This window comes from Medicago truncatula, chromosome 7 (assembly GCF_003473485.1).
Source record: "Medicago truncatula cultivar Jemalong A17 chromosome 7, MtrunA17r5.0-ANR, whole genome shotgun sequence".
NCBI classification, from domain to species: domain Eukaryota; kingdom Viridiplantae; phylum Streptophyta; class Magnoliopsida; order Fabales; family Fabaceae; genus Medicago; species Medicago truncatula.
In genome coordinates, this window is record NC_053048.1 from 13,655,204 (window position 1) to 13,727,292 (window position 72,089).

The 72,089-nt window shown below is 35.3% G+C and overlaps 2 protein-coding genes across 5 annotated transcripts; both read right to left on the reverse strand.

Moving 5' to 3' along the window:
• Positions 1 to 11,847: 11,847 nt before the first annotated feature.
• LOC25498043 (transcription factor MYB118) lies at positions 11,848 to 12,692 on the reverse strand. The gene is made up of 2 exons (XM_024770838.1): positions 12,663 to 12,692; positions 11,848 to 12,204 (listed from the first exon to the last, which is right to left on the reverse strand). The coding sequence occupies exons 1-2, from the start codon at positions 12,690 to 12,692 to the stop codon at positions 11,848 to 11,850; spliced, it is 387 nt and encodes a 128-aa protein (XP_024626606.1).
• Positions 12,693 to 18,568: 5,876 nt separating this feature from the next.
• LOC25498044 (peptide deformylase 1B, chloroplastic) lies at positions 18,569 to 25,756 on the reverse strand. 4 transcript variants are annotated; one of them, XM_039828286.1, is made up of 7 exons: positions 25,545 to 25,754; positions 25,312 to 25,450; positions 23,330 to 23,522; positions 22,664 to 22,774; positions 20,262 to 20,324; positions 19,150 to 19,259; positions 18,569 to 18,846 (listed from the first exon to the last, which is right to left on the reverse strand). In XM_039828286.1, the coding sequence occupies exons 1-6, from the start codon at positions 25,696 to 25,698 to the stop codon at positions 19,158 to 19,160; spliced, it is 762 nt and encodes a 253-aa protein (XP_039684220.1). In that variant the 5' UTR covers positions 25,699 to 25,754; the 3' UTR covers positions 18,569 to 18,846; positions 19,150 to 19,157. The 4 variants fall into 4 exon arrangements, with proteins under 4 accessions (XP_039684220.1, XP_039684221.1, XP_013448235.1 ...); XM_039828287.1 differs by lacking the exon at positions 18,569 to 18,846 and adding an exon at positions 18,853 to 19,048 and having other exon boundaries at positions 19,122 to 19,259; positions 25,312 to 25,438; positions 25,545 to 25,756; XM_013592781.3 differs by lacking the exon at positions 18,569 to 18,846 and adding an exon at positions 18,854 to 19,060.
• Positions 25,757 to 72,089: the final 46,333 nt, after the last annotated feature.

A 72,089-nucleotide genomic window follows, 5' to 3' on the forward strand; every position in this document is an offset into this window, starting at 1 on the left:
TTTTAGAAAAGTTGACTTTTAGTAATTAGCCTATGAATATTCGTAAATTTGAATGTGCAATTAATTATACCAATTTGTTTTTCCATCATCATGATATTTTCAACTTGTATTCCAACTAGAGTACTCGACTATAAAATCATATGCATCAGCAAAGTTGTACATGAAGTTTTAAGAGTGTGTTTAGTTGCAACAACAAATATTGAAGAGAAAAACATGTGAGAACAATTTTACACCTAAAAATAAATAATTTGTTAACTTAAGTTGGCATGAAGATCCTGGTCCCTTCACTAACGGTCTAATCACCGGAAGATTCGATATGGCAAGTAAGCAGCCTAAGGGGCCTATAATAAAGCACATTTTTTTACGGTGAAAACTATGACTATTGGAAAGAATGCATGAGTGTTCATATCCAATCGGTGGACATGGATGTGTAGGATTTCGTGACCATCGGGCGGTATCAACCGCAAGTTATTGCTAATGGTGTTGCACAAGACAAACCAAAAGCCGATTGGAGTGACAATGACAAAAAAGAAGGTTCAATACGATTTGAAGGCGCGAAAATTACTCATTTCTTCTCTCAGAATAAATGAGTATCATTTCGTTTCTCATTGTAAAACCACTAAGGCTATGTGGAACACGTTGGAAACTTTTCATGAGGAAACCGACGACATCAAGCAATTTAATTAGATTAATACTCTCATTCAACAATATGATCTCTTTCACAAATTTATCTTCTCAATATTTAGTTTTTATTTCTATCATCTTCAAACACGGTGTTTAGATCTCTCATGAGTAACCGAAATGCTTAGGATTTTAGTAATAGGAATGTGAAAAAAAAATTACATTAGTGTTATCCTGTGAAACTTTGCTAAATGGTATGGAGGGCGTGCCTTAGAAGCAGTCTTTGGTTTTGTGTCTTTTGCATTGTTAAGGTAACATGATCTAATGGATATAAATTTTAAAGAGTAATCAATAACCAAAAACAGTGAAGAAAGTGAGCTTTAAGATCAAAATTCATCATTAATTATTTTAGTTATAGGCACTAACTAAAAATGATGGGCATGTTTTTCTTATATAATGGATAGATATACTTGGGAGACCAAATGTTTGGAATATGCAGATAAATTTGAAACAATGGGATATATGAAAAATAGGGAATTTTGAGAAATGGAAGTCTTGGGTGTGCTGACAGCAGTTCTTTATTGATAATCAGATTATTTTAATATACTGAGAAGACTAGTATGACAGTATTTATAAAAAATTTATGTGTAGAAACTTTGTAATCCTAAATTATCTTCACCCTTTCTGCAGACATATGACCGATCTTGCATAAAGAAATGGCTTGGAACCACCTAGAAGGTTTGCAAATTTCCGGCTCTGTATGGAAAGATCAGATGGCTCATCTGTATGGAAGGATCAGCGTTGTGCAACGGGTGAGCACTATATACCAAACAAACTTATTTTTCTGTCTCCCCGTCCCTCTCTCTCATGGTCACACAAACACACGTTCATGAATGTGAAAGCAAAAGAACCAACCCAATCTTGTGCGAGAAATTTTGCTAGATACATTTGGTTCTAAACAAATTTTGATGATGTATGTGGTTGCACAATGATCGCTTCTTTTCTTTGAATAACCGGAACTAGAATCTCTCTTCCATTCATTGTTAGACGACATAATATTTTGGATTTAATAAATTAAATTTAGGATTATTGTTTAAAGTAGGCATATTGAAGTATTGTTGGGATCTCTCAAACATTATATTCATCCTTGTATTTCCTAATGATGTTTTACTAAAATTGAGCGTCTTTATCCTGAATTTATTGCAGGAGATCTCCGTCTTCTTGCAATACATGATCATACTTTTTGAAAGTTGATTGCTGAAGCTTGTTTTATACCCCCCTTCTCGTTGATCTCCTCTATATCCATGATGCTGGCACCCAAGAGAATGCGGTTACTGCTCTTCTCAATCTATGTATCTACAAAGAAAACAAAGACCACATCATGGCTTCCAAGGCCGTGCTGACAATCCTTCATGTGCTCAGGAGTGATAGTATGGAAGCCAATTTTCGTGGAGATCCAGTACACTTGCCAATTGTCGCTTCACCAGGAGTAATCAATCCTCTCTTGTGTACCTTTTCTCTTAAGTTGTTAAACATTTAGAGACCATTGTGAATATACAATTGCAACTGTCAGCTAGGTTTTTGGTGCGGTTGTTGTCTCTGTGTGTTGCAGCTGCTGGTATAGACAGTAGGATAATATGATTTATAAAGGCAAAGAAATATTTCCTTTAATTTTTTTAGTATAAATTAAAAGTAAAATTCGATTTTTGTCAACAAATTATTTTGTTTAATTGAATCACCTGTGTTAGAAAGCTAGTTTACAAGAGACTTAAACTAGCAACAGTTTACAATAGTAAAGCTACAACAGTTGCTTTATTGTTTTTATTATTATTTTTCGTGTTAAACTTCCTATTCCTAAATTAAGAAGGCCTAGTAATCCCGAGTTTGATTGGGAGGTACATCATTTGTTTTATTGTTTCGAATATTGAGTGCTTATTATGATTACTAATTTTAGTGTAAATTTAGGTTATTTTCCAATCATTTGAAGTGAAATTTCATTTACATGTATCATTTTCTTGCCAAGAACAGTTGAGGTTGCATGAGTGTGACATTAATTGGGATTCCTGAAAGGCAGTGGAACTGAAGTTTTAATTTATCTGTTTTATTGATTACTTTAATGTTAGATGTGTGATCGGGATTCGAACCCCGACTCCTCACTTGTTTGTTTCTTTTTATTGTCTTTGTTAGATACGTGAACTTATGGTGCAAAAGTTTTAAAGTCACTAACTTTGCAAGTGGAAAGTCAAGCTTGTGAAGGTATGCAATTACGAGTGCGTTTGTTTTAGAACTGGTTCAGTTAGATCATAAAGAATATTATACTCAAAAAGGAACACAACGTAGTGGAGTTTCACATAGCGCCCTGCTGCGCAACACCGTAACAGTGACGGTCATACAAAGATTTTAGTTCGTGCTAAGCTTACAAACAAGTAAACCATCATATGAAAATAATCACAATGTGTATATGAATTAAATTGGTTCAGCTATGTTGTAAAATGGATGCTATTGAACTATTGATTATGGCATCAGAGATTTATATCATAGTACCATACACAAAGCTCAAAATTAGAGAAATGCTTAGCAGCTAATAATCACAGTTCACTACTAGATAATCTTGCAACAATATAATTAACCAAATCAAACCATGATATGAAAATAATTACCCAATTCATTGTGGACTAAACACAAACGAAAAATTTCAGACAAATAAATTATCAAACAAAACATACTTTCTTGAAGTCGATACCAAGCTTTCAACATATCCCTTGGCGTCGAACCACCAAATTTGATTGGGACTTTTAATTCTCTTTACTCTATTATCTCTCCTATTGTAGTGAATTACTTGGTCTAGACGATTGATTGCAAATATCACCATATCACCGTTCCCAGAAACACACAATGGATTTACAATCAATTCAGGAACATAACCGTACTGCACCAGCACACGAGGGCTATAATCCATTTGAAAATTTAGATAACTAATTTTAACGAATTCAACCCAAGACTCTTCAACTCCAAATTCCTTCATTTGCCATATGATAAAATAGGTTTTCTTAAAATCATAAGAAAAACAAAGACAATCATTCAACATAGAAAGAGTAGGAGGAAGTATTGGAGGATCGCGTAGCTCTTCCTCACAACATCGAGGTAGCAACAACTGTGTATATGTCTCAGTCCCCAACTCAACCGAGATAATCACAAATTGTTCAATTGTAATCAAATGACAATTATATCGGTGACGGGCAAACCAATTAATACTATTATTGAAATAAACACCCTCACTTGTAGAAAAACATGAAGGATGATACACCAATTGCACAGGGAAATAATCAATATTTCTCCAAACATTTTCACCCAACTACAAACTTTTACCGAGGATGTCATAAGGCTGTCCTCAATTTTCAAACCAAATGACACCACCTTGTAAGTGTCCGTTGAATTATCATAACCAAACAGGAACCTGCAAATATATTCCCGGGGATCGCTATTGTCATATTGGCGAAAAGACATTAATGTTTCAGATATATTCCTTGTGGCTGGGTTCCAGAAAGAGAACGAGTGGTCGATATACGCAGCTGAATCTGATGAACAACCTTGCAAGCAGACCAATCCATTGCACGAACCAACCATGCACCTGGCGTTCTTGAAATTGAATTGGTAATAAGGATCGTCATCTGTAAGGGTGATAGAATTCGAGGTGGTATCCAGCAAACGAGAGATGGGTACTGCCCTACAATCTACCGAACCTTGGGACATTTTTGAGAAAAGTGCTAGGTGTGTCATTCGTGTAGATTGCCTCTTAAGGTGCATTTTGACGAAGAGTGGATCAGAGAATAGGGTTTTCCACGACTTGCATACACACTTCATCCTTATCAGAGATTTTACATCAAGGAACGTTAGGATTTCAACAATAAGTTTGGCATGGAGAATTACCAGAAGCGCCGCCACTTCGGGCTGAGAAGGGATATTCATGAGAACGGTGATGTGCGGTTGTTGAAAGTGAAACCCTTTGAATTATTGTCAACGAAGAAACCCTAACTCGGATTTTGTTTGGGTTGCTGTTGAAATAACCTCGGATTTAATATTTTATGAGCATGGTGTTAAAAAAAAAGTGGTTATTTACTAGTACATATTTTTTAACCTACTAATCTATTCTATAAATGTTGTTTATCAAATTTTGATTTTGATTAAATGTATAAATATAAATGATTGTTGATTTCAAATTATAATAAACCAAAATTTATCTATTTGAATGACACAGACCAAATTGTTTTAGGTATATGGATAATGAAAAAGTTAGTCAAAAATCTTATATATTTTCTTTATACGTAGTATAGATATATTCGATCTATTTTGTCAAAAAAAAGAAGATATATTCGATCTATTATTAAATCTCTACTAACAATTTGGATAGTTGCAGTTGGAACGAACACAAATATATAACACGAATTTGTCATCTTTCTGAATAACCCGAGGATAATAAACGATTTTCCACACGTCTTCATCTTTATCCGCCCCCAAATCTATACAAGGTACTTGTACAACTACATGAGATGCAGAATAATTTTCACCAAAGATGGATGAGGGTCGGATATGGCAAGTGTACCAATCGTTAACCAAGTAATAAAAGTGATAAGTAGAGTATCGTATCCATAGGGATTGTCCTTTCGTCCAAACATTTGTCGTTACTTATTTTTTTAAGTTGACGGTATAAAAGTTAGGTTGCAATTTTTATCTGTTTGCAACAGAGCAAGTTTACCTGTTTTGATTGCAGCAAAGTAAGCAGCGGTTAGGATTCTTTGAATCCACTCTATATATAGATTGTTGGATAATAAGTAATAGAAATGGCACGTTTATTTATCTTAGGTAGACTATACAAGTGATGAGGCCATTGAGACGTTACTAACTTACTTTGGTTTATCTCTCTGATGGCTAACTTCACCTGCTGATCGCACGGAGATCCTTATGTGCGAGGTCTTGGTAATTCAAAGGTAATTGAAATATAAACTTAAGGCTAAAATATGTTTTTGGTCCCTGCAAATATTGCGAATTTGGGTATTGGTCCCTGGTAAAAAAAATATTGAAATCCATCATTGCAAAAATTTTTGTTTTTTAAAAAAGTCTCTGACCCCACTTTCTTGATGATTTGTCACATTTTAGCATAGATTTAAATATTTATAAAATATAATAATAAATCGAAAAATGTTATTTTTATTTTTATTTTCTAATTCTAAAAAATCATTAAATCCCTTTCTCTAATCTCCTTTGTCTTCCTTTTCCTCCTTAATCCCCTTTGTCTATTCTTCTTCTTCTTAATGTTCCTTCTCCGTCGAATTCACCTTCTCCATCCCTATGTAACGGCGAATTACCCAATTTCCATATCTTAAATTTTCGCATTCAATTTCAAATTACCCAATTTCCATATCTCAAGCAAACGAGGGGCAAGGTCTGGTGCATCGATTTGAAATAACTCGCGTGGCAAAGTTTTGTTTTTTCGAATGAAATGTGTGGTTCTTATGATAAAGAAGATGATGGGTTGGGTTCAGAGGCGGTCAACAATCCAATATCTTTCAAAGCATGAAACGGAAGGTGCTAAAATCAGTGGCCACAAATCTGTCATCTTAATATAAGATCTAACTTGTTAGAAGCCACCGAAAATGATACAAATGAGAAATAAATAACAAACAATAGATGTAATAATTAGTTGGACAAAGTGACCCATCAACAAAGAAAATGATAGTATTGTTCTGCAGAAAGTGTGATACTATATGCTTTAATTTCTTCCTTTTGTGAAACCATGTATGAAATTACCATTCCATAACGGGGACTAAGGTGTGTTTTTGAAAGGACCACATGAAAGTATGGCTCTCTTGAAAGCGGCTTAATTCCACCCGTTTGCATAGAATTTTTTGATGAAGTTTGATTGATTTCATGTAGTTTGATGAATATTTTGATTGATTTTACTTTTAGTTAAGCTAAAAGGGGTTTTCAAATAAATTTTTAATGGATTTCCAGTGCAGTGATGTTGACGTTTGTTAATGAATTTATGGGTTTTCTATGAAGTTTGATAATGATGTGTTGAAGATGATGAAGAAGAGGAAGGAAGGAAGAAGATGAAGTTTTATATAAATTTTTGGGTTTGGTCCCTCTGTAAATTTTGTTTTTTGATTTTGGTCCCTCTAATTTTGTGACTCAGCATATGGAATGACACATCAGCGTCATCTGCCACATCACACGTCGCCATGTCATCATCCGTTTGCCACATAGACGTTTTTGTAACGGATTATGACGGCAGGGACTAAAACCAAAATGCTTATAACTTACAGGGGTTGTTTTAGAACAAAAAAAGATACAGGGACTAAAACCAAAAACACGCAAACTTACAGGGGCCATTTACATATTTAAGCCTAAAAAAAATGTGATAAACATTTGTTTTTGGCCCAAGAATGTTCAATTTAATTAAAATTTTAACAAAACTAGGGGTATGGAATACTGAAACCATAAGTATGGTTGAATGGTTTTGATAGTGTTCTTTGTAAAACCATACTTATGGTGTAATGGTTTTAAGTGAAATTATTATTGGTACATGATTCTAATGGTTTTGTAAATAAAAACAAATGTGATAAACAGTTATTTTTGTCCCAAGAATGTTCAAATTAATTAAAATTTGATCAAAATTAGGGGTATGGAATACTGAAACCATAAGTATGGTGTAATGGTTTTGATAGTGTTCTATGTAAAACCATACTTATGGTGTAATGGTTTTAAGTGAAATTATTATTGGTACATGGTTCTAATGGTTTTGTAAATAAAAACAAATGTATGGTTTAATAAATAATTGTCAAATGGTAAATAAAATAAATATAATTGTACAATTAAGTCAAAATATTCCCAATAAAATCTATTACAAACTTATAACATAAAAACAATCAATCAGTGACCGTTTTTTTTTTTAAAGCTTCATCATCTCTCTTTTGTTTCTTCCGATTTGTAAGGAATTTCTGCCTTTCTCTAGCTTTTTCATAATCACTTTTAAGTCGCTTCTTTGACTTAATTGGATTTGGTCTTTCTTTGAACTTTGGTGCAGTGGACTTCACCCCAGCAGATGGTTCACCGACAGCAGCTCCTTTTGAAGACTTGGATGATGATGTCACGGAAGATGGGTCTGTACGAATACCTTTAGAAAGAAGCAACTCCTCTGCCTTTTTCCCAGCTTCAAGAACACCGTCGAGAAAAATTTCAGATGCCTCCGGATCTGCACAAAAACGTGTAGAAAGCTGAACGGTAACAGCACAAATTTGTTGATATCGTTGTGCTTGAGTGGTGTCTTCAGTGCCAACATTGATGGTAGATTTCAGCTTATCAACAGACGGACGCACATCTCTAGTCCAACGCTTTAAAACATATTGTCCAGGTATTGTCTTCAAAAATTGATACTGCACATAACCACCTAAGAACTCAAAGATCTTCAAAACATGTCGACATAAAAAGCCCCTGTTCTCAAACATACGACATGAACAACTAAAACTTTTGCTTCTAATGTCAACTGTGACAACCCTTTCATCAAGTCGATCATGATCTTCAAAACTTGGGAAAAGGTTTTCTTGAAGTTCTGCATCCAAAACATCAACATTGGAAGGCCCGTCATTATCATTATCAACATCATCATAATTATCATCAACCTTTTCAATTGTGAAAACTTTGAAAAACTTGTTAAAGGCAGACCCTTTTGTTGTGTCCTCCTCATGATAGTATTTGAAGGAAAGGTCATACTGCCTGTGAATAAATGCAAAACAAGCTGGTGTGTACTTGTTTACAACGGACCGCATCAGCTGACTGTTGGGATAATTATTTTTTGTTCTAGTGTTTGCATCCTCGAAGTCCAACTCAGCATGATTATCTCTCATTCTCTGAACCATAATGTTGAAATGACTAAAGAATCGAACAAGTGAATGGTCTGGCTGCAGAAATCCACGAAGAAAAGCATTGAAAGACTCACTTAACTGAGTTGTTTTCAGACCAGCTGTAAAATGTGTCTTGACCCAAGCTGAAGACCAATGCATACGATTTCTGTAAGTTTGGACAAGCCACCTAAAGTCTGAACTAGGCCTTCCATTAAAACAATTTTTCATCATCTGATCCCAATTATAGTCGAAATCTGATTCATCGTCTACATTTGAAACCAAATTAGTTAACTCATCGAAAAATGCACTGTTTGCACGAGAGCCAAGATTTTTCTTTGCATTCTCTGCCATGTGCCATGAACAAAGCCCGTGAAAAACACCTGGAAAAATATTCGGAATTGAACACAATAACGCACTAGCCTGGTCTGTATATATAGTATGCGGTTTCTTATTGGACATACACTTCAAGAATGTTGTAAACAACCAATCAAAAGTAGCTGCTGTCTCATCGTACAATAGCGCAGCACCAAATAAAACACTCTTGCGATGATTGTCAAAACCAATAAAGGCAGCTGAAATAATGACCAATAAATGACCTAAATCATAACAAAATACAACATATATATAACTTACACTAAATAATGAAACCAACCCTAAATTATAATGCATTTATGCTAGTATGTAATCACAAATTAGAAGAAATCACGCCTCAGCAGTGAATAAACTCAATGATAAAACACATAGACACTAAGTATTCTAATCAGTATTACAACCGACCCTTTCCTCAGGTTTTTCTTTCACTTTCACAAACTCAATAACCAGTGGACTGTCTGATGTTGGCCTGTTGTTAGGATTAAGCAAACTTCCCTTCTTGAAACCTTGTTTGTTACAAACATAACGCACATAATGTACCTTATCTGATTTCTTATTTTGTGAATTATTCTTCGACTTCAACATAGTCCTAATAGAAAATCCAGTGTTATATGCATAATTACCATAAAAATCTTCAATCTCTTTAATAGATTGAAAGACTAAAGACTTCCATGATTCTTCATTGCTAGGGGAGTAACATTGAGAACTATCAGCATGAATCATTGAAGAAGTTTCAACACTCAGTTGTCCACTCTCAGCATGAATCAGTGATGAAGCTTCAACACTCAGTTGTCCACTCTCAGATGAAGTTGATATCAAATCCATTGAAAACAACAACAAACACTATTAAGAACAAACAACAATTAGATATCATAAATTGAAACTACAATTGAAGCAAAATTGAAGCTAATATGCCAAAACCAATATACTGTGTAAATGGTTTTTTCAAGTTTTACTCTGAAACCATTTTGCTCTGGAAATGGTTTCAGAATGTTGATTTAAAAATACAACTGAAGCAAAATTGATTCTTATACAAATCGAAAAATGAAGCTTATTGATACAACTGAATCACTAAATTGATACTATACTAAGAACCTTAGCAACAAAAGAACATAGATTTGTTCATACAGAACAAAGACTTAAAAGGAAATATCATCTTAGTTTTGTCTAAGTCATCACTTAGGCTTCTTAATATTCTTTACCATGCTTGATCTTAAATTTACAAATCAAATTTGAGAATACATATCTCTAAATTGATAACAAACATGTTCAACTATGTTTTTCTGCTCAATTATGTAATGTAGCAAATTAGTAAGTAGACACCACATGGTATGACACAAAAGAATATTAACAAGTTCAGTAATAGAGGATCTTTTCTTCCCACTCTCACAACGAGACAAGACCAGAGAGGAAACAAACTGAGAGAGGATACACATTTTTCATTCAATATACAAAACGATTAACACATCAATGCATGTCAATTTGCAGATTAAGCATTCAAGATCAGAAAAGTAGACAACGACTGAAAAAACTACAAACAATAACTCCTTCAATTGAAGCTAAATTGTTCCTTTCATATCATAAATTGATCCTAATATCAACAATTTGAATCAGTAAATAGATCCTAAGAACAGAAAACAATTAACAAATCCGAATTTTGAATCAAAACCTAAATAACCTAAATACAATTTACTGATTACCTCAAAATGCAAGGGTGAAATTCGTGCAAGCTAACCGGAGCGGCGAGAAAGGGTGAATGCCGGTGAAATCAAGCCGGAAAACCACGTCGGAGCAAGCGTAAACGCGAGCAAGAGAGCAACGTTGGAGCAGTTGGGTCACGGCGTTGAACCACGTCGGAGCAAGTTCCAGCGCCAGCAAGAGAGCAACGTCGGAGGAATTGAGTCGGAGCAGTTGAGTCGCCGTGAAAACCACGTCGGAGCAAGGGTCAGGGCAAGCAAGGTAACTTTGGAGCAGTTGAATGCGAAAACGCGTGCGAGCAAGAATGAAAACAAGTGAAAGCAAGTTTGGTGTGAGATGTGAGCTGTGAACCGTTAGATTAAGGATGATCTAATGGTTGACAAGTCCTTATGCATGGTGCATAAGTTATGGCTTATGCACCATAACTTTTGCCTTCAAGAGCATAGGAAATCTCTTGCAGTTGTGCTTGAGTAGTTTGAAGTCTCTTGCTAGTTTTAGCAGTGCGCAGTTGTAATCAGATATTACATTTTAGTGAACTCTCCTTGGAAGTGCAAGGGGGACAGGACTACTTCCGGTTTGTGGAAGAAACATGTATAATTGCTTTGTGTCTTTCTTCTCTCTCTCTCTCTCTCTCTCTCTCTCTCTCTCTCTCTCTCTCTCTCTCTCTCTCCCTCTCTCTGTTTTTATCAGTTGCATTTAGTATTTGAACATCACTTCAGAAGCTGAACTCTATATGCTTCTGATCAGTGACCTCAGTATGGAGAAAACGAAGAGAGATTAGTATCTTGCATTTAGTATCTTGTGTTTTTCTAACCTTCATGATCCTCTACAACGTTAACAGAAAATAATACTTTAATAATAACAATAATAATAATAATAATAATAATAATAATAATAATAATAATAATAATAATAATAATAATAATAATAATATATTTGTATGTTATACTTCATATGCCTAAGTATCCATCAAGTTCTTATTTAAGAATTGTGTCACTTACACAAGTAGCCCTAATTGAGGAAATTAAGCAAAACAAACTAAACATCAAAACACCTTAAGGGTGTGTTTGGATAGAGGGTTTAGGAGGGGAAGGAAGAGGATGGTTTATTTTTTATTTTTAAATTACAGACACTACAAAATATTTTTTCAAAAGTCAACATATTAACATGATAAACAATCATATTATACTTCATTCACACTTAATTTATTTTTTAAAAATCCATTCCCCTCCTAAACCCTAAATCTAAACACACCCTAAAGGTTTCCACATAACATCTTCATGAAATTGATTTCCTTCTTCATGGGAGCCTCGGGATAAAACTCTAATCCATATAACTCATAATCATCATTGAACGTCATTGGCACATATCCACCAAGTTCATCTTCTAAAGTAGTCAAACCTTCAAAAATGTAATTAGGTTGGTTCTCAATTTTCACCATTTTCATGGATTTTTTCTTGGCATCCTCGACTTGCTTAATGGCGTTCAAATGATTCTTAACATAACTATCGTTACGTCCTGGCAATCTTCTTGAAATTTCAGTCCAGTTGTCTCCAAATATGTTGTGGGCTTGATCTAGTATGTTTTGCTCCTCCTCACTCAATGGCTCATTCTACAATTATACAAAACATGTTTAAATTAGGTCTATATATATAATTAAATAGAGGAAGATTTCCATTTCACCAATTTGTTTCCATTCATGTGCAATATTTTTATTATGTATCTTACAAGACACCACATCCATTAGGTTTTTCAATGAAATGTAATAACTAAAACTATTATGTCAATATTGTACAATCTATAAGAACTTGCATCAATGAATATAAAATAAATGTTAGCTACGAATTCCACTTATTGTTATAAAATCATATACAAATGATGATTCAACTGCATTTATGCATTTAACTGATATGCATTTCTATTTTTTTATCTATTTGATGCGGTTTTATGTACATGTAAAAGCATTATATGTGTAGGTTTACGCAATAAAAATAAAAAAGAATTTTGCTAAAAAAAATGTTAAAAAAGGATTTAAAAAGAAACACCTTAATATCTGGTTTAAGATGGTACCATCTCTCCATGCATTGTTTTAAGGTCCATCGATTTAGAAAGAGATCCACCGATTCGACAAAAATGCTAAAAAAATATATTAAAACAAGATAAGATTAATCAAATTGCAAAACAAAAGAGTTAAACATATCTTGAACTTGAACCATAATAAAACTATATATGAAAACATGTAGAAATTATAAATGATTTTAGCCTTAAATATCAAAATAGTCCCTGCAAATATCTGACATTTTGGTTTTAGTTCCTGTAAAAATATACAAAAAATTTGGTTTTGGTATTTTGTTTTTATCCTTATAAAATTGATTCATATTGGATTGGTCCTTGTAGTGTGTAGAATATTTGATTTTAGCCCCTCAAAATGAGGACTAAAATGAATATTATAGGGACCAATTTCAATATGAAATGATTTTACAAGGATTAAAACAAAATACCAAGGACCAAAACCAAATATTCTATATTTGCAGGGACTAAAACCAAAAAAATATTTTTAGAGGGACTAAAACTAAAACGTCAGATATTTGCAGGGACCATTCCCATATTTAAGCCATGATTTTATGTACCTATTCTCTTTTGTAGTCCATCGCTCAGCATTTATATTGGAATATTTGTGATGAATTTCATTATTCTCCTGAATAGTCTTCTGCTGGTTATGGTAAATGAGAACGGGTTCTTGATCATGGTCTTGATATTTGTGTCCAATTTCATTGGTGTCTGCAGTCTTGTAATAAGAGGTTGCAAAACTAGAGTGATGGTTAACCTCATCCATATGATATTCCCTATATTTACTACAATCATTTTGAGACATGGGAAACATTGTGGTGATCTCTATGAGTTTTATGAAAAATCTCCAAAACTATAAGAAAAAATATCTGCAAAAAATTATGAAATATCTTCATTAATGAGATTGAAGATAAACTAGTTAGAGAGAGAGAGAGAGAGAGAGAGAGAGAGAGAGAGAGAGAGAGAGAGATTTTCTTTTAGAAAGGGTTTATTTTTATTAAATTAGCAATGCACAAGCAGTACAAAGGTTATCAAGAAAGATACAAAGCCAAATAGCCAAACCCTAGAGTAAGTAGAAGGGATTAGGGTTCCAAGAGTTTATATGAGCTCTACCTTTAGTTCTTAAAAATTAATAAAATATAAATAAATGAAGGAGTGAGCTCTCAAAACACTTGATAATTCTCGTAACTGCTAGTAATTTGAAAAAATCACTTAATTCAATATAATTATACGTAAAAATTATCGTGTCACGTGTCCGACACTAGGACACGTCTAATCCAAAAAATATAGGTGCATCATAACTCATGACTCTTGTACCCAACAAAAAGAATCCGGTGAAGTTATCAATTTTGAAACTTTGTGGATTTGGTGTAATCAAATTTACTAAAATTTTGTGATGATCAAATTAAAAAGATTTTATCTAAGAACATGGACACACAGACACGACACGGAAAATAATTTGAAAAAATGACATAATTTAGTATAATCATAGATGTCGTGTTCGATAACGGTATACACCTAATTCGAGAGATGTAGTTGCTTCATAGGATTTGATCAAAATCATCACAAACATTTATCTAATGATCAAACCAAAAATAGATATTTTTATCAACGAACCAAAAACTGATCTAACGAAATTGCATCTAATGTTTTTTTACATAAATTTCTTCTAACGTTTTCTAAGGAATATTGAATTGTGTTTTCATCTAACCTAGCTAAAAAAACACTCTGCTGCCAGTAACAAATAAAGAGGAAATAAACACAATATATTGCAGAAAACACAATAAAATCAGATTCTATTAATATTTTTTTTTTTTAACGAATCAAAATGAAATATATTGCTCAAAAGAAAGGTGATTCACCCCACACAAGGTGTGTTAAAGTGATGAATCACCCAACGTCTGTTACAAACAACAAGCACCTAAAACCAATGCCAAATCAAACGAATCCAAAAAGCTGTAAAACAAGAAATTACATGATACCCATACAAAAAAGTGGATATCGCCACCAATCATGAAAATCAAACGGAAAACTAGCAACATTGGACGAAAGCCAAAGAAAGGAAAAGAGCTTCACTCTTTCAACAATGCTAAGAGGAATAGATTCTTTTAATATTAATAAAGGTAAGAAACAATAAAAACAGCACCAACGGAAGAAAGAATTAATAAAAAATAAGACAATATATTGATGAAGTTTATTAAACCCTACCTCTATGGCTCTAAAGACGGTCTCTGTCTACCTTCTGTATATTCTTTTAGGGCTAAAATTCTGACCAATGTTTTATAAATTTTTGTGCTCACGTGAGATGTATATATAGAACTTTCTTGATGAAGTGGATATAGAAGGTAATAAAAAAAAACAGATAAAATTAATTATGGAATCAATCAATTCAAATAAATTTTCTCATCAAATCTATTCATTCTCTTTTGGTTGATTTATTTTATTTTTAGCTGCTTTCTTTTTAGTTTTTTTTTTTATAGCATAAGAAAACATGTGTTTCGTTTTTGTTTTTATCTTTTTTTTTACAAGAGTGGTTCCACCTTCTAACCGTGTATTTTTCATTGTACCGAAGTTGGACCAAAATGAATTGAAAACATAGGGGAGAAAAGAATACTATTATTTATTGTTAAAAAAAATACTATTATTTAGTACAATGGTCGATTTTTTCTCAAAAAAAAAAAAAATACAATGGTCGATTTCGACTTTTTCTCATTTATTCTAGAATTTTTCTAATTTGATTTTACGAAATTTACGAATTACATGTTGTTATTTTTTATGGTGTTTCCTTTTATTGAAAAATTAAATGCATTTTCTTATTTTAAATGTTTTTCCTGATTCTACGATTAATATAAAAGCTAAATAGTATTAATAATGGGGTATCGTTACCTTAGTAATTAATTAATTGAGTTTCATTCTTTAACTTTTTTTCTTATTTTACAGACTTAATTATGATTGATTTAATGATCGACGTAACTCATTCAAAAGACATTATCAATGTAAATCTCTTAATAATGTTTATTCTGGTTCGCGTGATTTTTTAATGTTCATAATGTTGAGAAATTGACTAAATCTCTTACTAATGTTTATTTTGGTGACTTTCGTATATTTGCGAATGTGGCAAAATTTGATATGTTTGAGAAGTATGATAAAAATGGTAAAGGGGTTGTTGAGGGGGTGAAGGGGATCAGTGGCGAGGAAGAAAAATTTAAGCGAGCGGGTGAGGGAGTAGCGAAGGCACAGGTGGTTATCAGGAAGGAAGAGTTGGAAAAGGTGAAGGCAAAGGCAGTGCCTAAGGAGAGGGACAGGGAGAAAAAAGAGAGGGTGGTAATGAGGGGGGTTTGGTTAAGGTGAAGGTAGGACGGGTGAGGGTTCCTATTATGTTGAAGAATAGGAAGGAAGAGATGGTGGCGGGGGAGTTGTTGGGGGAGGGGTTTAGTTTGAATGTCGGAGGTAGTGGGGAGAGAAAAAACCGAGGAGGTTGCCATGGGGAGAAGTTATAGTTCGGAGTCGGAGGATATTGCCTGGTCATGTGGTGGGTTAACGGCAAGGATTTGCAACGGGGTTACTGTTCTGACATTGCAACAAATAATTGTTGACATTGGGATGGAGGATTTTAAGGTGGTTACATTGCGTAGTGTTAAGGTATTTTTGCGTGTGTTGGGTTAGGAGGAGGTGATGTCTCGGTTCAACAAAACAACGGAGTGTTTTCATGAATGTTTGTATGAGTGTTGTGCATGGTCTGAAGATAATAACATGGTTTATGAATGAAGTGTGTGGGTGAGGTGTTATGGCATTTCGTTGAATGCATGGAACATCCATTTTTTCATTCTATTGCTTCTTTGGAAGGTAGATTATTGAAGGTTTATGTTTGCAGTGTGAATAAAGTTCGGTCGGATTATGGTCGCTTATTTATTACTACACCAGCAATTGAAGAAATAAATGAGGTGGAAGATTTCTTGATAGGTGGTACGAAATTTTCTATTCGACTTGTGGAAGACTTAGATTTTGGTTTAGCATATGTGCTTGTCTCATGGAGTATGAGGCAGAGAATGCATCTCATTGTTCAGAACTTGTATGCATGCATGATGATGCGCCTTTGTTTGATACTTTGGTGGATCACCTTCATGTTGAATGGTCCAAAGGAGATGCGCATGTTCTTGGTCAACAACAAACTGATTCCAAAGTTGTAGTTAAAGCGGTGGAGGTTGTATCTGCTTCTGTTGAAGGAGGTGTTCTGAAAGATGACTTATGTTGTGCAAAAAAGGTTGACGGTGTTTCAAATTTTAATTATTTCCCTGAGGGGAAACCCCTGAGCAAGGTTTATGCTAGATTGTATGAGTTAGTAGAGAATAAATTAGAGATTGTAACTCATATGCATGTGATAGGTTAGGGTGTGATGGTGAGGCGTGGAAGTGGCGTATGAGGTTGTTTTCTTGGGAGGAGGAGCTTCTCTAGGGAGTGTCTTGTTCAACTAACCTCAGTTGTTTTACAGGTTAATCGCGTCAATAGATGGGTTTGGACTTTGCATGCTTCTAATTGTTACACTGTCGGTTTTGCTTATTCATACTTGACAGATGCAGACAATAATAATCAGCAGCATAATAATCAGTTTCTGTGGTTGCAAGAGGTGCCTCTAAAAGTCTCAATTTTTGCTTGGCGCCTGTTTCTTAATCGGGTTCCTACTAGGGATAAGCTTCTTCAAAGGGCTTTAACAATTGATGAACAAGGTTGCGTTGCAAATTGTGGCTCTAATGAGGACAAAGATCATTTATTTATTAATTGTGTGTTCTTCGGTGGTTTGTGGCCGCTAATTGCGGGTTGGCTAGGTTTTTCAACGGCTTTTCACGACTTTTTTATTAATCACCTGCATCAATTTGGTGGTCTACAGGGATTATTTTTTTTAAAAAAAACTAAGTTATCCTTGAACATTATATGGCTGTCTGTTCTCTGGGTAATTTAGAAAGAGCGTAATAATAGAGTTTTCCAAAGGAAGGAGGGCAGATTGCAAGGGTTATGTGAAATGGTGAAGCTTCAGTTGATTTGGTTGTTGATGTCGAAATATGTGCCAGTTTGCCTTTGTAGCTTCGTATAGTTTGTATTAAACTTTGATCTTGTCTAAGCGTTTTGCACTACTTGTGCTAAATCGTCTAATCTGTATTAAACTACTTGTGCCAAAAATGTTGCATTGAATTTTGAAAGTGACAGTTAAATAGGAACAAATTTTTTCTCTAAAAGTGACAATTAAAAAAGAACGGAGGGAGTATAAACTATCGACTAACTTATCAACTCTCTACTATTTTTACCATGCAGAGCCTAAATTATCAAATACAAATAGCACTAAAAATGTTTTCATACTAGAGTATTAAAAACAAGAATGAGTGCATATCTGAATGATAAGTGATCTGATTGTATGAATACGTGCTAAGAATCTTGATATGTATAATCATCGTCAGGGCCGACCTAAAGTTTTTTTTAGTTTTGGACAAATCAATAGTTGTGTCATTTTAATTATTCGAAAGTTTTTTTCTTGTATTTTTTGTTGCTAAAGATTCATTCATAATCAAGGTTCTCCACAAATATATTTTCAATAGAATTATTCAAAAAAAATCAAAAATAAATATATCTATATAATACTACCTACTAAATAAGAATAATAATTTTAGTGCTCCTAAAAAAATGGTGCCCTAGGTTACCCAGGTTACCCATTGTCATCATGCTTCTAAATTAATTGAATAATATATGATCAAAATTGTCAGATATGTAATCTGTTTTGTAAGATGAATTTAATACAAGCCTAGAAGCATACCATATAATGAAAAGTTAGAAGCATACCATATACTGAATCAATTTTCAATTGTCTTTTCCATCCGAAAAACTCAACAGCCAAATGTTAGAAGCATACCATATAATGAAAAGTTTCCTCCACTTTATGAAAGCTTTTCAACAAATAGATAGATCTTTCGATATAAAACAATGCAAATCACAACTCAGTGCTTGTAAACAAAATAATCTCCAAATCACACTGGAGAAAAATGTCAAGAATTCAAATAATAGACATCAATTAACAAACTAAAAATGGAAATGGTCACTAAGGACGAATTCCACTCTTCAGAGCAACATGAATAAATGACGATTGCTATGATCATAGGTGATGTCCTTGATGACTATGCACTACTAGTCACACCTATAGAAGCAGTTAATTAGTACGCTAACAGAAATTTTTTCTATAGTTTTACTCAATGACTCAAACCATGTGCAGCATCGGTGATGAATGAAACCATTCACTATTCTTCTATATATGATACATATCCAACCATATGCAGCATCTGTGACAATCTATGACTTTACTCGATGAACTCAAACCAGAAATTCCGCTAAGTGATGAGCCTAATATTGACCTGTAAAATAAGCAACAAGCAGTTTTCAAAACGACACATACAGTTAGTATCAATGCAAAAGGCAAAGGTGGAATTTTTCATTGTTTTACCTTGAAGATCACGATTTCCCAAAACCAGAAGGCACCTTTCTTGTCCTGCGACTTTCTATCTTTTCAGGGCTTGGGAATCCAGTCATTTCCTCATACTCAATTTCAAGGGCCTGTAATAATTTGACCAAGATTTCGGTGTCATACATGTAAACAAGATAGATCTTTATTTTGTCAGAATAAACAGGTGTGTGTTTGTGTGTGTGTGCGTGAGAGCGCGCGCGCGCAAGAATGGTTGAAAAACAAAAGGGGGAGATTAAGACTAGAGAAAGAAGAGAAGTAGTAGAACATTAAATTAGAAGAGAAGTGGATCTTACGTTATTTTACATGTATTTTCACCCTTTTGATTTATGAGTTGTGTTCGCTTGAAATAATTGAATTAATCTTTGTTTGCATCCCTATAAGGCAGAGCTAACCTTTAACTAGATGATTTTACAATCTCACCATAATTTATTAACAGACCTGTCAGATTAATTGGTAAGAAGATTAAACAGGTTAGATTGACCATAATTGCTAAATATTTATGCTTTTTCTATTTGAATATTATCTTGCATGAGAGTGAGGGTAACAATTAATCAGAACAAAGATTGTCAGTCGTCAACAATCATATTGGTCGGCATATTCTTTGACATGTTTGTTTCCTTGCTTTGTGGCAATTATTTTCGCCTTAACATCATAGACAACATTTTTCACCTCTAAATAGGTCTCTTATATTGCATCCCAATCAAGAACTTGACACCATCGAGTGTTCAATCAAGATTTGAGGATACTTTTGACAGTAAAAAGTGCTCTGACATGTTTTTTCAAGAGTTATTTATGAATGTAGGTTTCCCTAGATAGGAGCTCGAGATACAATGAATCTAATTGAGTGAACAACTTCTACTAGCCCTCCAAGAGCTATATCGGTGGCACTCGGGATCTACTACTTATTTAATTACCATAGGACTATCCTCGAAATGGGGGAAATGTTAGATATATATATTTACAAAAGGGTACTTGGAAAGTGGAGCATAAATATGATTTAGTTTCCAGCTAAGCTTTTAATACACATAAATAATCGTCATGATGTATTTCTATGTCAAGAGAAACAATGGCTAAAGAATACTTTTTCTAACCTGTAACTGTCCACGAATACTATCAAAAACTTCGTCAGCCATTCTCTCAAAGAAAAGGATTCCCTGTAGATATAACAATTATATATATTAAATAAACACATACATATATAACCAACAAGTAGTAGCATGAACAGTCTTAATTATATGAAAGGTGTAGATGTTTGTGGGAATCAATCAGAATCATGTGATCTTGATATGGTTCTAATTTTGTATTAATTAGGGTCGAAAACCCTGTTAATACTATTCACTAGCCTCTGGTCAATGTAACCAGAAAGTTGAGCATCTTCAATGGAGCTCCCTTCATTTGAGGTTAGCGCTCAATCTTTCAAAATGTAGTCAAACTCGAGATTCTACTATGGATCTAGAGGAGGATAAAAGATCGTAATCCAAGGATCGTAACATAGTTCGTAAGATCCTACCAAAAGGCAAAATTGTATTTATACACCCGAATAAAAACTATCTTACACAAATAACCTCTAAATCAAAACATTAAACTAAGTTGATTGAAAATTCATAAGCATTAATCCATAAGTTTATAAATAACTCAACTAAGTTATTTATACACGACATAGTTCAAACAGGGTAGGGCAGGGGAAAAAAAGAACAGATTCCTCTATAAAACCAGAAACTGAGGAAGGGCCACATGAAGGAAAAAAAAAAACAGGGGCAGGCAGGGAAAGGTGGAGAACGCTAATCAGTCATTAATTAGTGTCTTTTATTTAATATTTAAAGTTTATTTTAACTAGATTCAATATGTTTTTATTTCTTTCTAGAACTCTTTTACTACGATTGCATATTATTATATTTCAGGAACAAATATTCTAAAGATTGAGTCTTGGAGCAAAAGAAAGAAGAATTTGAGCGGATTCGTGCCAAAAATATAAAAGATCTTATACAAAAATATCTGGTGCAAGGATTGAAGACAAAAATATGAATATCTCATACAAAAATATTCCGTGCAAAGAATTTGAAGATCTTGTACAAATATATACAAGAGGCGCGCCCCACTTTAGTCCTTTTGCTGCTTTTGCTTCCCGGACAAGCTACCTATTAGTTTATTTCTGACCTATAAGCCCTTGGTTTATTGTGGAACATTCTAGTGATGTATTGCTTAGGTTTAAAGTCGTTATAGACTATAAATAGAGTAGCCAGTTATCATAACAATTCATCTTTTGTTCTTTGAATAAAAGTTCATCTTTATTTTATTGTTATTTACTTTTATGTTCTTCTTCTTCTTCTTTTCTTCTATGTCTACAATGAACGTTAGTGAGTAGACTCTTCTCTTGTCTTGAGATTATTGGATAAGTCTAATGACATAATCCTAATCAAACCAATCTTTAACCCTAATCTTATGTAACCCTAGTTTCTAATCTAAATTCACCGTTTTAACATGAATTAACCACTATCAAACTATAGAAGCGAAAGTGGAGGGTTTGATAATTGTTAATCAATCATCTCAAATATCAATTCATAAAACGAGAGTGGAGTCTTGATACTCGAACAATGGAATTTAGTCAAGGATTGCAAAGGCAGCGAAATAGTCTTTGCAATCAGCGAAATAGTTCTTCTAGTAATCAAATCAGCGAAATAGGTTTGATTGCTAGAAGAAAACTCTCACTGGACTAAAAGGAAAAGTGAGGGGCTAAAGGGAAACCGGTCTTTAGAAATTAGGTCTAACAAAAAGTTCTAGGTTTAAGGTTTTGGTTTGTGAAGGATTTGTCGTTAGGATGAACCAATAATCCCAAGGCTCCTTTTATTATTATTATTTTCTTTTAATTAAAATTCCAAACTTTATAATCTCAAACTCTCATCTAATCATTATTAAAGGTAATTGAATTCATAACTCCCTGTCGAAACGATACTCTTTTATTACTACTTTGGTAAGATCGTGCACTTGCGGTTTTAACCCATCAAAAGCGTTGCAGGTGCACAAAGGAGAACGCACAGACGAGAACGGCGTTGCAGTTGGTGGCAGTGCAAGAAGGAGCGCCATCGCAGGGAGGAGATGGGACTGTGAGAGTGTGAGAGAAAACTTAGGGTTTAAACACGGGGTTATATGTCCCGTTTCAGCAAGGTACGTTGCAAAACGGTTGAGCATGCGATCCTAGGATTCTTCATTGGGGATATTCTTACAATGCAAGGTGTGTTCGACAGAACTTTTTCTCTCCCGACAAGTTACAAGTTTATTGAGTATCAAACTAATTGGCCAACTCCTAGATCCTTTCTATTTATATGTTTAATTGACATCCTCATTAATTCCCTTTCACCATTGGGTTCCTACCATAACACTTGTTATATGCAGACGACATACTGAAAGTGCATAAAAATACCATCTTCTACAAACAGAAATGCTTTATTATCAGTAAAAAACAAGCTTTATTTTTGCAAGTCGAAAAACTTACCTGTAGATGGTCAAATTCATGTTGGAATATCCGTGCTGGAAGGCCAGACAAACTAACTGAAAACCGTTTTCCCTTGACATCAAGTGCATCAATTTTCACATATTCTGGTCGCTACACCGCAATAACGAGACTTGTTAAAGTAGGGATGAAATAAACAAATTAAAAGACCATATCCAGCATAGTCATAAACTTTAGAACAACCAATGTTTCTTTAGTTGGGCACAGTTTTAAATACCAATAAAAGAAAATAAAACACTAACTATGTAAACAGAATAAAATGGAATAACAAATTTGAACACACACAACTGCTATTTACAAAATAAATTAAGAAGGAAAGTAAAACAGACATGTAGCCATTGAAGCTCGTCATGATAACCACTTAACAATTCTTTCAGAAAGGAACTCAAATAAATTCTTTCTGGTTTCATTCTTGGTAGTTTCTAATTGCTAGAAAGAAAAAACTGTGGCACTCACCAAAAGCCAATTGGTCAGAAGAGGATAGCAAAATAAGGGACCAAGATTTTTGAACTTCAAACGAAAAATGAAAATATAATAGACGGGAAACCACTCATACTAAGTTAAAAAATTGGCTATCTTCATAAAGTAGCCTAAAAAAAAGCTAGATTCAAAATAGTACAGTAAAAGAAAAGAGTGTCATTTTCATACCTTTACATCGCCACGAATGCCGGGGAAAGATAAACAACCCTCATTATAGATTGTCCGGTTCAATGAGCGTTTACCAACTCTTGGGTTTACAAGAACAATTTCTTCTCCTTCACCACGTTCGCCTACCGGATTGAAAACCATAAGTTGAACATTAATTCCTACTTGGGGTGCTGAAAGACCAATACCATCAGTTCTGTACAAAAAGGAAGTCCACTGTTAATGTAACATTAAAAAATACGCAGGGACTCGTTAGAAAGCAACCATGGTGGGTGTTATTGATGGTTTAATTCCAAATGTTGTAAAACAATACAAGGTATCAATTTCTCTGAAATATCCCTCAATGTTATTTGAATCATGCTATTGATATTTCCATCAGCCTGGCTTACATGATTAAAAATAGAGAAATGATATTTGCACAACCATTTTGTGACAACTTTTGAACAACTTTTTCTCTCATACTCACATTGTGTTCTTATTCTCTCTTCCTTTTTGTTTCTCTATTGTTCGTGATTGATAAGAAGAGAAAAAGATAAGGTTGTCCCAAAAGTTCTCACAAAATGGTTGTACAAACATTACTCTTAATAATATTACAAGTGTTGTTCAAATTTAACTTTTTTCTGTTATATTGACATACTAGATAAAAGATTTACTGTTTTTGTAAGACCAGTAGACCACAAGGTGAACCGACAAACTTTGGGCGTAAGACTATTCTGCAATTGAGTGGATGTAGGTTTGACATCTTCTCCCAGACTATGATTTCTATCCCCCTAGCTATTTCTACCAACAAAATAGGGTAGCCATTCCCTAATATCCAAGAACGATAACAAGAAATTAAATGTATTATCATTATCAGCTCATGCTATTTTGTCAGGGACATTAGACAGAAGTCCCAGAATAGAGGACACGGTTATAAAGCACGGACACCTCTGGGATTGGTTTGTTGATTCTTCGAACGTCAAATATATTTGATTTTGCATACATAATGACCACTCTTGTTTCATAAAACATTTGCTGAAAATACGTACTTTTACTATTAGAATAAGGGTGTACTCGGATACAATGCTCATGTATAAGCTAATTTTAAAATCATAGGGAAAACTCTTCATAAATATGCTATAAGCTATTTCGATAACCCATCTCAAACACTTTAAAAAATGACTATGCATGCAAATAAGTAAAACTAAATTGTTAATAAGGCAATCCAAACGCAGCATGAGTGCGTATTTACTATACTTAATTGAATGCTTAAAATATCATACAAATAAGATCTTTATGATAGTGAAAGACAGGGGAGAAGGGAAAATTTCCCTACAAATTTCTTATAGTGCAGATCATAAATGATTCAATGAAAATATTTTACTCTGTTGAAACAAACAGAGACAGACGAAGGGTCTGTTTGAATTGATTTATTTGAACTTAACTACAAGACGTAAGTACTTGGACTCTATTTAGTAAAAATATAGCGGATATCTGATAAGCTAACTTATAGCAGATGAGCTGGTAGAGGATAGCTGATGAGCTAGCTTATTAAATTTGTAGTGTTTGGTTAAATTAGCGGTTAAACTAACTTATAAATATAAAATGACATAAAAACAAATTATTATTTTTTTATTAAGATTAAAGGGGTAAAATTGTGATAAAATATGATAAGCTATAAGTTACTTGAATTATCTTATAAAAAAACGCTATATGCTAGTAAAATAAAATAAGCTATAAGCTCAGCAGAAAGTGACAGCTATCTTTTCTAGTCAAACGAGCCTATAAGACATCATAAACCATGAGCTCAAAAAGCTATCTTGCTAAACAGACCCTTATAAAATAGTTGTAAGACTATTTGGAAGAGCTGATGAAAACAACCTATGACATATCTATAAGCTATTTTCAACTTATTTGTACTTATAACTTCATTTCATCTTTTGGTATAGAAACAGCTTATAGTTATACATAAGCAATTAACTGAAAATGAAAAAAGTGTTACTTACTCGTACATTACATCGAACATTTCATCTACAAGTTTCTTAAGATTATCATCAAAGGTTCCAATGCGTTTATTCTTTTTCCTTAACTTGGGGTCTGGATATTTCGCTATTTTCAGAGGCGCTTCAAATTCTAAATCACCAACTTCAATAAAAAAAAAAAAAAAAAAAAAGAAACAGAGATTACGAGAAGCGTTTGAGTAAAAAAGCGATAGATACGATGAGAGTGGAGAACATACGAGAAGCGAATTCGTTTTGTGAAGCTGAAAAAGCGGACTTGGTGCGGCTGGAGGAGGAGAGAGTCAGGTAGAAGAAGCGGTTTGGAATGGCAGCAAGTGCAGAACAGCGGAGGTGATGATGATGAAGAAGATGACTTGGGAGGATTGAAGCCATCGCCACAAATTGTGAACGGGTAATGTTTTCGTTAATGTTAAAACTATTCGTCTAAAAATTATTTGAAAATTTAATTTTTATTTAACATGGATAATTTTTTTTTTTATTTTTAGAGAAACATAGATAAATTATTTGAAAATTTATTTTCTACTCCCTCCGTCCCAAATTGTATGTCACTTTAGAAAAAATATTTGTCCCAAATTATACGTCGCTTTACAATACCAATGAAAAATTAATGTTACTTTTCATATTATATCCTTAATTATTTATTACTATCTCTTCTTTCAATTCCTTCATTTATTTTATATTTCTCATATCATTTATTGAGGACAATTTTTTTTTTTTTGAACAAGCCAAAATGGAATTATATACGAATTAGTAGTTCCAAACGCACAAGGTGTGCCTTTAGAGACTACCTCAGAAACCAAGAGTTACAACGATTACATACAAAACACAACAGAAAAACCTTAGCCAATACCCAAACAAACAAGAGGGCTTGACCATCACTGCTGAGTCCCAAAAACAAAGGTAGATTTTTTAGCTTTCAACCAACCTAGAGACAACAGCTTAACCTTATCAAGTAAACAGGGGATGGGGGTAACAACGTGATTAAACATACGGTTATTACGTTCATTCCAAACAACCCAGGCACAAAGAAGCCAGATTAGTTGCATAAAAGAACGTCTAGCAGCACCACCACCTATCAAATGAGTGAACTGTAAAAAATGAGCTGAAATATTATCTGTGTCCACCCCAAAGCAACCGATCCAATCACGCACCAAATGCCACAGAGAACCAAAAGTATCACACAATAAAAATAGATGTCGAGCCGATTCAGGATGACCGCAGCCAGCAACACACGAAGACATGTCAGACGACAACACCCGTCGAGCAATCAAATTTGTCCTTGTTGGTAAACGATCACGGAGGAGCCTCCACGCAAAAACGGAAACCTTCAAGGGAACCTGTTTGTGCCACACCAAATCCAGATCATCGACGGCGACCGGAGGTACCTGAGAGATTAACAAACTATATGCACCTCGAACTGTGTAACCACCAGATGGGTCCGGAAGCCACACCCAGCTATCTGAAACAATAGGATTCAAGGAAACATCAAGAAGTAAAGCCCTACACTCATCTAGCAACTCCTCCTCCCACTGCCATAACCTACGTCTCCACCTCCACACCTCCCCCCACCGCTCCGAATCAACAGAGAGCAAGTCGGCAACGGACATAGACTTATTCTCTGTTAACTCAAACAACCGCCTAAACCGCACACAAAGAGGAGCCTCCCCTATCCACCTATCAGACCAAAACGAAGTAACAACCCCATCACCAACTCTCCTCAACACCTGATCCCCAAACCACCCGCTACCACCATCGCCTACCCCATCCCTAAGACGCCTCACCTCCGACCACCAGCAAGAAACACTCCGGCCCCCAACCTCCAACCTGCCACCTAATTCGCCATACCTGGCGACTAAAACCCGATACCACAAACCACCTCTATCCACCAACATCCGCCAACACCATTTTCCTAACAAAGCTAAATTAAACTCCTTCAATTTCCGCACCCCCAAACCGCCACACTCCTTTTTTAAACAAACAGTTTGCCAACTTAACCAAGAAATTTTCCTATTATCCTCACTCCCCCCCCAAAAAAAATTAATAAACAAAGAATCAATAGAGGAGATTATACCTGCTGGAGCTTTGAAGAAGGAAAGCGCATAGACAGGCAGAGAGGTCAAGACATATTTGAGTAGAACCAAGCGACCACCACAAGAGAGAAACCGACTATTCCAACCCGACAGTCTAGATTTAATACGATTCACAATAGGTTCCCAGAAACACAATCTTCGAGGGTTACCACCAATAGGCATACCTAGGTACAAGAAAGGGACAGTTCCAACTTTACAACTCAACACGGATGCAGCTTCATATAACCAGGACGACCCAATATTCACCCCCACCAGCATACTCTTATGAAAATTCACTTTCAAACCCGACATAGCCTCGAACAGCACAAGGGCCGCCCTCAACGCGCGGACATTGGCCCAACTTTTAGACCCTAACAATAAAGTGTCGTCAGCAAATTGGAGGTGAGAAACAACAACCGGATTAGCGGCCCCAATGCTGTAGCCAGAGAACAATTGGGCCTCAACCAAAGACTTCATCACAATATTAAGGTCCTCTGCCGCCAACAAGAACAAAAAAGGAGATAAAGGGTCGCCTTGTCTTAACCCTCTCTTCAACGGGAATTCATCAGTTGGGCTTCCATTAACTAAAACGGACGCTGTGGCAGTACTGACACATTCTTTGATCCATTTTCTCCAAAGAACAGGAAAAGACATGCACCCCATAACAGAATCTAAATAACCCCAGTCCACCGAATCATAAGCCTTTTCAAAATCCACCTTAAACAACATAAGCTCTTTTTTAGATTTACAAGCTTCATCGACAACTTCGTTAGCAATCAGAATACCATCCAAGATTTGTCTATTCTTGACAAAAGCCGACTGAGACTCTGAAACAACAGAACCAATAACCCCCCGCAATCTATTAGCTAGCAGCTTAGCCAAAATCTTATACAGACTCCCCACCAACGATATATGACGAAAATCATTGAGCTTTTGAGGACTAGCTACTTTAGGAATGAGAGCAATGAAAGTAGTATTGATACCTTTGGAAAGCTTCCCATTGCGGTGAAATTCATAAACAAAACGCACAATCTCATCCTTCATATCAAGCCAAAACTCCTTAATGAAGCCAAAATTAATCCCATCAGGACCTGGACTCTTATCACTATCACAATCCCACACTGCTTCTCTAATCTCCTGCACTGAAAAAGGCTTGATTAAGCTCCCACCTTCCGACACAGACAAGGACCGAAAGTTCAAGTTCGCCACACTAGGACGCTCAACATTGATAGCCTGAAAATGGTCCGCGAAATGCGTGTAAACAGCAGTCTGAATAGGCTGCACACCCTCTACCACCACCCTATCAACAGAAATAGAACACAAAGCATTATGGCGGCGCCTAGAAGACATCAAAGAGTGAAAAAATTTCGAGTTAGCATCACCATCACTCAACCAACGCACTCGAGACTGCTGCCAACAAATACTAGCATTAAGACGGGACAAAGATTGAATATCTGTTGCAATACCACGCATCTCAACACACTCAACATCAGACAACAACTCGCCTTCTCCCTTCGCATCTAACTCCGCCAACCTGTCCTTCAAAGCGGTAATCTTACCTCGTAAGTTTTGAGTATGGTTGACATGCCATTCCTTAAGGGCCACTTTAATCAATTTGAACTTTTCCTTTAACACATAACCCCCCCAGCCGTCGACCTGAAAAGATTTCCATTTAGTACTAACAAACTGCTTATAACCCGGAATATCAGTCCAACATTTTAATAACCTGGACGGTCTAGGACCCCAATCCTCCTCGTCAACAGTCAACACCAAGGGACAATGATCCGATAAACCTCACAACTGAGCTATCTGTAAACAATTTGGCCAAGCCAGACACCAATCCTCCGAAAGCAAAAACCGATCAAGCCGACTCATAGATCTCCCATCCCCTTTAAACCAAGTAAACTTACGACCTCCCAAAGGCAAATCAAGCAGAGAATTTTCGTCAATGAATGAATTGAAAGGAGAAAAATCCAAAGAGGAATATCTTGCATTCACTGATCTTCTTTCTTCACTACACCGGACATCATTAAAATCCCCACAGACACATAATTTCCGACCCCTCAAAAGCTGTAAACGCAGAGATAACGAATCCCATAACAACTTCCTAGCTGCTCCATCACAAGGAGCATAAATGTTAAACAAGTAGAACTCCTCATTAGACTTAATAAAACGGCCATGAATAATAAGCGTATGGTCACGACTAACAGACGACCACACCTCCACCTCTGAAGTATTCCACACTGACAACAACCCCCCAGACGCCCCACGAGAAGGATGGAACGAAAAGGAACAATGCGAATCCCCCCACAAAGAAGAAACCACCCCACCATCAACCACTTGCAGTTTAGTCTCTTGTAAACACAAAATAAAAGGACGTTTCTCAAGAACCAAAGAACGAACCTCCTTCCTCTTCTCAAACCCTCCTAACCCCCGAACATTCCAAGAAATCAACTTCATCTCAAACCCCCTCCCCCGCCAACACACCCGCAGGCAACACCTCCACCTAATTCGCCCCACTAGATGACCCACCTCCCTCCGACACCTCCTGACTCCGCGACGTAACCCTACCTTTCCCATTTCTTGCTAGCGCACCAAACATATTATGAGTATCCCCCTTAAATTGGAGCCCTATCGCCTTACCAATCCCCCATACATCCTCTACCGCAACCTTATCTACCCCATGCATGACAACCCAATTAGACCAATCGTTATTCACAGAACCAGATGAAGACGGACTATTCGATTTGCTTAGAGCTACCACATCCACCCCCTTCTTCAACCTAGCGGAACCTTGACGCTTCCTCACTCTATTCTTCAAAATTTTCAAGACTGACGAGCGATCCTTACAGGGTAGCCTTGCCACCTTTTTAAGACTATGCACAGAATGACGTAAAACACCATCCACTTTTTTACGCTTCTTGACAATCAAACCAGACTTGGTGCTGTCGATCGACGGACGCCCCGCCTTCTTAAACTTCTTCCTCGAAGACGAAATAACCCCAGCCTCACCATGGTGTTGATCGCTTAACCACTCAAGACTCCACGGTCCCGATTCCACCGACCGCGCCGCCCGTGGTGGAACAGACGACGCCCGGGTTTTACATCCTTTCTTCAACAAACTCGGGGGCACAATATCAACACAAGTGGGCCCTTGAAACTCAGCCCCAAACTCACGTGCTTCAGCACTAACAAAAGGATTCTCTTTGCCGATTCCCCTATCACCTTTACACTTGATTGATCCGTCTGCACCATTAACGCGTACCGACTTCAACGTTTCCGCCAACGGGGAGCAGACCTCATCAACAGAACAGTGTTGGTGCTTCTCCACGGAAACATCTTCATGGAAAGCTAAAACGCCACCGGCTTTCGCAGCTTCCTGGTATTTTACCTTACCTTCTTCAACCAAATCGTTCACAATATCATTCACCAAAAAGTCATTCTCCTGACAAATATGAGCATCATGATCTGAGAGTGAAGATTGAGAATCATCATCCGGTTCAAAGAGACAAGCATCATCACCAAAAGAAAAGCCCCACTCCTCGACAATTCTTACATCCACAATCTCTCCGTCAACAACAATCTTTGCCACACTATTGACCACCTCCAGAGAGGGTGTCACAACCAAAACTCGGGCATAATCAAACCTTTCTTTATCCACCGAGCAACTATCCGAACGTAAAAAACGGCCGCACTCTAAAGTACAAAGTTTGAAGAAAGATTCATTCCAGGCGTGTAACGGGACACCATACATTCTCAACCAAGCACCCCGAAGAAACGGAACACGCTCTTTATCCCATTTCCGAATGTTAGTGAGAAAAAGAGCAAAGAAATCTTTAGCACCTTCCAAAATTGCTGAGACATCTACGCCTGAGGCGCTATGAATAAACACTCGATCAGCACCCAAAGGTATGACATCAATGTCACTGAATCCAGCGTCCTCAATCCTAAGTTGAATCACGCGGATAGCCTCACCATGAATCACATTTGCCAAAAACCCACTACGCGCCCATAGTAAATCATCTCCACACGACCTATACGTCCGTAACAACTTTTGGATTGAAGGTTGTCGCCCTAGCTGACAACGTGGTTCTTGATGCACAAAATCCACCTTCACTTCGCTAACTCCCTTACTCCCCGGAAGAGCTTCCACAGCCACCACGTTGGTCCCCTTGTCCGCCTCCTTAAGTAACCTCACCCTAACTTTCCCTTCTGTCACCTTGTCCTTCCCGCCAACATCGTCGACATCCACCGCCTTCGCACTCAACCCCTTCGCACCACGGACAGTCTCAACACTACTATTCTTAAAAACTCCCTCCCCAGCAACCTTCGTGCCCTTATCGAAAACCTCCACGCTCTCACCCTCGGTCTCCCTCGTCAAAACCTTAACTGATGCCCTATCAAAACTCGCAACCTTTGCAAAAATACGAAAATTTCCAAACCACACCGCATTCACAGCTTTCAACAGTTTACCCACATCTTTCACATTAGAATAACGCACAAAACCATACACTTCACCAAAACTATTACACTTGCTCGGAACAACCACATCCTCTAAGATACCACAGACCTCAAAACCCTTTCTCAAAAGAAAAGTCGACATCTTAGGCGGAAAATTAGTAAAATAGAACGTAACGAACCTTTTGAGCGTGGATGCAGAACCAATGTCAACCTGCGGAACAACACCAGAATCCATTGCTAGGCCAACCTCACGAGCAGCAATCAAAGGCTGAGAAACCTCTAATTTCCGAACACAGATTGCAGCACGACGACGCTTCCTGCCACCGCCCTCTGCGTCGCGCCGCAACCCAGCACCACCTCCACGGAAACCTGCAAACCGTCGCCCTTGACCAGCAAGAACCACCCAATCCCGCTCCTGATACCTTTCAGACAAACCCCTTTCGACGGAGTCGCCGAAAACCTCACGTGAATCCCAGAATCTAGACCGTCGGGAACCGCCAGCGACCCACTCCCTGTAGCGCTTCTTCTCTCGCTGTTTGTCCTTGTCTCGATCTCCCTGGCGCAGCGCTTTCCGACGTCGAACACTCACAACAGCCCAATCGTCCCCACTCCCACCCCTTTGTGGCACCCTGCTTGGACCCCTTCCCCACCCAAAAGATCTCACGACCGGCGAGAGTGAGCGCCGGCGAAGCTGCTCGCGAAGAGACCGCCGCGGCCGTAACCCACCCTCTCTCTCAGGTACGCTCTCTCTCATCTCTCTATTTTATTCCTTTGATGAATTTCTTTGGTATGCAAAAAAAAATTATTGAGGACAATTTTGTAAAACAACTCATAATATCTCTTTCCCACACAATATTAATTACATTTCTTAATATGTGTGAAATGCCCAAAACGTCATACAATTTAAGACGGAAGGAGTATTTAACATGGATAAATTATTTGAAAGTTTATTTTCTACTTAACATAGATATCTTATCAAAATACATAATTTAATACTAGTTTATATTATCCGCTAAATATTTCATTTGATATTTTAAGTAAGACTTAATATATGTTTTTGGTCCTTTAACTTATTTTTGAATTTTATTTTGGTTCTCTAACTATAAAGTGTCTCAATTTAGTCCTTTAATTTAATCTGAGGTTTTCTTGTTTTTTTTCTGGTATATTGTATGAATATTGATAAATTTTGTATGAATATGATGAAGTGGTGGAAGGATGAAGATGAAGAGAGGAAAAAAATTATGTGGTGATGGTTCACTGTTGTATATATTGGACATGCAATCGAATGGTTGAAATCATATGAGAAATGTTACACATTAAAAAACTAACGGAGAGGACCAATATAATAAACGGCAGAAGATTTATGGGACCAAATTGAGACACTATATAGTTGAAGAACCAAAGTGAAAACCAAAAATAAGTTAAGTGACCAAATGATGTATTAAGCCTTTAAGTAACATAAACATATAAACAAAATAGATATAAACTTTTTTTATTTAGGGAAGTTACACATTTTATTTAACCATTATTTAGTTTAGTATTTAATTTATGATGAGCATGTGCTAGGTACACATTTTAATTAAAACACTAATTTTTCATAAAGTATAAACAATTCAATAATTTATATATCTAAATTATCATTATAAACTTCGAGTATGGATATTATTACTTCCATGTATGTATCTTCTAATTAAAAAGTATTTAAAGTATCAATGTATTTTATCTACATGTATTTTATCAATGTATTTTATTTAAAGTATTTAAACGAGAGTTAGAGAGCAACGGCCAGCCTAGGGCAATTTTACGGAAGCCGCATCGGAGCAATACGTCGACGGAGAGAGAGGGGATCAGAGTCCAGCTAGGGTGGCAGAAATTGGGGGATGGGTAAATTGGTCAGTGGTTAGGCCAAGGAAGAGGAAAGCAACTCAACCGGAAGTGGGACGACGGGACAGGTCAAGGGAATTAGAGCGGTTTGACAACACAGGTAATGGGCTGAAGGTTCGGCACTCTAGGGTTTGTTCTACAGTTCTTCATCGATCATCTGAAGGAACAGCAACTGCGACTTCTTCAAAGGGTAACACAAGCAAGCGTGTTTCCTCACCGGAAGCACGTTTGATCAGGAAAGGTCAAGCTTCAGGTCACGACGGTTTAGAACAACATGGTTTCGACAACTCACACATTGGTCGTAAGGTTTCATATTATTTCACCAACATCCCGGAATGCCTTCCAATTTTTTTAGTAAGACAACAATTTGAAGTATGCGATATTCTGACGGATGTTTTCATCGCAGGACAACATAGTGTTGAGGACATGCTTATGGTTTCGTTCGTTTTTCAAAAGTCAAGAACACAAATAAGTTATCTCAAGCTTTGAACAACGTTTGATTTGGGCACCTTAGGGTCTGGGCTTATGAGGCAAAGTTTGATAGGTTTGCGGAAAATGATAAGAAACTGCTGGTTGTTTCCAAGTCAGGTCGGAGTACGATAGAGGGTGTGGGAGGGAAGGAGGAGGTGGCGAGGCACTATGGGAAGGGAGAAAATAACGTGAGGAATGGTGAGGGAGAGGTGACGAAGGGAAGGGGAAGAAGAGGTGAGGGAGAAAAAAATGTGAGGTTTGGGCAAGTAGAGATGAAGGTTCAAGAAAATGGTGGGGGTTAGAAAGGCGACTAGGTCGGGGAGAGAGGAGCAACAATCTCCGGTGTTGAAGGTTGGGAGTGGGAGGCCTAGGCAGCAAAGAGGGGGGAAGTCGTTGTTCTAAACATTGATGCGGATGGGGAGATTACTAGAACGTTCAAAGTAGATGAAGATGTCGAACAACTGGTGGTGAATCATGTGTATACTTCGGGAGGACATGTAACAACCCGATTTTCGTTTGGATTATTTTAATTGTTTTAATATGTGTTTTTATGTGCTTGTGTGTGATTATTTATCGTTGGGTGCATTTTAATGGGTTTTCGTGTTAGAAGGGTAAATTGGTCATTTTGTGAGTAAAGGTAATTTAGTAATTTCACGGTGAGGATTATTTTTAGTGTTTCAAGTGAGAACCATTATTTTACTAAGTTACTAGTGTGGTAATTAATTGTGAGTCGGTAAGTGATCGTTGTGTTTATTTTACCGTTAAGTGAGTAGAAACATTTTAGAATTTGTGAATGAATGGGTTAAGCCCACTAAGGAATTAGGGTTAAGACCATTTGAGTAGAGCCTATATAAGTTCTAGACTTTAGAGAAAATAGGTCTTCATTTTCATTTCACAAGAATTTTGAGAGAGGTAGAGAGAGAAAGTTCAAGAGAAGAGAAAAGGGTTAGAAGGGAGAAAAACTTGAAGACTCAAGAGGTGATAGAGATTCTAGGAGTTAAATTGAAGCTTTGGCTAGGATTATTTACTAATTGAGGTAAGGGGGTTAGAGTTCAACCATAATCAATAAGTTGTAATTTTTCATTAATTGCATGCTTAAGTGCTTAATTGAGTAAGTGATTATTTTACTCTTAGTTGTTGAAATTCATGCTCTTGTTATCATGTTATGTTTGAGTACATGAAATTGGTGATAATTGAATTATTGTTGGTGAAATTGCATGTTCATAGTATGTGAAAATGATATATTGTGAATTGTGCTCTAAATGTTGAATTGTGCTATGTTATTGTTGAATTGTGATGAGAATCATGTTTAATTGATGTTGTTGTTGTTAAGAGATATTGTTGTTGATGATTCGTAGCTTGGGTGTTGATAAATCATGAATTGATGATGAGAAATGAGTTGTTGTTGTTGAAATGGGTAGATTTTGTGAATTGTGTTTAAATGACATTGTTGTAATGTTTGATGTGTTCTTGAGAGCAATTTTAAGTACTATGACCTGTAAACAAACTTTGGAAACATATTTGAACCTTGGGAAATCAAAATTGGGATTTTTGGGTGAAAAAGGGTTGAAACCCGTAATTTTTCTGCAGAACTGATGACTGTTCCCTTAAGCGAACGCTAAGCGAACAATCACAGTAGGTTCTGGAACTCGGTCGCTTAAGCTAACCGGTAAGCGAACAGTAAAGCGAACATTAAGGTAAGCTACTGGAACTTGTTCGCTTAAGCGAACAAGGTGGTCGCTTAAGCAAACAATCCCAGTTTCAGCAACCATTGATTTTCGTTTCGAGCTTTAGGAGGCCAATCCAAACTTTGTGAAATGCTTCTTTCAACTTGTTTAATCTCTGTTTGTACTCCTAAACCTATTGATAGATATTTTAGCAAGTGTACCAAATACTATCGAAGTAGTAAAAATATCGTTCCCACGAGGACTATGTTAATCTCAATTTAGCAGTAAAGTAAATATTTAGGATGTATAAATAATTTTGTTTGTAGATTTTGATTTGATTGCATAAAATTAAATAAACAGAAAATAAAGATAGTTTTGGAAAAGACAAGGAGAGAGATGAGAACAGGTCTTTCGAATCATCGATGGTCCCCTAATTGGTATACTGCACCTATTCGTATTAATGATTTTCTAGTTCCACGATAGTTAACAAAATAGCTCTAATCAATCCCTTGAGTTAGGACCCTCTTCTCAAACTAAAGCCCTTAATTCCTTAGGTGGTCTAATAATCTTTGAAGGTTTTAAGAACGTTAACCTAATATCACTAACAAACGATTATCCATTCCTAGACTAACCATGTTTATTAGAACAATTCAATTAGGTCTAAGTCGAAAGCTGGGTCAGTAGTCATTCGTTCTCACTAAATCATGTTTATATTTGATCAGGATATAAAAAGCATTAAGAACAATTGAATTGAATAAAAACTAGATTGTCATTAATAATAAATAGAGTTTCACAACAACATGGATCAATTAGGGTTACAAAGAATCATCTCAGACCTAATCTCTAGAAAACTTAACAACTCATAGTAAAAGGATCAAACAATATTAATAGAAGAAATTACAAGGTTTTAATCATGATAAGTTCTTCAATTTGATATGCTTTGGCTCTCTGTGCATGCGTTAGAACCTCCTGCTACTTCTCCTTGAATGGTGATCCGTGGTTGCAAAACGTGATGATATCACCAAAGAGTGAATCCCACTGTGCGGCTTCCTTTTTTCCAAAACGTGATGCCTCCTTTTATAGCATATGTAACCTAGTTTCTTTTCAGCATGTTACACTATTCTTTTTCCTCTTGGTCATGTAAGCCATTTTGATTTTCTATTGGCCCATCACATCAATATGAATCTTAAATCCATTGCTTCTTGCACTTCTTGTTTTTGCCCTTGTTTGATCATATAACCAATAATCATGATAATAACCCATCAATTCCAATCATTTCCTTGCTTGACTCAATAGACCAAAAAAAAAAAATACTTTATTCAAATTGACTCTAAATTAAATACTAAACTATTAAAAATAGAATAAAAACTTAGCTAAAAACTCTAAAAATAGTGAATGACTGACTGTCATCACCTATTGGAGAAGGCACCTTTTGGCCTAGGAACAGGAGGCTGTTACGGAGTGCTCAACCCTGCTATCTGATATTGTTTTGCAGGATACTATTCTTGATAGGGGCGGTGGGTTCCTGATCCTATCAAGGTTACTCTGTCAAAGGGACTTATCAGTATCTCACGATGACATCGCTTGTGTAGGAGGGTGCGGCATCCCGGAGACAACGGTTCATCTTCTTCTCTGATGTGACATCTTTGGTAGTTTGTGGCACCTTATTTATCAGTGGGTTGATATTTCTTTCATATCTCCAAAGTCGGTGACCGATCATTTTCACCATTTTGGACTTTTGGCAGGTTTACCGCGATTTACTCATTCTTTCCTCAAAGTGATTTGGAACACTTGTGTATGGTTTTTTGCAAGGAAAGAAACAATAGGGTTTTCAAAGGCAAAGCTCAGGATTTGGTTCAGTTATTAGACACCGTTAAGTTTATGTCTTTTTCTTGGTTAAAAGCTAAGTTGCTCACTTCTCCTTTTAGTTATAATGACTGGTGGCGGCATCCTTTATTATGTATGGGTGTTGAAGAGTAGCTTTCTTCTTGTTTTTTTTTTTTTTTTTTCATTGTGCATTATGGCAATAGACACATAACTTTGTATTTCTTTTGGGTGGTTCTTTTTTGCACACCTTGTATGAGATGAATCACTCTTGTTGAGTTATATTCCATTTTGGTTTTTAGAAAAAAAAGAGCAAAGTTATTTGTTTTTTGTTCATATTAGATCTTATCTACATGTAGTAGCTAAGCTAATCTATCCATCATATGTGTGTGTATGACTACTATATGAAGGCAAAAAGAATTACATCTCACAAGTGGTTCACGATATCTTGGTGGCCAATTTTGTTTCTATCTGAAAAACATGTAACATCCCGATTTTTAATATTAATTGTTAGTAATATTAGTAGATATTATTAATACTATTATGGGGTAAAATTAATAATATTGTTATTATTAGTATTGAAGTTTGATATTATTAACATAAAATCTTTCGTGGTTATAGATGTTAATAAGGAGTTAACTAGTCAAGTGATTAATGTAAGAGACACAATTTTAGGAAGAAAAAAGTTCGCCAAAAAGGTATTTTATGTGTGCTTTTGTATGATTATTTCTCTCTGTGTATTTTATTAGGGATTAGTGGATTTTGGCCTATAAGGGTATTTTAGTCATTTTAGACATAAGGGTATTTTGGTCATTTGGTGAGCAAGGATAAATTTGTCATTTTGTTAAGAGGGTTATTTTTGTTGTTTTAAGTGGGAATAATATTTTTACAAAGTTACTAGTGACATGAGATAATTGTTTAGAGACGGTAATTAGTCGTTATTTTGATGGTTTAAGTGTGTAGTAACTTTGGTGAATTGGTTTTTTTTGAACAAAACTTTGGTGAATTAGTTAATAAGAATATTGAAGAAATAGATGCTACGTCTTCAACAAAAACAATTCCAACAACATACATTTATAAACATTCTCAACAGTCGCAGCGGATATAAATAATGCATCACCAAGTATACATGTCATAAGATTAACATACATTCATAAATAAAATCTCCAAAACCTAATTAAGTCCAGAATAACATAAAACCGACACCTAATCATAGCCTAATCCCGATGTCCAAGCAATCACCAAGCAACTCACCGAAAGCAAACCACTCCTGCACTTTGTCTACCAATTCATACAAACAGGTAGGCGGTCAAAACTACTGGGGATAAACTTTACATCAATCATAATCAACATAAACAATTATGAAAAAGTAAGCATTTCAAATCAATATCATTATAGATAATTCCATTTCATTTATGTGCATATTCATTCATATACATAGTCACAATGTAACGCCCTAGTTGTTATATTTAAATTATTTTGATTTATGTGGAGTATATATATATATATATATATATATGATTTTTGGGTGATTTATGTGGTGTATTATTTTATTATATGGTTTATTTAATAATAATTAAAATGAGTATGAAATAATAGTTATTTTGGTGTTTGGGGGATTAATAGGAGTTAATAGAAATTATGGGGAGTTAAGTGTAAATAGAAGGAAGTTACAATTAAGTGGGAAGTTAAGACAGAGAAGTTAGAAAACCAGTTTCACGTAGAACAAGTTTTGGGAGGAAAACAAGAGAGAACCAGGGAAGAACCAAGAGTTGATTTTGCTGTGCATTTATTCTGCAAATTTAAGGTAAGGGTGAGGTTTACTTCAATAGTGTAGTTATTGATTTCTGATTTTGAGTTTAACAGGTTTTGGTGGAAATTGGGGATTTTGGGTTTTATGTTGGAATGATGATTTTGGGAGTTGGGAGTGTGAATTTGATGCTGGAAATAGGTTCTAAGTGCATACAGAAAGTTAATTTATATCTGTAAACTGATTTGGGGAGTGATTTGAAGAAAAATGGGATTTTGGGGGAAAAACCTGTTTTCTGCCCGTACAGAAGTTCATCGCTCGCCTCACGAGTAGCCTTGCTCGCCATGACGAGTGAGCAACTTCATAGCTCGCCTCGCGAGCAGACCAAATCGCCATGGCGAGTAGCCCAGATCAAAACTTGATTTTTGAAAAGTTGTTATAAGATGTTTTGGGGATGATTTAAGGTACCTAGATGATATTAATGATGACTGGAACAAGTTTTAGGTTAAAAAGATGAATAGGGAGCTTAGAATTGAGGTTTGAGTGAGAAAATGTCATTTTTCCCGAGAGCACCTAATTTTCACTCGCCTCGAGTTCGCCTTGAACTCGCCATGGCGAGCAAGTGGTTTTGTGAACTCGCCATAGCGAGCAGATGTGCTCGCGAGGCGAGCTGTGCATTGTTGAGTGTTGTTTTGCTTGCATGAATTGTAGTGATTGAGTGTTGTTGTGTAAGCATAGTTATATTTAATTATGCATATTTCTGGATGGTTGAATCTCTATTGGTTGTTGATTGTTGTTGAGGACTGAAATGTATGTTTTAACTATTAACCATACATGTTATTTAAGTGGAGTCACATGAAGTTTGTATGCATGGTCAGTTGTATGTAGATATACACAAGTAGGTCCATTGCATATGCATAAAACAGCGGAGAGGACTCATGTCCTGGAGCACTAGTTGCTCAACAGCGGTGAGGGTTTCGGTCCTGATGAATGCTTTAACCATTCAAAAGCGGTGAGGGCTTCGGTCCTGTTTGGTACCACATGCATATTTGCATATTTGAGGAGTCTAAGGTGTTGTCTTAGCAGTGTTGTCATGTCCATTGCATGAGTCTTATTTGTTGGTTGTAGATGCCACTAGATGTTGTTGATGTTGTTGATGAATATATGTAAATATTTATATACATATGGTGATGTGTAGATATTGATGATGGTTGTTGTTGCTTGTGAATTATTATGTTTATATTTGCAAGATGATGTATTTGATGTTTAGGGTGTTAGATTCAATTGAAGATTTTGATATCTATATTTATTGTTGTGAATCTCACCCCTTCTGCTTGAAAATGTTGCCCTTCCTATGGGTAACTTGCAGGTGATCCTGAGTAGTCGGTGGTGGCTCAATGTCGTGTCTAGGGCTCTGATACGTGGGATGAGAATTACTATTTATATTATTGTTGTTTTTCCTTCCTATGTATCAATTTTTGGAACTGATGATGTGGCCCTTTGATGGTTGATATTGTTGTTAGGCTTTATGCCAAGATATTATTTGGAGGATTTTAACCGTTGTTGTGGTTATTTGAAATGCAAACTTTCCGCTGCATAATTTTTGAGGTTATGAATGATGTCGATTTAAATAGTTTTATTTTCTATTTAAGGAAATTTGAATTTGCAATGTAGCATGCCCGTTTGGTGCTTAACTCTGATGAATAATTGTTATTTAATTACTTTTGTGTAACGGGGTGTTACACACAACATCCAACAAGTCATATCAATGCACAAATTCACAAAGGTACATATACATCTATGAGACAAATCCTCAACCATTCAAATGCATTCAATGTTCTAGACTCTTCTAGATACATGCAGTACCGTTATTTCCAACGTCTAGGCCGTCACCCTTGATGCAACAAATGACTACGATGCATGGACATACAAGCAAAGACTCACAGTGCAACCTCTCCTCATATATAATCAACAACGACAATGTAAGAGATCACCTCCAACTACATTGAACAACTCCTCAACAATTGCATTTATCAAGTATTCACGTCCACACAACCATCAAGTCACAATTAAATTTATAGTCATCACCACATATCATTATTAACATAATCACATTACAATTATCAACCAACATCATACAAGTCATGCAATTTCTCAAGATTCAAGTGAAGGAGAAATACTACACCCCATGATAAACATCATATGTCCTAGACTGACAATAGGATAGTGAGATGGGATCTCAGATCTAGGAGTTCCTAGGTTGAAGTCTAGACGGGTAGGTCCTAAGTCATAAAGTGTAAACGAGGAGTTTGCCAAGAGCTTTTGAATAAGGACTACACTAGTGGATTTCCTTCCTTGCTTGGTAGCCCCCAGAGTAGGTGACGTTGCACCGAACTAGGTTAACAAACTCATTGTGTTCTTTACTTTCTTGTCATTTATTCTCTTGTTTTTAGTTCTGTTTATAACGTGATGTTGGAACATTTAACGTAACATCGAAAACGTTAAAACATCATACAGAACATATTAAAACAAATTTGCTAGAATTTCAGTCTTGATAGGAACAAAATGTGTTGACTTCGTCAACCGATCAACAATCACCAAATCGAATCAAAACCTTTCATAGTATTCGGCGACGCTCCAACAAAATCCATAGAGATACTATCTCATTTCCATTCTGGAACAAACAACGGTTGCATCAAACCTAACGGTTTCTGATGTTCAACCTTCGACTTCTGACAAACCAAGCAAGCATAAACAAACTCTGCAATCTCCTTCTTCATTCCAGGCCACCATAACAACCTCTTCAAATCCTAATACATCTTCGTCGCTCCTGGATGAATACTCAAACTACTTCTATGATCTTCGTCCAAAATCTGTTTCTTAAGCTCAAGCACATCTGGTACACAAACCCGATCATGAAACATCAATACACCGTTCTCATCAAATCTAAAGTCCCCACCTTTACCTTGATTGACCAACACCACTTGATCTACAAGTTCCAGATCTTTCTTCTAACCATTCTTAATCTTTTCCAAAATATTACTTGTCAGCTTCAACATTCCTAACCTCACACGATCCGGCATCAACTCACTAACCAAACTCAAATCTCTAAACTGCTCAATCAACTCCAACTCTTTAACCATCAAAGCAGACATATGCAAAGTCTTCCTACTCAAAGCATCAACAACAACATTCGCCTTTCCGGGATGATAACTCAACTGAAAGTCGAAATGGTTAAGATACTTTAACCATCTTCTTTGCCTCATATTCAGCTCTTTCTGATCAAACTATTGTGGTCACTGAACACTTCAAACTTAGAACCATTGATGAGTCAATTAATATCTATTTTTATATGTTATTTAGTTTAGTTTTAAATAGATTTTATTTTATTTTATATTAGTATTATTTCCTTTTTGAGTTAGTTTACTACAAATTGCATTTTATTATATTTCAGGAACGAAATTGGATGGATTGAGTCTTGGAGCAAAAGAAAGGGACTTGGAGCTGATTTAGTACGAAAATACGAAGATTCAGAGACAAAAATACGTCTCCCCAAAGTCAGAAGCTTGGCACGGCCCGTGCTAACATTGGTACGGCCGTGCCACCCTCCAGAGTCACTTTTGCTGCTTTTGCTTAGATTTTAAGCTACTCTATTTTAGCCCGCAGTTTCTTGTGGAACATTCTAGTAATGTAATTGCTTAGATTTTAAGTCGAATGTATGCTATAAATAGAGTAGCTATCCATCACAAATATTCATCTTTTCTTGGAATGCAATATGTGACAATTGTCTTTCTAATAAAAGTTCTTTTACTTTCTTGTTATTTACTTTTATGCTTTCTCTCTTCTTCTCCTTGTCTACGATGAACATTAGTGAGTAGACTTCTCTTGTCTTGGGATTGTTGGATAAGTCTAAATGACATAATCCTAATCAAACCAAGCTCTAAGCCTTAATCTTATGTAACCCTAATTTCTTATCTAAATTCACCGCTTTAACATGGATCAACCATTATCAAACTGTGGAAACGAAAGTGGAGGGTTTGATAATTGTTTATCCATCATCTCAAATATCAATTCATAAAACGAAAGTAGAGCTTTGATATTCGAACAAGTGAATTTAGACAAGGGTTTCAAAGGCAGCGAAATAGTCTTTGAAATCTTTGAGACATATAGTTTCGATCTTCAAGGGAACTAATAATGATCAAGTCAGCGAAATAGGCTTGGTTGTTAGAGGAACCAAAATCTAATAGTAATCAAGTCAGCGAAATAGGCTTGGTTGCTAGAGGAACAAAAGAGAAACTGTCTTGAGAAATTAGGTCTAACATAAAGTTATAAGCTTTTAGTTTGGTTTGTGAAGGACTTGTCATTTAGATGAACCAATAATCCCAAGGCTTTTATCTTTACTTTTCTTTTATTTTCTTGTAATTAAAAATCCAAACTTTTATCTAAAACTCTTTCGTCCAATCATTATCTAAAGTTAATTGAATTCATAACTCTCTGTCGGAACGATACTCTATTTTTACTACTTCGATAGAACTGTGCACTTGCGGTTTTATCCCATCAACCATACAGATAATGCCTCCAAATCTTCAACTTATACACAACGGCCGCCAATTCCAAATCATGAGTCGGATAGTTCATCTCATGCAACTGCCTCGATGCATAAGCTACAACCTAACGATTCAGCATAAGCACACCACCAAGACCCATCTTAGAAGCATCACAATACACAACAAATGATTCCTTCAGATTCAGAAAAATCAACACTAGAGCTGAAGTAAACCTCTTCTTCAACTCTTGGAAACTCTTCTCACACTTAGCATCCCAAACATAAGCTTGTCCCTTCCGAGTCAACTGCGTCAATGGCAGGCAATGCCAACTCAGAGAATCCCTCAATCAACCTCCGATAATAATATGCCAATCCAAGAAAGCTTCTAATCTCAAAAATAGACTTAGGTGATTCCAACTGCAACACTGCATCAACCTTCGATGGATCCACGACAATACCATCCTTCGAAATCACATGATCAAGGAAACTCACTTCCCGCAACCAAAACTCACACTTAGACAACTTAGCACATAAATGATTCTCTTTCAAGACACGCAACACAATCCTCAAATGCTCAGCATACTCCTCCTCTGACCTCGAATACACCAAAATATCATCGATAAACACCACCACAAAACGATCCTGAAAAGGATGGAATGTTCTATTCATATATTCCATGAAGACACCTGGCGCATTGGATACTCCAAATGACATCACAAAATACTCATAGTGTCCATACCTTGTTCGGAACACGGTTTCGGATATATCTTTCGCCTTCACTCTAATCTAATGATATCCTGATCTGAAATCAATCTTACTGAACACTTCCGCACCAACCAGTTGGTCCATCAAATCATCAATCCTTTGAAGCGGATATCGATTCTTAATCGTTGCCTTGTTTAACTGCCGATAATCCACACACAACCTCATGCTTTCATCCTTCTTCTTAACCAACAACACTGGAGCACCCCACGAAGAAACACTCAGTCTAATGAACTGCTTCTCAAGTAACTCTTCCAAGTGCTTCTTCAATTCACCTAACTCATATGAAGACATCTGATACGGCGCAATCGAAATAGGACTCGTTCCTGGCACCAAATCAATTGCACACTCAACTTCCCTCTCCGGCGGTAATTCGGTAATGTCGTCCGAAAAAACTTCTGGAAATTCTTGCACTACCGGCAAATCACCAATTCCTTTCTCACTACTCTCCTTCAATGAAGCAAACATCATAAACACTAAAGCTTCATCGTCCAAAGACTTCTTCACTTGCTCCGCAGTCAATAACTTCCCACCTAACTCGTATACCGACTTCGAAAATGTTATACTCTTGGTTAAACAGTTAATGCTAACACCAAAGGACAACATCCAATCCATACCAAAAATCACATCCATATGGTTCAACGGCATACACACAAAATCCAACTCAAAATCAACATTACCAAAATTAACAGGACACTTAGCACACTAAAGAAGTAGTCACCTAACCACTAGCCGGGGTGTTGATGACCATCCCTCGCAACAACAGAGTTACAACTAAATTCAAATGCTCAACACAACTAACCGAAATAAAAGAATGAGTAGCACCAGTATCAATAATTGCAATCAAAGGAGTACTATTGATAAAACACATACCTCGGAGAAGATTATCCGTCTGCTCCACTTCCTCCGCATTCAATGCAAACACTTTTCCCGTCACCTTCTTCAACTTGGTACACTTAGTACTGATATGACCCTTCTCGCCACAATTGTAACAACTAAACTCCATCTTGCACTTAAACGACTTGTAACCTGCTTTCCCACACTTGTAGTAATCATCACTCTTCTTGCACTCATTAGCAAAATGACCCAATGTGCCACACTTGTAGCACTTCACATAAGCAGCACTCGGCTTAGAGCCTCCACCGACTTCTTTCTTCTTTCCTTGTCCTTGTTGTACGGTTTCCGAAATCCATGACCCTTGTTCACTGCCTTATAGTGATTCACCTTGGCCTTCCTGGCGTCATCGAATATACGACACTTGTGCACCAAAGTATCGAAGTCTCTAATATCCTAAACACACACATACTGATAGATATCCAGCTTAAGCCCACGTTCAAACTTCACACACTTCGAAACCATTGCATCTTCGACATTAATGTAGGGATAAAACCTCGGAAGTTCCTCAAACTTTGCAGCATACTTAGTGACAGACAAGCTCCCTTGCTTCAAGTTCAAGAATTCCACTTCCTTCCTGCTCCTCAAATCCTCTGGAAAATACTTCCTCAAAAACTCAGTCTTGAACCTAACCTAAGTCACTACCTCTCCACTGATCTCAAGTCTTCCCTTAGCATTCGTCAACCAATGCTCAGCCTCCTCAACAAGCATGTGGGTAGCTAACTTGACCTTCTAATCATCACCAGTCACCATAGCACCATAGCACGGAAGATCCTCTCCATGCCTTGCACCAATGTCTGAGCTCCCTCTGGGTCAAACCTTCCCTTAAACGTTGGCGGATTGTTTTGCAAGAAACGATCGAGCCTCCGCTCCTCAGCTTCTCCCTCATTCCGACGACCAATCGCTGCCTGCTCATTGGATTGAGCCAATACACGGGCCATTGCAGCCAAAGCCTGTGCAATCACAGCATCATCTCTGCCACCAGCCATCTCACTTCTACACAAAACCAACCAACAGTTAAGAACAACAGCAAAACTAACAAGTATCGAAGGTAACTCATTACCATTCGCATACAAACAGGAAATTCAACGAATACTAGTCCAGACAAGACTGACCACGGCTCTGATACCAACTTGTAATGACCTATTTCTATTTAAGCGATAAAACACGCAAATAAAACATTCTACGTCTTCAACAAAAAAAATTCCAACAACATGCATTTATAAAAATTCTCAACAGTCGCAGCGGATATAAATCATACATCACCAAGTATACATGTCATAAGATTAACATACGTCCATAAATAAAATCTCCAAAACATAATTAAGTCCAAAATAACATAAAACCGATACCTAATCATAGCCTAATCTAAGACTCTAAAGAACCGATAACGGAGATTAGCTCCCGCTGTCCAAGGAATCACCAAGAAACTCACCGAAAGCAAACTACTCCTGCACTCTGTCTACCCATTCATACAAACAGGTAGGCGGTCAAAACTATTGGGGGTAAGCTTTACATCAATCATAATCAACATAAACAATTATGAAAAAGTAAGCATTTCAAATCAATATCATTATAGATAATTCCATTTCATTTATGTGCATATACATTCATATACATAGTCACAACATCCAACAAGTCATATCAATGCACAAATTCACAAAGGTACATATACATCTATGACATAAGTCATTAACCATTCAAATGTATGCAATGTTCTAGACTCTTCTAGATGCATGCGGTATCGTTATCTCTAATGTCTAGGCCGTCACCCATGATGCAACAAAAACATCAAATGTAAGATTTCACTCCCGTATTACAATAATCCGAAGTAAAGGTTCACATGCCTTTTGTTACACCCCGTTTTCCCAATATGAAAATTTCTTAAACATTTATCAGAGTAAACAACATAAACAAACAGGATATCACATTTAACATAATCCAAATCAGTTAAATAATAATTTAACCAAATAACTTAAACGTTGCAGCGGAAAATTGTTTCGAAATCCATAAATCACTTTGGCACGTAGGCCCCATCAAAATATTTCAACAGTTAATCAACATTATAAAAATAACGTAAATGTTTCACGTAAGAGAATGAAGCATGCATATTCAAAACCCCATCCCATTACGTATCAGAGCGACCTAGACGACTCAGTGAGGCAAGGCCACTCACGACAACAAACTGCACACTTAAGCACGATCACCTGCAAGTTACTCATACGAAGAGCAACATTTTCAAGCAGAAGGGGTGAGATTTCATAACACAATAATATTAATCAATATAATTCGAAATCATAAATAACATCATAATCAGTCTTAAACAACATTGCATCTTTGATAAACATTTATCACTTAATCACAACTTCAATCATCATCAATGACATAAACATCTTTAAAACTCGACAATGCGACAATGCAACTTAGACACTTATATGCATGTGGTACCAATCGTCATCATAAGTATTAATATACTTTAATCGTGCGGAGGACAAAGCTCCTAAACGTGTGGAGGACTAAGCTCCTATCATGGTGAGGACAAAGCTCAATGAATGCTAATGCATGGACTCTAATCAACAAATCACCTTAATCAACTTATCATTTAGACATCCAATAATTTGGAGTTCATCATCAACTTATTCATACTCATGCAAATTAGTTTAATTACAATTGCAGCATAATCAAATCACATCAGGTTTAATAACAAATCATTCACAACAATTTCTTGATCATTCAACAATAATTCAAGTAAAAACAATCAATCCATAATTTCACTTCATAATCAATTAACAATTCATAAAAGCTTCAGAGTTCTCAGTCAACATCTTTAATAGGTCTCATTAGCACCTAAAGTTCCTTTCCTAACCATTCCAAACAACTCAGGTCTCACAATCCTCAAAAGCACTCAGTTCTGGAAGTGCTCGCGAGGCGAGAGCATCAGCTCGCCATGGTGAGTACAAGCCAGAATTCCAACTAAGGTAGTTCCGGGTTCAATCTCGTTCTAAATCATTCTCCAATCAATAGTAGGCACCTAAAGGTACTCAAAAGCATCTAAGGTTCAACTCAAAAGTCAAAAACTCAGAAAACTACTTGCTCTCTGGTCAAGCTCGCTATGGCGAGTAAGGTTGCTCGCTGTGGCGAGCTACAACAAGTAACTCGCGAGGCGAAGGGAAAGGCTCGCGTGGCGAGCGATGAAGTTCATCCCTCGCCGTGGCGAAGATCATTGCTCGGGAGGCGAGCGATGAATGTCGCTACGGGCAGAATGCAGTTTTCACACAATTTCATCCAATCTCTCGGCTCTAAGCCTAATTTCAATTCCAGAATTCATCCTAAGCATATTCTAAGGTTATAGGACAGTTTTTACATCAATCTAAACAACTTTTACCGTTTGATCATCAGTTTTAGGGATTTGACCTAATTTCAAAACTTTTCTAAATCATTTCTAACTTTGTCAATTAATCATGAGAATCATAACAATCAATATTACTGAATTATTAGTCTCACCCTTACCTTGAATGAAGAAAATTGCAGCCCTCCTAGTGATTCTCTCTTCTCTTGGCTTTTTCTCCCTTTTTCTCCAAAAACAGTCGTACGTACAATGTTTTTCTAAAACTAGGTCTATCTCTTTTATACCTCTTCCTAATATCTTATCTTATCTCACTTTCTCCCCCAAAACTCTCTAAAATCTCAAAACAACCCTCAACTAAATATTTTTATTTTCTTATCAAATCTTATTTTATTTAACAATAAAGTAAGTCTCATAATCTTATCAAATCATCAAAACACATCAAATCATCCAAATCAACTTAAATCATCTTAATTCAACAAAACTCACACATATATTATAAAAATATAATATAATCGCCTAAACTCGATTAAATAAATAATTAAACGAAAGTGGGCGTTACACCTTTACAGCACAAATGACTATGATGCATGGACATACAAGCAAAGACTCGACAATGCAACCTCTCCTCATATATAATCAACAACGACAATGTAAGAGATCACCTCCAACTACATTGAACAACTCCTCAACAATTGCATTTATCAAGTATTCATGTCCACACAACCATCAAGTCACAATTCAATTTATAGTCATCACCACATATCATTATTAACATAATCACATTACAATTATCAACCAACAACATACAAGTCACGCAATTTCTCAAGATTCAAGTGAAGGAGACATACTACAACCCATGATAAACATCATATTCAACACCTAAAAATCATTCTTACAATGTTATGTAATCTTATAAAGCTGTTCACAAAAGATTGCAAGGCAATCGGCCTTGAAGACCATTTTCGACAAAGCTCGTATCAAGTTGCAAAACGAATAACATTGACATTTTTCAAAGCAAAATAACGAGTTCAAGTTTGAAAACTTAAAATTCAAATTCAATTGGACATATAAGCATGGACGTAACCCACTTATGAACTATTAAGCATTAGTTCCAAGTTTGGACTAAGTCCGTATGCGAAATCTTAAATTCAAGGATCACACAATATCATCCGAAAACCAAATATTGCATGATTAAGACATTGCATTAAGTTTACATGCTTCACCTAAGTCCATATGAACTGTAGACCAACCATGTATTCCTCTTAGTTCTCAAAAGTTTACTTTCCGACAAAATCCGAAAATACTGAAAGTTCAAGTTTGAAACTGAGAATGGAGTAGGAGGAGGCATTGTAGCTGAGGAGGAGGATCCAGATGAGTACCTGGTGGATGGAGAGTTCATTGGGGGAAATCCTAATGTCCATGTTTAGATATGACTTCTAGTGTGCGGGAAATAGTTTAAGAGTTCTAATTAGTTTGTTGTGTACTTAATGTCTCTTCAAACTCTATTTTTTTGAATGGTAGTCAGCCTTGGTGACATAGTAGGACTGATGTAGTATGACTGATGCATTATGACTCTAACTAGATGGTAACTATGTTATGTTAATATTAGGTCTCATGAAGACTTATGGATCACTGTAAAATATTCGCTATGATGACTTTAGCCTGATGAGCCTCAGGCTTGGACCGAATGATATATATATATATATATATATATATATATATATATATATATATATGACTATGTGTGCTATTTATATTCGTACTTTATTTAGTAGCAATTCCTTTAAGAATATAAAATGATAAAAATAATGTTCAAGAAAAAAAATGTAATTGAGACATAGATGAAAATAATATTATTTTGATGTGCCTTTATTTTTTTTACACTCTCGGATTTTATTTTACGTGCCCTAATTACATGTGGATTAAAAATAGGGGCGTTACAATCTACAAAATAGTAAATAAAAAAAATGTCTCCCACCCCTTTTATTTCTTCGAACGAGTTTGGTTTGTGCTTGGTTGTGTTGTTCTAAAAAAAGAGTTGTTGTTGTTGTGGTTTAGATGAATCTGAAAATTTGGTGATGATGTTTGTGTTATTTGAAAATGGTTGTTGTTGTTAGTATTCTGGTTGTTTGTTTAAGTTACAATTCGAAGATGATTGTGTTGTTGTGATGAATTGTGATTCTGTATTGTTTTTGGATTGTTTGGATTTTAATTGTTAGGTTTGTGTATGAATCTGAAAGAGAAAAAAATGAATGAGTGGTGACTTTTTTGGTCGTGCAGGTTTGATGTTGTTGATTAAGGTTGTTTAGAAAATTAGGGTTTTTGCTTCCTTGGAATCTGTGCCAGCCTCCTCAATGATTGATCTGATGTTGGCTTATATAGTGGAAAATTAAGGTTGTGCTAATACTCTGATCGAAAAATTAAAATTAAAAATAAAAATAAAAAGTAAATAAAAGAGTAAACAAAAGAATAAAAGTAAAACTAAATAAAGAGATGAAAAAAAATTGTCGCCTTGGGAACCAAAATGAGGTATTTTAAAATATATGCGTAATGACACAAAAAATTTTAGCGTGGAAAACCTTCTCAATGTGAGAAAGGGAAAAACCACAGGACCCTTGGGCCTCTTAAAACATCCACTATAATGATAATGGGAATACAACAAGTTCACCCTCAGGTGGATCTCACTACAATGTATCTCTCAATTTGTAAGGAACACTCTTACAAATTGGTTCACTATTTCTCACAAGAAAACATTCTATGAGGATCACTTTTCTCTTGCTTTTTGTTGTTCTTCTCTTGTGTTGTGTTGTGAATGCTTGCTCACAGGGGTGCAACCCTTCATTGACAAGGGGTAGCCTTGGCTACCCCAAAAAATATATTAATCTTTAATAAGTTGGTGTAAATTAATATTCGGCTACCCCAAATAATTAACATTGAGCTACCCTAAACAAATTCAGTTTCCGAAATTTAACATAAACAAATTAAATGGACATTGAGTTTCTTGCAAATTACCTATTTGTTTTACATTGGAAAAGACATTATTAATCTATTTAGTAAACGGTCAATTATGGATAAAATTGGTTTCTTGAAATGCATTTTACACAACTTTTTTAAATAGCTATTGTCAATTTTTATCCTTTGTTGATGCTTTAATTTACATTTCATATAAGTAAAAGTTATTGTCATTTTTTTTTCATGTATTGATTAATTTTCGAATTAAATTTGTTTTTAGTCTTTAGAACACTTGCGATTTTTGAGTTGTGTTTATAAGATTTTGTTTGATTTTTGTCCTTAATTTTTTGTTAGAGATTAAATACAAGACTAAAAACACTTTTTTAGTAAATTTTTTAAAAATTGAATAAATTTTTTGTAAGGACTAAACCTAAAAAATTATAATCTATGGGATTAAAATTATTTTTATCCTTAAATTTAATATATTTGTTTTAAAAATATTTTATTCTTCCTTTATATTGGGCCCCTGCATAAAAAAAATTCTAGCTTCGCCGCTGCTTGCTCATGGTCCTATTTATAGGAGAAACAAGCCAAAGTTATCTTACATGCATGAAGACACTTGTCATTTGTCTTTCATGCAAAACACTTAGTGTCCCTTGCAATGCATGCACCACACCATGTGTCACTTGCAATGCGTACACCACAACATGTGTTACTCATACATTACACCATATGTACACCATACACCTTACTAGTTATCACATGCAACCTTCTATTTTGTCAAATATATGTTGTCCATGTGACAATGATTGGACTGGACCCCACAGTATCATCCAGAGATCTCCCTATCTGTTAACAAAACAAGACTAGCACCAAATTAGTCTTCAATCATCCCATGCACAGCCTACGAAAGAGAGACCAAAGGCAAAGTTACTCAAACAATTCCATGAACGTAATTTTGCCCTTTTGGTGTTTTGTACTCTAGGGGTTTTGTATTAGGTCATCTTGCAAGCTTTTGGTGTTTCTCTGACCTAGCTTTTCTTAATAAAATGGTGCTGATTAAAAAAATAATAATGGCGTCAATAATGCAGACACAATTCACATAATGTGATGCAGGAGGGTTTTATAGTAATTTAGTTGTATTTATTATTTCAACATAATTTTTTAGAACTTTTTATTTTGTTTTCAGCTTGTTATTTTTGGCCTATTAGGGTTTGTTATTTCTCTGTTTAAAGCTTAACAGTTGTAATTTAAGAGGAGAATTTTTATTCATTCAATTCAGTGGATTCCGGAACCCTATTTTCATAAGTTTGTTTTTTGCAAACTTGTTTCTTTTTAATATAGGTTTAGCGCTTGCTAGGCTACTCTTCTGTAGCGTGTCATAATGTCGCAAACTCACGATAGCATCAGCCCCTTCAACATATCACAAGCCGAGAGTCGCCCTAATCACTTCTCCTGAACTGTCAATGGATGCGTTTGTTTCAGCTTTAAAAAAAAAATAGAATTTATGTTAAAGAATCTAGAGATTTTATCTCAGAGATTTAAAAAAAATTTGAAGTTATTTTTATTTGTCAATTATCCATAAAAATCAATTTAAAAAAATAGTTTTAACTTGTACATGTGTTACCTCCTTGTTTTTAAAAAGATCGATTTCGAGAATTCTGCAAAAAAATACACACTAAATGGATAGATTATGCAGGAAGAATTCTGCAGAAAATTAATCACCAAATGCCTCTGAGTCTCCGACTACTTAACCTTTGGGACAGAAGTTAGCACTAATAGATAAAACTATCAAGAATTATCTAACTACTTAACATAATTATATTCCTCAATATCTAAAATATTTCCAAAGTACAAGCATGCAATTCTCCTTATTTCTGATATTAACCAGAAACATGATCACATAAGACATACCATACTGAAATGTTGGGGATGTAATAAATAAACATACTGAAAAACAGATAATTTTTTTAAATAGTTGAAACTAGAGACATCCATCACCCTTAAGAGTTTCTATAGATTATCTCCATGAGGTAAAAACTCAGGAAAAAACTCCATTCCATACGATCCGAACCCATAATTCATTGTGCCATACCCACTTGTCATTCCATCATCACCGTTGAGCATCATTTCCGCATAACCACCATGTTCTTCCACAGGAGTAGCCGAACCTTCAAAGCCAAAACCATTGTTTGAAGTTTCATACCGAACATGACTAGGACCAGGGTTGGTATTGGTAATGTTGAAATTTGTCTGATTCGCAATCTGCACTACGTTCATGGAATTAGTCAGCTCCATTTGAACATTCTTCGCTTCAGTGATTTCGCTGACGTAGTTATGAAGTAATGTTCCTCTCAAACTATTTCGCCGGTTTGGCCTACTTGTAGCATTCAGGCTCCGCTTAGTGGAGTTCCAGCGGTTCTTGATGGAGTTCTCAGTGCGTCCAGGCAGTCTACTTGCAATTTCAGCCCACTTGTTTCCAACTGCCTTGTGTGCTTCGATCAATAATATGTCTTCCTCTTCGCTCCATGACTCCTTCTACAATCACACCAAAAAATATATATGTGGATTAGATATAATTAATTATAATAAAATTGATGAAGATCCCCATTTCAAAAATGGTAATTGAATTTTGTGTCCTAGATCACAATTGATGTATACAACTCTCGTATCTATCATAGCACTCAACATCAACAATTTACATGTATGAGAATTAATGATAACATTTTTATACGTAATTAATAAAAGAGCATAGTTGTTTGGTAAGAATTAATTTGGTATGAAGAAACAACCTACATGAAAGGAAAAGTGTAAAAATGAGACACATAATTCATGAAGTATCTATTTGTTCAAAAATAACCAAAATAAGAAATTGGTAAAGATGTATTTTTATGAACCTAACTTATCTCAATATTATGTTTCAAACCTAAAAAAAATATCATTGAAAATAATTATGAATAAAACATTCATGCATATGGACATTGTTTCTTTGCTTTTAACTAAAATATAATATATCTGTCGTTTGCATTTTTAAAATGGTGCAAAAAACAAAAGAAACTATCTCTTTGTGAGATAGACAATAACAACAATATTTAGAACAATGTTAGTTTTCAAGACAAATACCTAGAACATTGTTTATAAATTTAGTCCAATATTTATTCAGAAAAATAGACAACTGAACTGTGTTCAAGTATCACAAAAAGTTCATTTATATCCAATATATTGTGATAATTAAACTATTACTTAAGAACTTTAAGAACATGTATCAAAATAAACATTAGTTATGAGAATTTCGCTCGTCGTTGTAAAAACATGTACAAGTGATAATCAATTGCTTTGAATGGACATGCATTCCTATTTCTTTTATCTATTTGTGCATCAATATGTACATGTAAAAACATAATTTATAAGAAAACATTATTGACTTTTTAGGGAAAGTGAATAATAAATGTATCCGGTCACATTTATAGGTTATATAAATTGATTATTCAATCTACATAAAAAATTGTTTTTTCCTTATAAATGTGACAGGAGGAAGTAGGAGATAAAAGCATTATAAGTGTATGTGTAAGGGATAAAAGTTAAAAAGGATTTAAAAAAAAAAAAAAAAAAACGCACCTTAATGTCCGGTTGAAGATGGTTGTACCATCTCTCCCTGCACTGTTTTCCGATTCTTCCATTCATAGACTTAGCAATCTCTACCCAGTTATTAAGCCCAAATTTTTCCACCAATTGGACAAGATTCCTACAAAAAATATAAAATTTTATTAATTGTTCATCACATGTTAACAATCATTAACAAATGAAAACAACAAAATCAAGATAAAATGAATCAAATTGAAAAACAAAAATCTTAAACATAGCTTGAACTAATAAAGTATACAACGGAGCCAAACTAAAACCATGAAAATATTGGATAGTAGAGAAAGTACAAACTTTAAATGATTTGATATACCTATCCTCATCTGAAGTCCATAGCCTTTTGATTGTATTGAAATCCCTTTGTTGAATTTCCATAGTCTTATCAACCCTCTTTTGACGCTTTTGTTCGCTGAGGATGAGTCCTTCATCATTGTGTTGGGGTAGGTTTACAAATCCGCCACTGCTAGAAAGATTGGCTTGATGTCTAGGCTTAACTAACAAGGATGGGTTTTCATCATATACTACTGATGTTGATAGAGAGGGACTGACCTGAGATTGTGAAGTTTCATCATATGGAAAGAGATTTTGTTGGGAGAAATCCCAAATTCCTTTTTCGGTATTAAGGCGTTCGTAAACTACTGATGTTGATAGAGAAGGAGTGACCTGAGAGTGTGAAGTTTCACTGTATTGAAAGAGATTTTGTTGGGAGAAATCCCAAATTCCTTTGCCAGTATTAAGTTGTTCATGCATAAATTCCATTTTGTTATTGTTTGGTGTAAAGGTCATTGGAATTTGGTCGTTGAAAAAATTGCTCTCGGATCTATTGTTGTTTGCATCCCTGTATGAAGGGGCTGGGATCATAGAAAATGGGTTGATATACGAAGGAACTACCGTAGAAACCCTAGAGTATTGGTTAGCCATGTTCAGAGGATATTCATTAGATTGATTGTACAAAAAACAGGTGTAATTTGATGGTGTAGGTGAAATAATAGAACTTGGTTGCAAGAGAACCATTGCGGGGATATCTGATTTTTCTTGAGGAATTTTAGGAAAATCTCCTAAGAGATAAGAATTTTTTTCGGAAAAACTAAGATCTGATTTCATTATTCAAATTGTGAAAGAAATCAAATGCAACAAGATACAAATTTTCTTGTATGAGAGTGAATGAAAGGAAGTTGGGGTCCAAGAGCTCTTATGAACTCTACTTTTAGATCTTGAAATGAAGAAGAAAATAGATAGTGAACTAAGAGGACATGTGACAATTGATGTAATCATCATAACATCAAACGGCTTAGATTCATTGTTTCTTTGACTATTGAGCTTCCAAGCAAATAACTTAGAAAATAATTTTACAAAATTTTTATTTATTTTGATATTATCTTTACTTTGGTAATTGTTTATAAATAAAAGGAAATTATGAGGTTGTTACATATTTTGTATTTTAGAGAAAGTTGTAAAACAAATATAATGAATGCATGAATAACACGTGGATTTTTTATTATTAATAAAATAAAATATCATATTTTTTATGAAAACAATTTTAAGATAAATTCACACACACATGCAAAATTTGATTTTTATATATGTGTGTAGTTTTAGTGAAAATTATCATAATAAAAACATAACTATGTTTAAAATTTAATTTATATGTACCATAAGTGCATAAGACACTTTAAAATTTAAAACATAACTAGTTTTAGTGAAAATTATCATAATAAAAACATAACTAAGGTTAAAATTTAAAATTTATTTTACACATACATCCAATAATGTGTTTTCACGTCAATTAAATAATGTGATAACTTATACCTTTTCATATTCATTAATTGATGTCGGAACACATCATAATATTATTGTCTAAAATAAGTTTTTACGTGATTATCTATAATACTCCCTACAGTCTTGAGTAAAAGGAACAAGAAAAAAAAATGATGGTCTTCAATATAAGCAAATTACAACTACTTATATCTTATTCAATGCTACTATTCCTTAACTACTCTTCAATTAATGTGATTTAATTTTTTTAATGAAGTTTTTTTTTTCTCATGGAACAAGTTCCTAGGAGGGGTAATTAAAAAATTACAATTGTATTGGGTCAAAAAAAAAATTACAATTGTATTTTTTATAATTTTGAGAGAAATAAATGACACCTATTAATTTTTTTAAAGGGTGTGATTGTTTTCCTTATACATAAGATCGGAGGGAGTATTTATACAATAATTTAAATAGTGAAATATAATTAGATCGTTGCATGTATTGTTTTTTGTGAGTAATCCTTGGAAATGAAGTTTATTCTCACGGAACAAGTTCCCATGAAGGGTAATTTAGAAATTACAATTGTACTTTTTATAACTTTAAGAGAAATAAATGATTCATATTAATTTTCTTAATGGATGTGATTTTTTTTCCTCAAATATGAGACTGGAGGGAGTATTTATATAATAATTTAAAGAGTTAAATATGTTTTTAGTCCCTATAAATATACCAACTTTTCGTTTTAGTCCCTCTAAAATTTTTCTTCAACTTTTAGTCTTTATAAAATTTTCAATCACTACTTTTGATCCCTATTTTTAAGTTAGTTTTTGTATTTTTAAATTAAATTGTGCAGAAATGTTAAGAATATTGTAAAAAAAATTCCCAAAAAAACTAGAATTTTTTAGCAAAACACAAATTAAATATGAATTTTTAACCTTCAAAAATATAAAAATTCATATTAAATTCATGTTTTGTTAAAAAATTCTAAATTTTTTTGGGAGAGATTCTTATAATAATTAGAATTTTTCTGGAAAATTTAATTAAAAATTATTAATTCTATATATGAGTTTACTTTAAAAGAGGGACCAAAAGTAAAGATGCAAAAATTTTAAGGAACTAAAAGTTGAAGGAAAATTTTAGAGGGACTAAAACGAAAAGTTGGTATATTTATAGGGACTAAAATCATATTTAACCCTAATTTAAATGGTGAAATATTATTAGATCGTTACATATGTATTATTTTTTGTGAGTAATCCTTGGAAATGCAGCCGAAGACAAACTTACTTGTCAGCCTTTGTTTAAGAAAGGGTAAAATGTTAAGCCAATACAAAATCATTGTATTTTCTCATCAAGTGGATCAACTACATGGTCAAAGGGTAGTTCATATATTCCTAAAACATTTAAACAATACATATTTCTAAAAAAATCACACACATATATAATTTAGGCAAGTAGTCTAGTGGCTAGAATTCAGGTGAATCTTGCATATAACAATGCATTGTCACCTCCTATATATATATATATATATATATATATATATATATATATATAGGAGGTGACAAAGTACAATGGTATGAAGATGAAACTTAAAGCTTTAAAAGGTTGTTCAATGGATTTAATCTCGTCTAAGCATTGTAGAAGATCATAAGAGTGAAGCAACAACTATTTTGAAAGGATTTGATGGCATTTGATGCTAGTCTCTGCTACAGGACAAGGATAGCAGCTATGCCTGCAACAATGGTCCTTCATACTTGGAATGGATTTGAAATTGATCATTCATAGGACAACAACATATCAGGCAAAAGATCATTGGTGATTGATCAAAGGTTCAACCGACTCTATTTTGATGTGTTGGCATTTCACAACGTCTCTTTCACACCTCTATATAAAGGAGTGAAGACTCAGAGAATGGCAAGACTCAACAACAATTTAAAAGCGCCAAAACTCTACTGAAATTGTTCTGCATTAAAAGTTCACTTAGAATTTCTTATCAAAGTTCATATCTTAGAAATTCTAGAGTTTGTATCTGATTTGTATTGTGAACACCATTGATTGTATATCAAGTGTTCAGGCTCAAACAATTTTCTTTGTAATTCTGTTTGAATAGAAGTCTCTTGCAGTTGTGCTTGAGCATAAAATGTCTCTTGATTGTGTTCAGCAGCATAGAAAATCTCTTGCACTTGTGCTTGAGTAGTTTGAAGTCTTTTGCTAGTTTTAGCAGTGAGCAGTTGTAATCAGATATTACATTTTTAGTGCAAGGGGGAGAGGACTACTTCAAGTTTGTGGAATGAACATGTATAATTGATTTGTGTCTTTCTTCTCTCTCTCTTTCTCTCTCTGTTTTATCCGCTGCATTTAGTCTTGAACATCACTTCAGAAGTAGAACTATATCTGCTTCTGATCAGTGTTTTCAGCTTAGGAGAAAACGAAGAAAAAACTACACAATTCAAGCCCCTTCTTGTATTTTTCTCATCTTCATATTGGTAAAAAAAAAAATACATATGAATATCGTTACCAAATATAATAAAAAAGAGCAAAGTTATTCAACTTTTTATTAAAAGTTAAAACTTATTAAAAACATTAAGGGTCCAGTTGTTAACCTTATTTCATAGTTTCTTATTAGAAAAAACCCAACAATTAAATAATGAGACAATATTAATATTAAACTCAACGATAATGCTATATTTTTTTTGAAGGAAACATATAATGCTATTTTATCCTTTGTTATGTTCATTTTCTCGACGTCTATTTTTTTTCCACAAAATCCTGTACATCCTTTTGCCTATTTCTTCGGCTACGAAAGCTTTGCTTCTACGTCATTTATCTCTATCAGACATTTTTTTAGTTGAAATTTTTCCTCCTATTTTGCCTTCTTTTTGAGTCTATATTTGGCTATGAAATTCATGTCTTCTTTTCTTCACGCTTTTAGTACTTTTCCGTCTTTTTTTTCTCTTCTTCTCTACGTTATTGTACCCTATCTGATGCAATCTAATTGCATTTTTTGTTTTATTACTTTAAATCATGTGTGTAAGAGAAGTAGATTCTGTACTTTTTCGTCAATTAACTTATATAGTATCTTACTTATATTTTAATTTTTAATTTTTTTTTCGATATGTAGTTGTAAATATGAAAGTTGAACAAAATTTTCATCATCTTCTAGTATGAAGGATGTACATCCACGTTTCGATCATGCATGTTGCAGTTTTTGTATCTTCTTGAAAAATGTTAAGAATGTTTAGTAACACATTTGCGCATTTTTGTGAGCTTTTAAAGGTACACGAGTAGAGTCAGGGTGGAGGCAGAAATTTAAAGTTAGGGGTGCCGAGTACAAGGAACATTTCTTTTTAGCGAATAAGAAACATAATTTGATTAAAAAATAATTTTTTTAAATGCAAAAGATATATAAGAAACCCTAAACTAATATTTTTCTTGTTTTTTAAAGAAAAATTTATAACTGACTGCAGGAGTGCAACAAAGGTATGAAGGGAGAGGAGTGTAATATCTCCATCTTTCAAGGGAGGGGTGCAACACTCTAAACCCCGAAAACAATAATCATGTAATAAATTCAATTACTCAAGAGTTTAGATGTTGCGTCTAGATTTTTCCAAAAACATGCATAACTTGGTTTTCCATAAAAATTTGCAACGGAAGACAATCAACATACATGATAACTCATCATCAAGTAATAATCCTCAAATCAAGAGTAATAAATCTCAACATGTCATGTGTCACTTGTAACACCCTAATTTTCTATTTTTAATTAATTCAATGATGTTTAATAGTTGGAGTTTGATTAATATTATTATTGATGCTGCTTGTGCTTGAGTATTATTTTATTGTTGAGAAAATAGAAATAATGACGTGGAGTGGGAGGTGGTTTGAGAAAATTAAAAGGAACGAGGAGGATTGTCCTAACAAAATAAATAAAGAGTCGTGGATGTAGAAAGTAAGATTATAATAAGTGGGGGAGGGGAGAAGTAAAAGAGTAGTGCATAGGAAATGAATACAATTATAGAAAACAGTGAGCCCAAATATAAATAGGAGTATTAGGGATTAGAAATCAGTTTTGCTAATTAGAGAAAAGGAAGAAGAAAACCAGAGGGAGAGAAGCTGAACCCTAGTGCAGCAACATCGAGGCAAATCGAAGGTTTCTACGGATTCGAGGTAAAGGGAAGAATCTCTTCATCTCTAGGGTTTAATATTCTATTGTGGGGCTGTAAAGGGGTTATAGTAAGAGTGTTGTTATGATGGTGATGAGGACGCTGTTGGGGTTAATTAATTTTAAAGTTATGATTGTTGTTGTGAGGAAGAGTTTCAATAAAAATTATGATGAACGGATGTAAAATTGTTGTTGAAAGAGTTTTGTTAAGGGAACCTAGTTTAGAGATTAGAGTTAAGAACATGACCCTGAACGAGTGTGAAATTGGATAGGTTAAGAGGGAATCAATGCCCAAACAGTAGGGTAAACATAGAGTGATAATTAGGGACAATTGGGGTGTGTTGGGATCGAGTTAAGTGAGTTAAAAGTGATTAATTGGAAGAAAATGCAATTTTGGATTGTTTTTGGTCGATTGTCTATCAGCCGAAATCGGGCCCGATTTGGAAAATCGGCCACCGATTTTGGTTCAAAATTTGAGTGTTTTGATTCGAAAAAAATCGAGCCTCGATTTTGGAAATTTGGCCCCCGATTTTGTCAACCCAACATAACAAATAAAAACTGTTTTTTTTAACCATTTTCCGTTTCGAACTGGGTTTTGGTGTAAACACAAAGGTTGTAGGTATGTATGTTAGCTTTCCAATGGATTTGGTCTCACCTCAAGAAGACATCCAAAACGTGAGTTATGATTGAAATAATACACAGGGGTTAGTACGGTCATGCAATCTGCCTAGGTTTTGGGAAACCAATCTTTCCACCCTTCTCTGTACTGAATTGGATTTAGGTTTATTCATGAAAGATGTAGATAAAAGTGTTAGCTTTCATTTCCCATTAGATGGAATCCATTAGTTCCTCTAGAACTTGATTATGATTTAAACACCGCACTTGGGTCATGATGTGTTGTCAATGAAATTTCAGTACAATCCTTTTAGTGGTCTCTTCAACACCTATAAAAGTAGTAGTGATTTTAAGAAAGTCATTATTGTATAAAGTAAATGTAAGGACCCCTAAATTACATATATATATGAGGGAGTGTATTTGAGCATAAGTAGAAGTGATGACCTCAAGGTGGTAACAAGCTTAAATATGAACCAAAGTTAATAGCCTATGAGAATCTAAGAATGTCAAGATGACTTGAAAATAGGAAGTGAAAGATAATATGGATGACCCTACAAGAAATATTAGTAGAGAGGTAAACACTTAAATTAGAATAAAGGATGGGGTATACTATTAGAATGAAAGGTGTAGTAATGGAGAGAACGAAAGACGAGAGTAGATTCCAAAATGTAGTAATGAATAACAAAGGAATGTGATGTGTACATATGCTCGTGTAAGATGTTGTTTAATGATGAGAGATTAATGTCGTATGACAAAGATCTACGTTGAGATGATAATTGTTAAATGGCGATGATGAATGATGTAATAAATGAAGTTTGTGAGTGACGACTAATATCTATGACGTATCTTGTTTAGGGTGACGAGTAAATGATGAAGTGGGTTGTGTTGAGAATAGGAGTTAAAACATTGGGTAATGTCGATGATGATAATAACAGTGAGAAAAGATATCCAGTTAACTAAGGTTTATAAGACGAGAATTCAATAGAGAAAATAGTGTGGGTACGTGGTGAGTCTAATAACACACGATTTAGTAAAAGGGGCATAGGACGATGATAAAAGGGGATATGAAGTAAGTGCTTTTCTGAGTAACTAATGAGGTTATACATAATCTCCTTAAACCAATAATGAATTTAGGAATACCGTTAAATAAAAGAGTAAAAGAGCCAAGGTAGTTAAAGAACTTAAGATGAATGTTAGATAGTAACGTATAAGGTGTAAAAAGGAATAGAGAATATAGAAGTCTAATTTAGATGATTGTAAACGATGAGAGGGTCGTTAAGAGGAAATGTAAGGGAAGATAACTAGTTGTATATTAATTAATGAAAGATAATATGAATGATGATAACGATGAAAAAGTCGGGGATCAATTAGAAGAGAGCAAGATGAATAGGAAAGAGGACAAGAGATAATAGTTATAATGGTTGACAATAATAATAATGACTAGTATCGAGAGAATGAAACCTTAAATTATAATGTAGTCTTAGTGAGGAAAGTTGCTGAAGTCCAAATTAATGATAAGGTGAGATAATAAGTTTAATTTAGAACGAAGTTAAGATTAGGGGAATGGACAACGCATGGATGACTACAAACATGAGAACAAAGTAATAAGATATAAAGTCATTTTATTGAGAAGAATAAGTATGAAGGAGTTAATGACGATGGTGAGGTAGGACCTAGTTGTAAAGAGAGGAGACATTATATGTAATGGTAATGAAGAAGTAAATATCTTAAGACTAAGAATGAGGAGTCCTATAACTGTAACAAAGAGTGATGACGATTAATATTATATATATATATATGTAAAGAAATTACTACGATGGGAAAGGATGATGTTATATTATAATAATGATGTTGTCTATGTTGTTGTGATGATGATAATGTTGATGGTTAATCTATAACGATGATGAGAGTGATGAATTTTATCTATGATGATGATGAGAGTGGTGATGGTGTTTTGTGTGCTTGCATCAGAGTCGTTCATTTTAGGGGGATACTTGCATTTAATATGTGGGTTATGTAATTAAGTGTATACATGTAAACTTGTCGAATTTAATTCTTTACGTTCATATAGAGTCTAGAGCATGGTATCATGCATTGATGTCGAGAAAAGTCCAGTAACATACCTCTGGAAAATTATGCAGGTGAAAGTCCAGTAACATACCTCTAGCAAATTATGTAGGTGAAAGTCCAGTAACATAACTCTGGAAAAATGATGAGTAGGTGTGGTACCACATTCATATAGGTCGATAGGAGAGTTCATATGCATATATATAATGATGTTTGTGCTTGGTGGTTGTAAGTGTGAAAATAATGTGTTGTAGTTGTGCTCGTGATTTTCGGATATCAAACCATTAATTGATTTGAATCGTCAATCTTTGAACTCTCGATTTTTATTTGTGGGAGGGAAAAAATGAGTAAAAACCCTTAAGACTTTGGATTCGGGGGTTGGTTACGCGAAGGGAAGGTGTTAGCACCCTAAGCGTCTACGGTACTCCGTAGGAACCTTTTACCTAATTCTTCTTGTGCTAAATTGCTTTGCTTATTTGAAGAGATGAAAATAAAATTGGATGATGAGTTAAAACAAAAAAGAAAATTGATTTTAGTTGAAAAGAAAAAAAAAAAAAATTGTTTTTAGTTGATAAGAAAAAAGAAATTTGTTTTTAGTTGAAAGTTGAAAAGAAAAAAAAGGAAATTGTTTTTTAATTGATTTGGAAGGACAAGGTCCTCTGCCTACGTACCCGTGAGGGATCAAAACCTCGTAGTTCGGGGTAGAAATTGACGTTTGATTTGTTGAGTGTTTTTTATTAGTTTTGAAAAAGGTTTTGAAATAAAAAGCCAAGTGGCAAATGAGAATTGATTTGTGTTTTTTAGATTGAAAGAAATGGACTTGAAGCAGAATTAGAATTGGTTTGAAATTTGATTAAAAAAGACGGTCACTTGATTTAAGATCAAGGTTTTTTGTGAAAAGTTCTTTTTGTGATTTTTTGATATTTGAATGTTTTTGTTGTTTTGGAATAGTAAATAAAAATTAAACTAACGAAGTTATGAAAATAAAAGCAGCGGACCAGAGCACTCTGGAGAATGATTAAATTAAACAAAAAAAAATATAATATTAACAAATAATTTAGGACCAGAGCACTCTGGATTAAATTAATTAACAAGGACCAGAGCACTCTGGATTAAATTAATTAACAAGGACCAGATTATTCTGGAGAATAACAAAATATAATATTGACAGTTAATTGAGGACCAGAGCACTCTGGATTAATTTAATTAACAGGGACCAGATTGTTCTGGAGAATAACAAAATATAATATTGACAGTTAATTGAGGACCAGAGCACTCTGGATTAATTTAATTAACAGGGACCAGATTGTTCTGGAGAATAACAAAATATAATATTGACAGTTAATTGAGGACCAGAGCACTCTGGATTAATTTAATTAACAGGGACCAGATTGTTCTGGAGAATAACAAAATATAATATTGACAGTCAATTGAGGACCAGAGCACTCTGGATTAATTTAATTAACAGGGACCAGATTGTTCTGGAGAATAATTAAATTAAACAAAATATAATATTAACAGTTAATATAGGATCAGAGCACTCTGGATTAATAGGGAGAAAATTAAAATGCACGAAAAAGAAATAAAAAAAATGAGATGCTGGGGGGTAAGCAAGAAATAAAAGGGGGTGCAAGAACGAAACATAAAAAACAGAGAAAAGGAAAGGGCCAAAGCGCAGGGCCCAGTTGTATTAGGCTTAAAGCAGACCGGTTTGGGGTCCGGTTCGGTTCGGGGAGAACCGGACCGGATTTCAGCTATATATATGTAGTGCCGGTTTTTTTTCTCATTTTTTCTTTCTCTCTCTCTCTCTACCCTCTTTTAGAGAGAGAAACTCTCTTCTCTCTCTCCTTCCGTTCTTCCTCTTCTCCGGCCAGGTTGGGTTTTCCGGCGCGGCGGCCGGTGAGTCATCGCGGCGGCGCCACCGCGCCGGAGTTAAAAACTTCTCCTTTTTTTTATTTTTTTTCGTCCTCTCTCCTTCTTTTCACTCACTCTTTCTGATTTTAAACTCAAAAATTATTTTTACTAAGCGGTTTGACCTAGATCTAAAGAGAAAAAATATACTACCTTTTGGTAGATCTGGTTTGGATTTGATGATCTGTTGCGCTAAGGTTATGATTTATGATGGTTTGTATGATGATATTGTTTGGATTGGGATCGGTTTTGATGGGAACCGATTTGGGGTTATTGTGACTGGAAAATACTGGAAAGATGAGTTATGTTGTTAATGTTTTGATTTATGTTTTTTTGGTGTATTTTCGGCCCGCTTGTGTTGGCTGGAAAACTGTTTTCTTTTTGTGTTTCTGCAAGTTGGAAAATTGTTTTTTTCTTCTCGTGCGTGTGGGGCCAAGTCGTTCTTTTTGGCTGGTTGCAGGTGGTTATATTTATAGAGCTGAATTTCTGTTGCTTGGAGAGGAACATGACCGCCTGTTTTTTGGAGAAGACATTGACAGTTGTGAATGAGCTGTTTGTGAGCTGTTTATTGGATATTATCGGACAAAACTTTTAATTTTATGGATATTAAAATAAATAATAATAAAAGGAAATAGAAGAAAAATTAAAATGAAATGAGATAAAATAATAAAAAAAAAAATAAAAGAAAAATTAGAAAAACAAATTTAAAGTTAAATAAATAACAAATGGAAATTGAGAGAAGAGGGCCCGATTCGGAATCAAATATGAGGTATTTTAAAATACCTCCCTATCGGAATTTCGTCTGAAATAACGAAAATTCTGGTTTTTTTAAAAAATACGAATAAAATTTGATAAAAATAGAAAAAGTGGTCAAAATTTGGGGTATGACAGATGCCCCTATTTAAGTTTCTTCGTCACGGAGATTTAAAAAGAAACTTTTAAATCAACAGGTCGAAGAGACTTAAATATTAAGTACACCAATTTTGACCGGTTGGAATGCTAAGAATGCAATGCTGATGAACATAATGATATGAATGCATGCGATGCAATTATGAATGCAACACCGACAAAAATAGACCGACTGAGGACCAAAATGATAAGTATCACTGGGGAGAAAGAAAAACTGCATATTACCTTTAAATTGGTAAAGACGACATTACAAGAAAGAAAACACATGTCTATTACCTTTAGAATTGGTAAAGATGACACCACAAGAAAGATAAACATATGTCTATTACCTTTAGAATTGGTAAAGACGACTCTGGAGGAAATAATCATGCCTATTACCGTGAATTAGATAAAGACGAATACGCAAGAAAGTAAATCATGCCTATTGCCGTGAATTAGGTAAAGACGAATATGTAAAAGAAATCACGCCTATTACCGTGAATTAGGTAAAGACGAATATGTAAAAGAAATCATGCCTATTACTGTGAATTAGGTAAAGACGAATATGCAAGAAAGTAAATCATGCCTATTACCGTGAATTAGGTAAAGACGAATATACAAGGAAAAGATCATGTCTATTACCGTGAATTAGGTAAAGACGAATATGCAAGAAAGTAAATCATGCCTATTACCGTGAATTAGGTAAAGACGAATATTTAAAGAAATCATGCCTATTACCGTGAATTAGGTAAAGACGAATATGCAAGAAAGTAAATCATGCCTAATACCGTGAATTAGGTAAAGACGAATATACAAGAAAGTAAATCATGCCTATTACCGTGAATTAGGTAAAGACGAATATGCAACAAAGTAAATCATGCCTATTACCGTGAATTAGGTAAAGATGAATATTTAGCGAGACCTGCCCCTTGAAATTAACTAGTGGCAAACTTTGAACCAGACATATTGAGGATGATACTTTTATGAGACACAAGAGAAAAAAGACATTGGGTAATAATGCAACCATGTATGAATGACATTTATATACATGCTATGTATGCATGAATGAATGAATATGATTGAGACTCGAATGACGGTATAGTGTTAAGACTGTTGAGACAAGGTTGGGCAGGTCCAAAAAGAAGTGGCTCAACATCACAGCACAAACACCCATAAATCCTCAACGGGAATACCATTACTAGAGATGAGTCAAACATTGTCGGGGTAGAACCCTTCAAACAAACCACCGGTGGGATAAAGCCCAACGATCTTAACACTGATACGGTTTAGCTCAAAAATCAAAACACTAGCCGAAGTCGCCATTCCAGAACTGAAACTGAGGTACTTTTGCAAGCTCATGCTTCGAATAGTCATTGCTTTTCCTTTGGTATACTTTTCTTCTTTTTTTTTTTATTCCTTTTTTAGCAATGACTATGTCCATACAAATGAATCTACATGCTTTTGAATCGAATGTTGACACATGCTTCTATGATACATGAATTAAAGATAATATATTTGTCATCATTTTGTTCTTTTCCAAAAGAAAACATAAAGATTTTAAAAGAATTTTCAAAGTTTTTACTTCAAGTTTTAACAGTAGAAATGGAAGAAAATTTGCACATAGAATAAATATGAATTTCAAATAAAGGGGCACAGGCTCGAATTGCTTTAAAAGAAATGGTAACCAGCTAAAGCATGGCACCACAGATTACAAAATTTGGACAATGGTAATTAATATGGGGAAGGTACATTGAACATAATAACCACTACATTCTCTAACAACTTTGAATTCCACTGCCTATATTGCTTTGATATCGGAGAACTTCTGACACCTAAAGTGCCCCAAGTGAGTGATGTTTCATCTGATGCAGTTACTTCGTCATAATCCTTACCTTTTGCATAGATCGCCCTTGTGGGTTTCAACCTATCAGGATAATCATTTTTCATTTTTTTTTATGTCTCTAACTTTTGCATGGACCGCCCTTTCAGGTTTTCAGTCCATCGAGACGCTCCTTTTTTGTTTAGGCCGCCCTTTCGGGTTTTCGCCCTACCGAGCTGTTCTTTTACATGTATATCTAGACAAAGTATTTCTTGACTGCATCAGAATTCACAGGACGAGGTAACTCCTCTCCATCCATAGTTGTAAGAATTAAAGCACCACTAGAAAAAGCTCTCTTCACCACATAGGGACCTTCATAATTAGGTGTCCACTTTCCCCTGGGGTCTGGTTGGAAAGACTTGATACTCTTGACCACCAGGTCACCTTCTTTAAATTCACGGGGACGAACCTTTTTATCGAACGCTTGTTTCATCCTTGTCTGATATAGTTGTCCATGACATAAAGCAGCCATGCGTTTTTCCTCAATCAAATTCAACTGATCATACCTATTTTGACACCATTCAGCCTCTGACAGCTCAGCTTCCATCAAGACCCTCAATGACGGGATTTCAACTTCTACCGGAAGTATCGCTTCCGTCCCATATACCAAAGAAAAAGGGGTCGCCCCTGTTGAAGTACGCACTGAAGTACGATAACCATACAAAGCGTAGGGCAACATCTCATGCCAGTCTTTATAGGTAACCACCATCTTCTGCACGATCTTCTTAATATTCTTGTTTGCAGCTTCGACCGCACCATTCATCTGAGGTCTATAAGGAGAAGAGTTATGATGCTCGATCTTGAAACCATCACATAATTCCTTCATCATTTTATTATTCAAATTTGTGCCATTATCCGTGATGATCTTGTTGGGAACGCCATAACGGCATATGATATTGTTCTTGATAAATCGGACTACTACTTGTTTGGTCACATTAGCATAAGATGCCGCTTCGACCCATTTGGTGAAGTAGTCAATAGCCACTAGTATGAAACGATGTCCATTGGAAGCTTTTGGTTCGATTCGACCAATCATATCAATGCCCCACATAAAGAACGGCCATGGAGAAGAGATAACATTGAGCATAGACGGTGGAACATGAATCTTATCAGCATAAATTTGGCACTTGTGGCACTTCTTGGCATAATGATGACAGTCAGCATGCATCGTTATCCAGTAGTAGCCTGCTCTCAATGCCTTCTTAGCCATTGAATATCCACTAGAATGAGTCCCGAACGAGCCTTCGTATATCTCATGCATTAATAAATCTGCTTCACGTCGGTCCACACATCTGAGCAAAACTGAATCAAAGTTTCTTTTGTACAAGACGTCTCCATTCAGGAAGAAATTACCAGACAGTCTTCTTAGAGTTCTCTTATCTTTACGGGATGCCCCAGGAGGGTACTCTTGAGTTTGAAGAAACACTTTAATATCATGAAACCACGGCTTATCATCAAAAACTGCTTCGGCTACAAACACATAAGTGGGCCTATCAAGGAACTTGACACTGATTAGAGGCATGTCGTTGCCTCGATTCACCTTGATCATTGAAGATAAAGTTGCTAGGGCATCTGCCATTCGATTCTCATCCCGAGGAATGTGGTGCAACTCCACCTTGTTGAAGAAAGTCAATAAACGTCTGGCATAGTCTTTGTAAGGTATCATTCTAGCATGGTGAGTTTCCCATTTTCCTTTGATCTGGTTAATCACAAGAGCTGAATCTCCATATATTTCAATATTTTTAATCCTCAAGTCAATGGCTTCTTCAATGCCCATGATGCAAGCTTCATATTCTGCAATATTGTTCGTGCAATCAAACTGGAGTCTTGCAGTGAAAGGGATGTGAGTACCTTTAGGAGTAAGGATAATTGCCCCTATTCCATTACCAAAGACATTGACGGCTCCATCAAAAATCAAACCCCTCTTAGAGTCTGGATCAGGACCTTCACCCAACAACGGTTCATCACAATCTTTCATCTTTAAATACATGATCTCTTCATCTGGGAAATCAAACTTGATAGGCTGATAGTCTTCAATTGGTTGATGAGCCAAATGGTCAGCAAAAACACTACCCTTGATGGCTTTCTGAGTGCGATACACAATATCATATTCAGACAATAACATCTGCCAACGAGCAATTCTTCCTGTTAACGCTGGCTTCTCAAAAAGGTACTTGATCGGATCCATTTTGGATATCAACCAAGTAGTGTGGTAAACCATGTAGTGACGGAGACGCTTAGCGGCCCATGCCAAAGCGCAACAAGTTTTCTCCAGCATAGAATATCGGGACTCACAATCAGTAAACTTCTTACTCAAGTAGTAAATGGCATGCTCTTTCTTTCCAGTTTCGTCTTGTTGACCAAGTACGCAGCCCATAGAATCATCCAACACAGTCAAGTACATGATCAAAGGCCTTCCTTCAACTGGAGGGACAAGAATCGGAGGTTCTAACAAATACCCTTTGATGCTATCAAAAGCTTTCTGGCAATCTTCCGTCCAAACGATCCCCTGATCTTTACGGAGTAACTTGAATATCGGTCCACATGTGGCAGTCATATGGGAGATGAATCTGGAGATGTAGTTCAATCTTCCCAAAAAACCTCTAACTTGTTTCTCTGTCTTTGGAGCCGGCATTTCCCTGATAGCTTTGACTTTGTCGGGATCTACTTCAATACCTTTCTGACTAACGATAAAACCCAAGAGCTTGCCAGATCTAACACCGAAGGTACATTTGTTAGGATTCAACCGGAGTTTGTACTTTCTCAACCGTTGAAACATCTTTAACAAATACTCAGCATGTTCTTCTTCAGTGCCTGACTTGACAATCATATCATCCACATATACTTCAATCTCTCTATGTATCATATCATGGAATATTTTAGTCATGCCTCTCTAGTAAATGGCGCCAGCATTTATCAATCCAAATGGCATTACTAAGTAGCAGAAAGCGCCCCATGGCGTGATGAAAGACGTCTTTTCTCTATCTTCCGGAGCCATCTTGATCTGGTTATACCCGGAAAATCCATCCATGAAGGAGAACACCTTGCATCTAGCAGTACTATCAACCAATACATCAATGTGAGGTAAAGGGAAATCATCCTTCGGACTAGCTTTGTTCAAATCCCGATAGTCAACACACATTCTGACCTTACCATCTTTCTTTGGAACGGGCACTATGCTGGCCAACCATTGAGGATATTCAGAGGTAATAAAGAAA

Coding starts and splice junctions, on each gene's coding strand:
- LOC25498043 (XM_024770838.1), bottom strand. CDS start 12,692: ATGGACCTTAAAACAATGCATGGAGAGATG. Junction 12,205..12,662: donor AAACAATGCATGGAGAGATG/GTACCATCTTAA, acceptor GTATAATTGTAG/AATGAGCCATTGAGTGAGGA.
- LOC25498044 (XM_039828286.1), bottom strand. CDS start 25,698: ATGGCTTCAATCCTCCCAAGTCATCTTCTTCATCATCATCACCTCCGC. Junction 20,325..22,663: donor ATGAATTTGACCATCTACAG/GTAAGTTTTTCG, acceptor TTATATCTACAG/GGAATCCTTTTCTTTGAGAG. Junction 19,260..20,261: donor GTATTCGTGGACAGTTACAG/GTTAGAAAAAGT, acceptor AAATTATTACAG/GCCCTTGAAATTGAGTATGA.